The following is a 72,089-nucleotide window of genomic DNA, read 5'->3' as shown; positions in this document are numbered from 1 at the left end:
ATATTTGATTAAAGGCCCTCCCTACTCCAGTATGACCTAATCTTAACTAATTGCATATACAATGACCTATTTCTAAATAAGTTCACATTCTGGGATACTGGGATTGAGACTTCAACATATTTTTTGAGGAGATGCAATTCAGTTGATAATACCTAGTAAAATCAGTAGGGCCTCAATTGACCTAACCCTCTGCCTCTCCTCCAATGGATAAGGTCTCCTAATCCAATGGTCCCCAACATTTTTATCACAAGGGGCAAGTTTCATAGAAGACCTTTTTTCCAAGGACCAGGGTTGGTGAGCCAGTTTCAGGATGATTTGAGTGGATTACATTTATTGTGCAATTTATTTCTATTATTATTACATTGTAATATGTAACAAGATAATTATGCAACTTACCATAATGTAGAATTAGTGAGAGCCCTGAGCTTATTTTTCTGAAACTAGATGGTTTTATCTGGAGGTGATGGGAGACAGTGGCAGATCATCAGGCAATAGATTCTCATAAGGAACAGGCAACCTAGATCCCTCATGTGCACAGTTCACAATAGGATCCAGGCTCCTGTAAGAGTCTAATACCACCACTGATCTGACAAGAGGTCAAGCTCAGGCAGTGATGCTCCCCTGCAACTCGCCTCTTGATATGCAGCCTGGTTCCTAACAGCTACTTGTCCCTGGCCTGGGGTTTGGGGACCCCTGCCCTAGCCAATCAACGTTCTTTATTACAGAGGTAAGGCATAATGCCTGCTTATCCTTGAATAACGGTTAGTTTAAATCAATCTATCACATCCTTCCATAAAAACCAGATTTCACTGTGTTCTCTTATTACTACAAAGCCTGCCTCTAATGTCCCTGTTCATTCATTCAGTTGCCAAGTGAATCCCCGTGAAGCAAAGCATACAGGGTCCTCCTCCCCACAGGCTGTGGATTTGTATCACTGATAAACTGCAGTCAATCTATCTGTCCAGTCTCTGTTGCCTGTGTCCCCCCATCCCTATAACTTTACGATTGGATTCCCTCCCTTACCAATGCAAAAAGGAGATTAGTAAAACACGAGGATTCTCCATATCATGTTTAGGAGGGGAGAGAAGGCTTCCTTGAAATGTTACTCATCTTAGGGGAAAATATTCAGTTTTTCATTACTAAAACTAATGCTAGTTATGAGCTTTTAATAGATATGCTTCATCAAGTTATGAATAAACCTTCTGCTGAGAATTGTTATCATGAATGAATATTGAATTTTCTCTGACACTTTTTCAACAATTATTGAGATAATTAAATGGGTTTCTTTCTATAGTCTCTTATTATGGTTCAATGATTAATTTTTAATTATTGAACCACCCTTTCATTGGTTAAATAAATGCTAGCCTCATAAAATGAGTTGGGCAGTGTTTCCTCCTGTTCCATTCTTTAGATTATTTGTGTAGAATGTATATAATTTTTTTTCTTTAAATGTTTGGTAGTGAAAACATTTGGAATCAGAGTGTTCTATGTTGGAAGGTTTCAAATACAAATTCAATTTCCACAATATGTAAAGAACTTTTTCTTCCTTGATTTAGTGTTGGCAGTTTGTGAATTTCAAAGTAGTGGCCTCTTTCTTCCAAGTGATGGGGATAGAATTGTTTGTAGTATTTCCTTATTACCCTTTAATACTTGTGTGATCTGTAGTAATGTCTCGTTTCTGATATTGGTAATTTGTTTATTCCTCTCTCTCACACACACACTTTGATTAGACTGAATAATACTTTACAAATTTTATTGATTTTTTTCCCCAAAGAACCAGCTTTTGATTTCGTCTGTTTTCTTAATTGTTTTTCTATTCTTGGTACCACTGATTTCTGTTATTATTTGTATTATTTGCTTCACTTTGTTAGCTTTTGTCGTAATTTTCCCTTCTTTTGTTTTTCAAGGTGGACCCCAACATGACTGAATTATCTGTTTTTCTTTAAAATAAATATTTATTGCTATAAATTTCATTGTAAGCACTGTTTTAGCTACATCTCACTAAAACATCAAATTTTGATATGTCTTATTTTCGTTGGGTTCAAAATATTTTAAATTTTTTTCAGAGTTCTCCTTTGATTCTTTTGTTATTTTACTTTAAAAAATTTTTTTCAAATATTTGAAGATTTCTCAGAGCTTTTTGTTATTGATTTCTAGTTACATTCTGTTAAAAGTCTAAAAATATTATTTGCATATCTATTACTTTAAATTTGTTAGTGTTTGTTTTATGGTGAAGTATATTGCCTGTCTTTGTTAATGGTCTGTGTGCTTTTGGGACTGTGTGCTTTTGGGACTGTGTGTTCTACTGTTTGAGGGTTGAAGGGATTATAAATATCAGCTAGATCTAGTTAGCTGGTAGCATGGTTCAGGTCACCTGTACATTCACCGATTTACTACCTACTTGTTTTGTCAATTATTGAAACAGGAGTGTTAATTATTTTAGCTAAATTTTTGTATTTTCTCATTTCTTTTTTGAGTTCTATAATTTATATATATATTTTATATATATATATACATACTTTGAAAGAAAATATTCTTAGGTACTTACACCATTAGGATGCTGTGTCTTAGAAAAGGAGTTATTTTCTCATCATGTAATGTCTCTTTTTAATCCACAGTAATAATCTTTCTTCTGAAGTCTACTTTAGCTGATATTTTTATATCTGTTTCTGCTTTTTTTTTGTTAGTTTTACATGATATATCTTTCACCCTCCTTTAACTTTTTATCTCTTTGCCTTTATTTTTAATGTGGGCTGTTTATAGAGAGCATGTACTCAACTCTTGCATTTTTATCCAGCTTTACAATTGCAGCCTTTGAATTAGTGCATTTAGAGAATTTATGTGTAATGTATTTATTGATAGGGTTGCATTGAAATCTACCAGCCTGCTAGATGTTTTATATTTTTTACCATCTATATTTGGTTTCCTTTCTTGCTTCCTTTCAGGTTTTGTTTTGTTTTGTTTTGTTTTGTTGAGACAGTCTCACTCTGTTGCCTAGGCTGGAGTACAGTGGCTCAATCTCGGCTCACTGCAACCTTTACCTCCTGGGTTCAAGCAATTCTCCTGCCTCAGCCTCCTGAGTAGCTGGGATTACTGGCACACACCACCACACCCATCTAATTTTTGTATTTTTAGTAGAGACGGGGTTTCACCATATTGGTCAGGCTGGTCTCGAACTCCTGACCTCGTGATCTGCCCGCCTCTGCCTCCCAAAGTGCTAGGATTACAGGCGTGAGCCACTGCACCCGGCCACTTGAATGTTTTTGATTCCCTTTAATTTCCCTACTGTCCTATTATTTATACCTCTTTAATATTTTTATAATGGTTCCCTAGGGCTTAAAATGTTCATATTTACATTCAACTAATATTATACTATTTCATGTATAATATAAGAAACTTATGAAATGCCCAATTCCTCTCTTTCATCCTTTGTGCTACTATTTTCGATTATCTTATTTTTCATATGCCATAAACATATGTTACTACCATTTTTGCTTTAGTTACTTTTTACAGCAATTAGAATAGAATAAAAATTACGATAGACAAAGCTCTAGCATTACCACCAAGAATCCAGTCTCCTAACGTATACACTCTGTACAATCCATATCCTTTGATTGGTAGAGATCTATGAATCTGAAAACATATCACTAATTATACTATGGTATATGGCAGAAAAAGATTGCAAATGTAATTAAGATCTCTAATCCTTTGGCTTTGGGTTAATCAAAAGGAAGATTATTCTGGGTGGATCTAACTTAATGAGGCTCGGTCACTGAAAGAGGGTAACATTTCTAAAAAGTCCTCGTACTGGCCTGGGAGAAACATGTTTGTTGTGAACTACCTGTGGAGGGACCACGTGATGGGGATCTGAGACTGACTCTTGAGAGCTGAGAGGAGTCCTCTGCCTCTAAGAATTAAAGAGGAGAGAAACACGAAGGGTGACTCACCAGTTAAGACAGGTTTATTTTAGAGAAAACAAATCTGAAAGGAGCTTCTGCTTGAGTTGGGTCCTAGGCATACTCTTTTACGGACTAAGAGTTTTTTATTTATTTTTTAGAAGGAGTGTCATTCTATCGCCCAGGCTGGAGTGTAGTGGCGCGATCTCGGCTCACTGCAAGCTCCGCCTCCCAGGCTCAAGCCATTCTCCTACCTCAGCCTGCGGAGTGTCTGGAACTACAGGCGCCCGCCACCATGCCCGTCTAATTTTTTTGTTATTTTTAGTAGAGACAGGGTTTCACCGTGTTAGCCAGGATGGTCTTGATCTGATGACCTGGTGATCCACCCACCTCAGCCTCCCAAAGTGCTGGGATTATGGGCGTGAGCCACTGCACCTGGCCAGACTAAGAGTTTTTAAGGATTTAGGGTGGGAGAGTTTATTAGAGGCTCGGACTGCTTCTGTGTTTGCTTGTTGTGCTTATTTGGGAGGGAGAATTGTATGTCTATCTCCATACATCTTTCTGCAGCTGCAGGCATATTACCTGAGTTTGCTTTTAGCTTCCCTATTTTAGTGCACCTGAAGGGAAAGGAACGTGCTTATTAAGGCTCTCTGTTTTACTGGGGCCCTTTGTATGAGGGTGAAGTCTGGCAGTTACCCAAAAGACTTTCCCCCACCTCCCTCTCTGCCGGAGCTGTCTTATCTGTGTTTTACTGCTTTTTCTGACTGCTTGTACTTGGAACAGAAGCGATTTCCTTGAAATGCATGAGGCTAGAAAGGGAGCTGGAACTTAAAGTGGTGGTGTTTGTCCAAGATGACGATGCTCCTCCTCTGTCATTCCAGACCCTATAGTTATAAAAGGATTTCAGTTAAAGCCTCGGTAAAATAACCAGTTTTTCCAACTGTGTTCTGTTACAAAAGAAAACAGATTCTTATTGCACTGATGCAAACAACTATATTGTTGTAATTTACGAATGCTTACAACTAGTTTTTACATTCTAGAGGAACTAGTCAGAGAGAAACACTTTAAAATCTGTTTACAGGAGTACACTTTACTTAGTTGTTAAACGCTGTAACTAGCTTAAGACACGTTTTATTGACTCTGAAAAATAAGATAAAGATTAGCAAGGTTTTAAGCAAAAGTAAAATTTGTTTTTGTTTTGTGTTAGTTTAGTCCATTTTATTAACCTTTGTTTTGCTTGATATTTATAAACATTTTAGCTTCTCATGAGTTCTGTACGTTTTATTATTGTTGTTGTTGTTACTGTTGTTGTGAGTAACCTGCATTTGAGAGCACTTGTTATGGTTCCACAGCTTGAATATTAACTAAGTTTTGAAGAGAATTAAAACAAAATAACAATTGTCTGTAAGTAACAAAATGTCCAGTTTGGATACAGTTAGAAATACAATTGACAAAGATATTTGGTCATTTTTGTGGTTTACACTGCCAAGAGGCAGCCAGACAACAGGAACTGAAGTGCTCCAAATTCAGGAAACTGAATTCTGGCAATAATTGAAATAATTGGTGCGTCTACAAGATCTTGAGCCTCAGATGAGACCTCAGTGCTGGCCTGTAAAATCCTGTGCAAAGCTGCCATTCCCAGACTTCTGAGCCATATGACTGCGAGATAATACAGGGATGACATTGTAAGCTAAATCTATAGCACTTTTAGCACTTTGGTAAATACCAGTCCAAACTAATACAAAAATAATGTTTTTTTAAACCATCATTTGTTTCAACTACCATTGCTCTTCATTTATTTATATAGATGTAATACCTATTGTATCTGTCTGGTATTATAATCCTTTTACTTGAAGAACTTTATTTATTTTTCTTCAGGGAGATGGGTCTCGAAAGTTTTTTTAATTTTAATTTTGTGTGAGTGTTGTGGCTGTGTGCATGTGTTCTGTTTCTGATCCATCCTTAGCTTTTGATCATCTCTTTGAGCTAAACTTTAAGAAGACATTGTATCATACCGGCCTCAATGCTTTATAGCTTCACAGGACATTGGGTGTGAAGGGTAGAGGGAGGGGATGGAGTTTCTGTTACGCTAAGCCTCAGTCTTAGGTGCGCACTAAGGCACTAGTGTCAGACATGCGGTTTCAATGCCCCCACCTTCCCCATTTAATTTAGTTCTGACCCTGTCCCAAGAGTGGATGTTTTGTTTTGTTTTATTGCTCTCCTCTCCTAGCTGGTGATGAATTTGTACTAGTGCTTTGCGAATGATGGTGTCTGTAGCCCTTTCTACCTCATATAAAGGGAAGGAGTGTCCCGGTGGAAATCTAAATCCCTGCTTCGGTGGCTGTTGGTGCCTCTCCCCGGGTCTGTATCATCAGGGAGGTTTTATCAGGACTCTCCCTCTTTCAACAGTGCATACTTGCCTGACTTCCAATAGTTATCAGTCACCCTCACTGAACTCTTCTTACTATTTGGCTGCATGTTGCCCAGGTAACCCAGCTCTCCGTCGTCTTGCTTGTCCATGCAGGCACCTAACTTTCCTTAGATTTGGGGCTCATTGGTTGCCCTGCAACTTCAGCTCACTGAAAGATCAAGAGGAGTTGTAAATTGGTTGAACTTTTTTTTTTTTTTTTTTTTTTTTTTTTTTTTGAGATGGAGTCTTGCTCTGTTGCAAGGCTGGAGTGCAGTGGCCTGATCTCGGCTCACTGCAAGCTCCACCTCCTGGGTTCAAGCGATTCTCCTGCCTCAGCCTCCCAAGTCATTGGGACTATAGGTGCGTGCCACCATGCCCAGCTAATTTTTGTATTTTTAGTAGAAACGGGGTTTCACCATGTTGGTCAGGATGGTCTCGATCTCTTGACCTCATGAGCTGCTTGCCTCAGCCTCCCAAAGTGCTGGGATAACAGGAGTGAGCCACTGCATCTGACCTGTTCAACTTTTTTTATTGTGAATTTGGAAGCAATGATCTTTCCAGTTTTCCAAGTCATTCCTTTATGTTTTAAAGTTATTAAAATGGTCCAGGGCATCAAAATACAAGAGTCGCATTAAAGAGAAAAGTCAGGGGTAAGGTAGCACACATTCACAGTCTTACTGTTAAATGATTCTTTTTTTTTCAAATGTTATTCTATTGGGAGATCCAGAGATTAGAAAAATCCTCTGTCACACCTTGATACCTTGACCATTCTGTAATATTGTTCGGAGTTCTGTCTGGGCATATAATCAGCACATTCACTGTCGAGTGTCACTGTGAACATTGAAGGTGACACACCTCCACCAAAAGGAATCTATATTGGTCACATTTTATCTTGATAAGATGGAACTGTGTTTCAAAGTAGGGCAATTTCCTCAAACTGCCTGTACAATACAGAGTTTGGGTGATCCAGTTGCTTGTGACATTAGATCCTCTATCTTCCATTCGATATTCATCTCATGTGGCACCTCTTCACAAAAACAGTCAAACAGCACAGCTGGAGTTAATAAACTGAAGGAGGATGCCCATTACCAGTTATAGACGTTTCTGTTGTTTGGGGTTTTCAGTATTTCATTATCTCTGCATCAGCACCAAGTAGTCTCACAGCTGAAAAGCCATCAAAATAACGCAGCTTGAAATGATAAATGAAAGGAAAGTAACGACTGCGGCACTGATCATTTGATTCTCTGGACTTTTTGTTTTTTGCAAGAACATATTTGTTTATTTGTATACTTCCTTTGTTGGCAGTAACATTCTACCACTGAAACAGTCCATCTCACCATGATGTTGAGAGTATGTCTGACCATCTTTTGTCATTAAAAAAGTATGATATTCTCATTGAATAAGACATTCCACAATTTCAATTCTTGAAATAAATATCTTGAGACAGAGTGAAAAAAAGAAAAAAACACAGGTGCTATACACTATATGTGTGAGTGTGTGAATGTGTGTATGTATGTGTGTTGCATGCTTTTTTGTTTTTGGAACAACTTAATATTTGAAAGCCATAGCAAGTTTGTCTTCTGTATTCCTTTGATTTGGCAACAAAATTTCTAAGCAATACATCACACCCAAGTCTATACCTAAATGGGTACTACTGTTAAGTAGCAGTATATACCAAACTCATTAATTCTCTAATTCCCCTACTTAGCCAATTCATTTCATTGTCTGTTATAGTTACTCTTTTGCCCAAACTGTCCAAACTCATGCCTCTCTCTTACTTTATGATACCACCTGGGAAAAATCATATGGCAGCAAAATCCATTTATCCACTTCCTAGCTGAGCATTCTCATGCAGCTGAACAGGGCTAAAGTAGAATGCATAACCATGATGACTAGTTTTACTAAATTCACAACTATGAGCTCAAGTGGGCCCCCATGCTGCCGAACAATTTGAATCTGTTTCTCGGATTCTTCTTTTTTTTTGGCCCTTTCCTTGATAACTGTGTCAGATATGTCACTGTTCTCAAAATTCCAAACCTCTTCTATTTTCATTTTCAGTTTGCTTTCTACTTCTACTACCTCTACATCAACTAATATCATTAGTATCTACAGGAATGTACAGTGTATTCCTCTTCCTCATGTAGCCGAGCAATTTCTGAGCTTCTGTCGTGCCAGCCCCTCCTCTTGTACACCAAGCAATCCCCTTACTGTCCTAATTCTATCTACTCTCTTTTATGTCATCAATGATGCCCACTCTTCTGGATCATTCCGTTAGTATGCACACTTGCTGTCTTATTTCATCTTGTTTAGAAAAGCAAAATCAGAATTATCTGGACCCATTTCACCTCCATCTTCCAGTGAAAACTTTTCAAAAGAGTTATCTATTTTTATTGATTCTATTTCCTTTCCTATCACTCTCTCTTAAATTCACTCCAGAAAGTATTTGACCTCTCACTGTAATTAAACCACTCTTTTGAAGATTATCAAATAACTCTGTAAAGTCAACTGATCAATATGCCAACCTCATATCACATGATCTATATTTAGCATTTGACATAATCAATCATTTCCTTCTCCTAGAAACTTTGAAACATGTTCTTTGCATATATTCCGGGATGACACATTTGCTTAGTTTCCTCTTAACTGACGGATCACACCTTTGAATGTTTCTTCTCTTTTTCACAGACCCTTAATGTTGAAGTACCCAAGAAATCATTCCCTTATCCTCACCTTTTCTGTACTACATTCAATCCCATATAGTTATCATCCATCCTCATAGTGATAAATACGGACTGTAGGTTCTGTAGTTCATATCTCCAGCCCAGATCTCCCTTCCAAACTCTCAACTAATTATGCAATAGCCTCCTAGATATTTCTACTTAGTATAACATCATGACAGAGATTGAAAACTTCACATATTCAACACTGAACTCTCCATATTGTCCTCAAATCTTATTTCATCTACAGTTTTCTGCAGTTCAATGAAGATTGACCTATTTTTCTCCAGCTACTTAGACCATAAACCTTCAAGTCAAGTCATGCATGACTTCTCTTTTTCTCACAATTTTTGTCAACTCATCAGGGCATGTCATTAGCTCTCAATTCAAAATATATTCAGAAGTCAAAACTTCTCATCACCTGGGCTGCAATTAGCCTGGTTTGATTCACCTTTATATAGCATTGAATCACTATGACTGCTTCCAAACAAGCCTTCTTGCTTCTGTCTTGTAGGATTGGGGTGGAGGGCGAGTTTTTGTTTAACTTGGTTAATTTTATTAGAGAGAGAGAACATCTGCAAATATGCTTTCCTCTTTAAGATCAAATCTCTTATACTGTGGTGCCCTGTGAGCTATAAAATTACTGCCAATAAAGGGACAGCTGGGGCCGGGTGTGGTGGCTCATGTCTGTAATCCCAGCACTTTGGGAGGCTGAGGTGGGCAGATTACGAGGTCAGGAGTTCCAGACCAGCCTGGCCAACATGGTGAAACCTCATCTTTACTAAAAATACAAAAATTAGCTGGGCGTGGTGGCGGGCGCCTGTAATCACAGCTACTCAGAAGGCTGAGGCAGGAGAATCACTGGAACCCAGGAGGCAGAGGTTGCAGTGAGCTGAGATGGCACCATTGCACTCCAACCTGGGCAACAGGACAAGACTCTGTTGGAAGAAAACAAAACAAAACAAAACAAAACAAAACAAAACCGTTGACAGATATCTGTCCTAAGCCCCAACCAGAACCTCATAATCAAAGGTATTTTATTTTCACCCACAATTAATAATAATTTACTAAGTATGTACTATGAGTTAATAATGACTCTGGGTGGTGGGACTCCGGCTGCAAACATTTCAGTTGCTGTCATAAAAAATTCTCAGTCTAGTGCACATTAGAAACTGCTCACCAGGTAAATGCAATGGGCAGTAATAATAAGTGCTTTGATGCTGTAAGCGCAAACTACAGTGGAAATCCCGGGATGCTGCTTAGTTCAGTACTGGAGCCACAGAGGCATTTCGTAATCAGCATTTTTTTTTTTTTTTCAACTTTTGAAAATAGAAGCATTGTGGTAAATGCTGTTTTAGCCATTAGCTTACATAGTCTATAATTCTAAAGTTCGTTTTAAAAGCTTTATCAAATGAGATTCTAATGTCGTCAGTTTCCATGTCCATGAATAAAGACAATGCACTCATTTTTGTAATAACATAATTGAAAGTATTCTGCTAAAAACCAAATGAGGGAAGTTCTGTCTATGAATAGGAGGGTAAAGTAAATTCTCTTTATGGAAGTAGAACCATTTAGTACTACATGATGAAAGAGTTCTGGAGCAGGAACCAAGCGATCTGACTCATCATGTTCCTTAGCCAGATTGTTTTAGTGGCTCTGTCTATGTGTTGCCATAATTCTAAGAGAGGCATTAGGTTCAAAGCACTGAAGTGAATGGTCATGTACTATGCTAGGATCCCTGGGAGATACAAAGAAGGTTAGGCACAGTCCTCGACTAAAGATTTCAGAATACACTGCAGATATGGATGCACTCAAGGTTAGCTATTTGCAAAGCAGGCACTCTGAGTACAAAATACAGATGAAGGACTGCAGGACACTGAGAAATAAGTGCTCTCATGACTTGGGAAGGCTTCTCTTATACTTTCTTTCTTCACCTCCCTGGTAGCTAGGATCTTTCAGACAGCTGAGTGTGGATTTAATCAGAATAGAACAGTGTAACAAAACAGAAGATGCAGAATTTACTGACTTTGGAAACTCAGTGGTAGTAAAGAAGTGGTGGTGTGACCCTCAGTTTTTGTGCCCAACTGAGGCTGTGCTGAGTCCTCACTGGAACCTCCAGCAGTGTGGCGAGTGTGTTCTTGATGAGTAGCCTCTAAGCCTGACTCTCACACCCTCCTGTAGATTATGTGAGCTTCTCAATATTCTTTTCTCAGTTGCTGTTCTCCTTAAGAGAACTAGTGAACATTTTATTTCTTGCAGCTAATATCTAATTCACAATAATAGAGGCAGAATATTCCAGGCATTACTTCCCGGCCTTTGCAATTACAGTTTGTGTTTGAATCCTTTCTTTTTCATTTATTTATTTCATATGTATGGGTAACTTACCTTTACTTCTTCAAGCCTCATTCTCTAATTTAATATTTGAAATAGTAATAAAATTGTACATTCATAAGATTCAAGTGCTGAATGAGTTAATACACATGAAGAACTTAGTGCAGTATGTATCACTTAGTAATGGCTCAATAAAAATAGTTACTATTGTATGTAAATTGTAATCCAAAGTAATGTGGTTTTGACTACAACACCCATCCTTTTTCACTACTACATGATATTTTAACCTTCCCAATCTGTTGTTTGAAATTTGGAACATGTTTGCAAGTTTTCCTTAGTAAAAATGGGTTATTTTGTTCCATACTTCTGCAACTAGGGATCACTGCCTTAAAAATCAAAGCTATCAATACATATTGTCATGTTTCAGACTTTGCTTGCTACTTTTTCTTTAATTCTGAGATGATTATTAAAATTTTCTTACTTATGGAAAAATATACAAATTTAAATTAAACTCAAATTGACAAAAAGAAGAAAAACATGTAACTGCTATGTCTAAAATCGCCTTTTAACCAACTCAGTGTAACAATATCTTGTGGAGAAGGTGAGGTGTTCCTGGCCCCAGGCAAAGGCGCTGAGATGAGTTTCTTGTTATAGATACTGATTATCACCACAAAATAGTGTAACAAGGACATTAAAAGATTCATGGAGCTTCAAAGAGATGCTTCTCATTTTGACATTCATTAAGGTTTGATTCATGAACGTTCAAAGCAAAACCAGAGCAGACACTCTGCAGTGACTCTTTACATTAAAATAAAATTTGAAATCCAAAATCTCTATTTTTAATCAAATAAATTTTATATAGATGGGCATAGACATCTTATGAAAAATAAAACACATCATATTTATTGATTAACTTCCTTTGCATTCATTCTATTGATTAAAAAAAAAAAATTCTTGTTTTTCAACTATTTAAAATGTATCAAGTCAGTACACAATTTATTGCAGGAGTGATTCTTTCCTTTGCCCTTTGTCTTTCCCTGCTGTGTTTCCTTCCCCAGATTCCCATCTCAGCAGGCTTTTATCTACCCAGACAGAGAGAGGGCAGAGAAGAAGGAAGAAGTTACGTATTCAGCTAGAGAAGACATAGGGAGAGATTTGAGTAAAGGAAAATCTGAAAGAAGGCAAAGTTGTTGAAAGCTTCGTGGGGTGTTTGAGAGAGATTAGAAGACGTAGTAAAGAAGAGACCTTAGAACAATTTAATGCCACGAGAGAAATAAAGAAAGGAAAGAGGATTTGAGGAGTGTTACTATGTGTAATGAATTGGGATGCTTTGACATTGTTCAAGCAACATATAAATATGAGCATTATTTTATCAAAAATTGGTTATTAAACTCTATTTATGTACAAGTTATATTCAAAAATCAGTTCATTTAAGACTTTCAATTATACTAGGGTTATATATGAGGGGCCTATAGGGGATTTCAGACATAAATATAGAATCTGAATGTACGTTGTATTCTAATAGTTATCAAATATCTTTGATCTACTAATTATGAGTTGTTGAAATATAATTTAAGTGTATTTTTAAATTTTTGGCTATTGTGTAGGTAACCAGAGTATATACTTGTAGGATTACCTATGATGCAATCAATTCTTGGGACTTTCTGTATAAGACTATTATTGACACTGACAGAACATTTAAAGAGTTTGATTTTTTAAAATTACTTTAAGTATGTGAATTGGAAAAGAACTAACTGAAAGTGATAGTTTTTAAACTGCTTTTGGAACCTGACCTGAACAAATCCATAACCTCTAATTCTAAGCTTAACAAAGGAAGCCCAGTTAAGTAATTCCAGTGAATTCCTCGGAATGTTATAAATATGTTTCCTTAGTATAAAGTTTCAGAACCTTCGGCAAGATTCTCCTGGTTTCTTAAAGAGTTTTTTACAGTGCTATCACCAGCTGGGTGTAGTGGTTCATGCCTATAATCCCACATTTTGGGAGGCCAAGGTGGATGGATCACCTGAGGTCAGGAGTTTGAGACCAGCCTGACCAACATGGTGAAACCTCATCTCTACTTTAAAAAAAAAAAAAAAAAAAAAAAGCTTAGCTGGGCATGGTGGCAGGTGCCTGTAATCCCAGCTACTCCAGAGGCTGAGGCAGGATAATCGCTTGAACTGGGGAGGCAGAGGGTGCAGTGAACCGAGATCATGCCACTGCACTCCAGTCTGGGCAACAGAGCAAGACTCTGTCTCAAAAAATAAATAAATAGTTATTGCTCCATTATCCCCATGATAATTATGACTTGGCTAGTAATGACACTCCAATTTTAACAGACTCTAGAAAAACACTCTGAGCAGTATGCAAATTATAAAAATGGCTTAGGAAGTCTGGATTTTCATATCACAAAGGTATGAAACAATCTTACTAAAGGGGTTGGGACAAAAAAGTGAAGCCCTCAGTAAATTTGGAAATGAATTGTGTCCATAAGAATAAAGGCAAAAAGATTTGAATAGAGTAACTGTATTCTAGTTTATCTAGTTGTTTGCCACCACGGGTAAAAGGTTCACATTTCTGAAACTGTTATACACAAATACTGCAACAGAGCAAATAACTGGTTAGAGTGTGCTGGCAGCTAAGTTTCTCACTGTTCTCATGGGATTTACAGATAAACTGGTTGGCTGGGGTTGGGGATGGCTACAGTGATCCCTTTGGTAGTAGATTAGTACTGGAACATTGGTAAGAAGCCGTGTTTTGCTTAATATAGTTACAGATGGTTAAAATTAGAAGTGTTATAGATATTGTATATGCACGACTTGGTATACCCACATAAACAAATGACTCCCCAGTAGCAGTGAGTATGCTTAGCACTCTATCTTGGTTTCCAGTACCATTCTCCAATAAAAGGAACCAAGACTCTTTGAGAAATGGCTCATTCTAGGAATGGAACAGAAAATCACAAAGTAAACTTGAAACATCTTATAGTGCAGAAACAAGAAAGTTCTAAGAAAGTAAACACACACACACACATAAACCACACACACACACACACACGCACACACATGACACTTATGGGGAGTATGCCAAAGGGGCACAGAACCAACTGAAAGAACTTCCAATTGCCAAAGCTAGAACAACTAAAAAGAGAAAACAAATAAGAAAGTTTCAGATTATAACCCAAACTAGAAAATAAATACCTATGAGTCCATACTGACAAAATAAGCAACTGAATAAACAAATAAATGATGGTGAGTAGACAAACCTCCTGTGCAGAAGAATCCCAAATAATGTATGTGAATACTGTTTTCTAAAGGAAGGAGATCTTAAATATGGGCTGTACATAGAGAATTCCTCCCAAAGAGTAAGGTATGGGGAGGAGAAAGAGCAAGGGTATTTACAGTGGGAAATCTGAGAAGCTAGATGCAGCCAGACAAACCATGAATTATCATGATAGTATGGACCCTGGTGGTGATCGAATGAAAATGACACTTTACTTTTGTGATCTTCTTTCCTCAAACCTACAACCCTAGTTTCATCATGAGAAAAAGCACCAAATTCTAATAGAGGACTGTCCTGCCCTATGTCTCAACTTCAATCCCTCAAAATTGGTCAAGGACATGGGAAAAAAAAAAAAAAAAAAGAAAGAAAGTGTCACAGCCAAGAAGGCCCTAAGGAGACATGACAACTAAATGTCACGTGGGATCGTGGATGGAATCCTGAAAAAGTAAAAGGGACATTAGGTAAAAACTGATAAGAAAATTTTAACAAACCATGGATTTAATTCATAATTATGTATTAATATTGGTTCATTAATTGTTCCAAATGTACCATATTAATGTAAGATGTTAATATTAATAATTGGAGAAACTTGGGTGGGGGGAAGGCACATGAGAAATTTCCTTACTATCTGCTTAATTTTTCGGTACAGCTAAAACTGCTGTAAAATAAAGTTTATTACTTTTAAAGCTAGAGGATGGTAAGAAAGATATTTATTTATTTACTTATTTAGAGACGGAGTTGCTCTGTTGCCAGGCTGGAGTGCAGTGGAGCGATCTCAGCTCACTGCAAGCTCCACCTCACGGGTTCAAGTGGTTCCCCTACCTCAGCCTCCCGATTAGCTGGGAATACAGGCGCCCCCCACCACGCCCGGCTAATTTATTTTTTGTATTTTAGTGGAGACGGGGTTTCACCATGATGGCCAGGATGGTCTTGATCTCCTGACCTTATGATCTGCCTGCCTCAGCCTCCCAAAATGCTGGGATTACAAGCGTGAACCACCACGCCCGGCCGATTTTTATATTTTATAACATAATCTAGTTAGCATTTTTACTGTTTTTTTAAATTCCTTTGGAGAATAATTTGGAGGTGAGTAAATTTGAGATTTTGTATTTGAATATTTTGGATACAAGTATTCCTCATGAAGATGTACTTGTATAGTCAATTTTGGTGGCTTTCAAATTTGTAAGATTGCACATTTTAAATATCATTATATTAAAACATACATATATGTATACACACGGTGTACTTTCAAGCAAAACAGCATGATAAAATTATTATTTAAATATGCTTGATTTATACCTAATTTTGCCTTTTAGTGTTGTTCTTCAAGAGCTTGTTTTGAATATGCCCTATTTTTTTTTTTTTTTAAAAGGAAAAGGCTTCTGACTTGCTCTATGTTAGTACAGAATATAATCAATAAGTACAACTAGTAAACTGTTAAAATAAGGGCAAAGCCTGGGCTGCATTTCTTTTAATTGCATCCCACCCCCATCATTAAGACTTCATATTGCAAAACGTATCATTCTAACATCAACTAAAATCAAAATATTGAATTGTTTTTTGTGTGTTTTTTGAGATGGAGTCTCGCTCTGTTGCCCAGGCTAGAGTGCAGTCGCACGATCTCTGCTCACTGCAAGCTCCGCCTCCCAGGTTCACGCCATTCTCCTGCCTCAGCCTCCCGAGTAGCTGGGACTACAGGCACCCGCCACCACCCCCGGCTAATTTTTTGTATTTTTAGTAGAGACGGGGTTTCACCATGTTAGCCAGTATGGTCGCGATCTCCTGACCTCGTGATCTGCCCGCCTCGGCCTCACAAAGTGCTGGGATTAGAGGCCTGAGCCACTGCGCCCGGCCTCCAAAATATTGAATTGCTGAAGAAAACATTGGACTGCAAAGCATCCCAAGGCCATGCTGTAACTGAGTCTCTCAGAAACAATTACGGCACCCTGGTGAAGGTTCAGAAAACATAGACATTCTCTCCAAAAGCCCAGTGAGGAAATTATACTGAGAAAGTTACAAGAAAGAGCAACAGAGAGATGTTAATCAACAACCAAGGTCACGTGTTTTATACTTTCCTCAAGACGTCACTGTAAAACTTAAACTAAAAGATGAGCTAAAATTTCTCTCTTCTCAGCCTTTCTCAGTTACAATTCAAATGATAATTTTAAGTACAATAAAATCAAAAGGTCTTGGTAGTATGTTTTCAAAATTTTTGGATTAAATATAAAAATGAAAGATGTGTTCAACATTTATTGAACAGCCTCTTATATTTGAGATCATTTATTTATTTATCAACCTTAATCTCACAACAAATGCCAGTAAGAAGAATTATGTTCCCATTTAATGAGAATCAAAAAATGTAAGTATTTAGCTAAAATGGAATATTGTTGAATCCCCATCTTCTTGTGTCATTTATGTCCTCCAGGAGGCAAGTGCAAAATAGCATTCGTAGTATAAGAGGTTTATGTGTCAGAGATAAATTGAGAACAAGCAGACCCCACCTCACATTGGTGAAAAAAATGGAGGAAGGAAGACTGCTAGCCATGTAGAGCCTAAAGCTAGAATGAAAATCTAGCAAAGCCTCATTCAACCCAGTGTAAAACTCCAGAGCAAAGAAAGCCCATTAGAGGAGACACCTGTTGAACAAAAACAGAGGAATCCTAGTACGTTCACCCTACCCATTCATAACCTGAAACATTCAGCCCTAGGCTGGAGCTGAGACAGATTCTGATGATCCCAGCTGGAGACTGTCAGCAAACCGTGTGTCTTGCAAAGATATGTGGGACACATGCTCATGGCTGTTGCAGTCTATCTATCCCTTGTACTGCAAGAATCCCCTTCATCTATGCTTGCTGGGGCAGTACTTCCAGGATCCCAGGGAGTCTCTCTGCTTGAGGGAGTTCAGACAAAGGAAGATTGATGAGATGATCTTCAGACCCTATTACCAGTTGGTTCAGGACTGCAACTGGTACTCACCATCTTTCTTCTTCATGGTCAAATCTACCATTTACACTCAGCCATCAAGTCTGCTGATCTCAGTAGCATAACTGTTAGTGTGATCCAAACCTTCATTGCTTTTGGTGCCTTAGCTCACATTTACCACATACTTCCCAGACTAGGATTGCTGCCCTTGTCTCTTTACCATCACAATTGAGCAAAGACTACCAAGAGGTTCCCAAGAGTTCTGTACCTTTTGACCCCTTTTCCAGGGAGATAGTACTCTCTCTTCCTGCTAATCCTCTTTGATCTGTGTGTCTCTGGACACAAAGAGCCCAAAGTGCCTTGGGGATAGTTGGAGTTTGCAATGGGACACTGGTTGCATGGAAATTTGCAAGAGTCCTCCCATGCAAAGCCCAAAGTCGTGGGGACAGGAAGCACAAAGAATACCAGTATGCCATTAGAGTGATGGCGAGTGGGGCTACTCCTGGGTCCAGCTCTTGGCTTCTAGACCTACGTCTTCCACTTGGGAACACAGCACTACGAAGAGGTCTCTGATTAAATGTGTATACTGCATTTTGGAGGATGGCCCCTCCTATTCACAGCATGTTGCCTCCAACATTGCCTCAGTGGATTTAGCAGACCATTTAAACACTGCATTAACCTGTCAACTTTTACATGGAACACTATGTGATATGACCAGTGGGTCCCAATGTATGGAGCAACCCCTAAACCTCCTCATACCTGGCAAGATACTATACATCAAAATCTGTGACCAGTAACATACATATATATATATATATTTTTTTCTCAGTCATCCCAAGACAAAGACTATGCAGTGCCGCAATGGATCCTGTTCAACAGTCAAAAAACGTCTTCAAAACCCCATATACTACAGTTTTCAGGCTCCTGAGTGAAGAAAAGGGGAGGCCTTCTGTGGCCAGGAGGTAATATTAAATAACGTTAGGAACCAGAGTTTGACTGGAAGACGATTGATTGCCTTGGTGATGTCAGTTGATAGAAAAAAAACAATATTGTGGGTTCACAATTTACTGAATGTCAGTTGTTGACATCATTTAAAAAAAAAAAAAACAAACTGTCTGCCTTAAAATGGTGATGGATTTTCCGTTTTCTGAAAAAAAAAAAAAAAAAAAAAAAAAGTAACTATCTCATCTCATGAAGCAGTTGCTGTTCCAAATTTTTGTCTGGCCCTTATCATAGAATTGATTCACTTTTGCCTGGAAAAGAAAAGATTCTTCTGTTATTCTTAGTTCAGCAAACTCTCATACTGACTAGACTGCAAAACATCCTAACTACTTTAAATATGATACTATAAATAACTTTTAAATAGCAAAACTGTGTGTTGTCGAGTCCATTTCAGGCATTAACGCAAATTGGCCAGCCCATTTAAACCCCAGTTAATAGCTTCTGTACAACGAAAAAAAAAAAAAAATCAGGACATGACCTTTTTTTAAATCTAAATGGTTTTTATAGACCAAAAAAACAATTTGCACAAAGAATTAAAATAATGAAATTACATTTTCTATACTGATTTGATATTCAAAGAACAAGACTGTTAAACTTTAGAAGCTATATATATGTAGTTTTATTATAAAAGCTAGAAATCAATTTGAAATGAGAGTTTTTAAAATCCCCTCATTGCACTACAAACCGCTGAGTCACATAGACAACAGAGAGATGTTAATCAAATTGGAGATGAGTTGTAGTGTAAAACTCTACTGTGTTTAGTGGGGCTCATGCACAGAATGTAGCTACAGTATTGTCTAGACATTCCACAAGAATTCACACACAGGATTTGTTAACTTTTTTCTTCATTGTATTTAAAGTGTCACCTGCATAATTTTCTGCGCTTTTAAAACATGTAAAAAATCACGTATTACTTATTTCAAAGTTTATTTTAATGGCTTCAAGTTAGTCATTATTGTGACTTTCAAAAGTAAATACAAACATTTGTGGTTTATGATCAGGTCAATTTTGGCATCAGTAATTTTAAGTAATTCTCCACTATATATAAACAAACTATATTAAAACTCTAACATGTACATGTGTGTCAATGTGTGTGTATATGCAGCTAACTACACTCACCTGTTTGTTAGCATTTATTAGGTCAAGAAAAATTTCCACTTCAATTATATTTTTTAAAAAAGGTTTTAATTATTTTACTTAAATTTTTTATTTGTATAAATGTAAGGGGTGCAAGTGCAGTTTTGTTACACGGATATATTGCATAGTGGTGAAGCCTAAGCTTTAAGTGTAACCAACAGCCAGGTAATCTACATTGCATTCATCAAGTAATTTCTCATCCCTCACCTCCCTCCCACCCTTCTGAATCTCCATTGTCTATTATCCAACACTCTATGTCCATATAGACACATTGTTTAACTCCCACTTTTAAGTGGGAATATGTAGCATTTGACTTTCTGTTTCAGCCCTGTTTCAATTAAGGTAACAGCCTCCGTTCATGTTGGAGGACATGGTTTTGTTCTTTTTTAGGGCTAAATTTCATTGTGTCTGTGTGTGTGTGTGTGTGTGTGTGTGTGTGTATTTCAGTTTTTTTGGCTGAATTTCATTGTGTGTATATATACACACATATACAGCCATATATATAGATATATACACACATTGTCTCTCTATATTTAATTGTATATGTGATGTGTGTGTGTGTGTGTGTGTGTGTGTGTATAGATATCATTGCATGTGTATATTAGCTTTATCCAACCATCCATTGATGAATGCTTAGGCTTAGGTTGATTCCATGTCTTTGCTCTTGTGAATAGTGCTATGATAAACATGTGAGTGCAGGTATCTTTTCTGACATAAAGATGTATTTTTCTTTGGGTAGATATCCAGTAGTGGGATCGCTGGATAGAATGGTAGTTCTAGTTTTAGTTTTTTGAGAAGGCTTCACATTGTTTTTCCAAAAGGTTGTACTAGTTTACATTCCCACCAACAGTGTCTAAGTGTTCCTTCTTTTCCACATCCTCACTAACATCTATTATTTTTTTGACTTTTTAGTAATAGTCATTCTGACATGTGTAAGATCATATCTCATTGTGGTTTTAATTTGCATTTCTCTAGATATTATTGATTTTTATCATTTTTTGATATACTTGTTGACCATGTGTATGTCTTACTTTTAAAATTGTCTATTCATGTCCTTTACCAAAAATACATTTTAAATAAAATTGTCTCAACAATGTTATGGACAAACACAAATACAAAAATTATTGGTAAAACTATACAATTACGGATGAACTTAAAAACTTCAAAGCATCACACATCATATCACAATAATCAGATACATCATGAGGAGGACAGTAACAATGGTCCTACAATTGAGAAGGCACTCTCAAAGAGATTAAGTAACTTGAACAAGTTAGTAACTTTTTTTTAATGAAACAAAATCTAGAGCTAGTTTTCTAAATTCAAAATCAAAATATATTATCCTGGAAAAATAAAAGGACTAAATGTATGAATAATCTGTCTTTACTGCCCATACCATTGAGTCACATTTTTAGATGCTTTTTTTTTTTTCAAAGACTTATGGTAAATTTACTGAAGGTCATTAATTCTGGATTTAGAAGAGACTGTTAAATCTTACAGGCTTGGAAATCTTGTCATATATATTTATGACTAAAGGAATTGAATGAGCTTGTTTAAGAGAGGCCAAGGGTAGACATGCCAACTGTGGATATTTAATAGACTGTCAGAGCAAAGAGGTATTACACTACTCCTCAAGAAAGCAAAACTTAAACAAATGGGTAGCAATTACCTAGAAGAAGAGAAGGCAGCCATGTCTCAAAGTGAGGAACTGTTTCACCATTAGAATAATCTGACAGTGGAGTTGTCTTCCCTAAAAGGTGTTCTGCAGTAGGAGATTTTTCAAGTTAAAACTGCATGACCCTCTGGCATGACTTCATAAGAAAACAAAAAGATTCCTGCAGTAAGTAGAAGATTGGATTTTGGGACTCCTATGGGGTCACCCAACCAAATTATTAGAATTACAGAACGCTAGAAATGAAAGAAACCTTGGATAATACACCTTACTCCTCTCATTTAAAGATGAGAAACTAGAACCGTAGAAGTTAATTTATCTGCTTAATATCATGAAGCAGAAACTTTATTAGCAAAATCATAAATAAATCATTGAACTGAAAGAGAGGCTACAGAATTTTCAAGTCAATTTAACCATCAAGCAGTGATTACCAAGTTACTCTGATAGTCTTCAGGAAAGCAACACTTTTATTGCAATGTGGTTTGCCAATGCTATGTGGTTTTTACTGAGAAATTGATGTGACTTAGAAGCAATTGTCTCAATTTATACTGTCCCTTTGGCAAAGATTTATTTTATTTGCTATGGTTCATTTAGTTGAATCTGTAACATTCACCAAACCTAACAGTAAAGAGGAGGTCTGCCAGTATGACTTAGAATCTCATAAACACAAGAAACAGAACTGCAACCATGCAGAGGCCAACTCATCAGTTCTTAACGATTCCTTGGTAGAAAAGACCCACGGGATAAAGCTCCGAAGAGGACATAAATATATTCAGTCATCCAACCTATTATTAATTAATTCACTCATTAAATATTTATTGAGCCCCTACTATGTGCCACACAGGCAGTTTTTATTCATATTTTTGCACATTTGTGGTAATTTAGTGCAGAATAGGTCATCTCTTAATTTCTAATCAGTATTTATTTCAAATGCAAGATAAAAAATAACTCAGATACTCTATTCTGAACTGCATGCTATTAAATTTTATTTGGGAAAACCCAAATAAAACAGAGATCTAAATCACAATCTAAATATTTGCACACTAGTCAGATAAACAGCTGCCACCAATGTCTCAGCATATTCTAGGTTTGGGGGATTTAGTAAGTGTATATAGAAAGGCATAGAGGAGTAAGATGCATGTTATTTCAAATGAGGACAACATAATAAATCAACATTTGCTATGCATAAACTCCGTGCCAAGTCTTACTTCGGAAAATCTCATATACAATATTTCTTTTTTTTTTTTTCCTTTGAGGTGGAACCTCACTCTGTTGCCCAAGTTGGAGTGCAGTGGCACAATCTCGGCTACTGCAACATTTGCCTCCTGGGTTCAAGCGATTCTCCTGCCTCAGCCTCCTGAGTAGCTGGGATTACAGGCACACACCACCACACCCAACTAATTTTCGTATTTTTTAGTAGACACAGGGTTTTACCATGTTGGCCAGGCTTGTCTCAAACTCCTGACCTCAGGTGATCTGCCTGCTTTGGCCTCTCAAAGTGCTGGGATTACAGGCATGACCCACCGCGCCTGGCCTTCCACATACAATGTTTCATTTAATTCTCACCACTACAATAAGAAGGAGTATTGGTAGACTGATTTTAGAGATAAGAAAGCTGGTCTTTAGGAAGATTCTAACATTGGCAAATGCTCACATTCAACCATATCTTCTAACTACAAGCTCATATTTTTTCTTACTAAATAAAACAATTGCTAGAAGAATAAAACAACAAATAACAATACTAAGGAGAAAATGTATTTGAGTAACCAGAACTGGATACACCTTGCCTAATTTCATTAAAATCTTAAAAACAGACCCCAAAAACGTATGGGATAAATTTTATCCTTTATATATATGAAACTGAAGCTTACGTGGGGTTAGCAATTACTTGCAATAATCAGCTGCTATTCTGAACTTCATGCTTTTCTCAAAGATTCTGACTTTTCTGGTTCTGGTTGGCAAAGACTGAAGTTTCCCTAGATCTCTGTCTTTTAAAAAACTTTCTTCCTCAGCTATAAAGCCATGTATTTTTACTGAGCACTGGCCACCTGGAGCAGTGCCACATTTTCCCAACTCCACTGGAACTAGGTATGCCCCTTTATATGTGTGTTTTACCAGAGATACATACATGGAATTGCTGGAGTTCCTTTTCTGGACAAGCTCAATAAAGTTGGTATGTTTCTCCTTTGTCTCTTCCTCCATCTTGGTGCCTGGAAGGCAGACATGACAATCGGCGCTCTGTCAACAATCTTAAGCCACAAGAGTAGGAGCCACACTCCAGGGTCAGTGATGCAGAGAGAGTAAAATGGCCCAAAACCTGGACAAATCTGTAGGACCGCCAGAGCAACCCTGGACTGCCTATGCCCACCATCTTTTTACAAAAGAGAACAAAAATGTATATTCACTATTTTTTTTTTTTTTTTTTTTTTGTCAAATGCAGTTGAACTTAACCAAATCAGGCACGTGCCAACTGCAAAATACAAGAATAGCCCTGAGTGTGCATTCGTTTCAATTCAATAAATATTTATTGAAGAACTATTGGGTGAGCAGCACCGTGGGTGATAATATAGGAAATGAAAAAAAGTACTAGCTTATAGAAAGAACCAATTCTTGGAAGGCAAAAATAACCATTAATTAATGAAAATATGGCAGTCCTGAAGAAATGGTAATAATAATGAAGACCTTACCAGCAAAATCACTGGAAAGAATGAAAGCAGCTATTTTAAAGGTCTTATTTTAAACAAATTGTGTAAGTATTGACAAACGGAGATTAAAACATGGTCAATAAATTATAAAGGTGCTCTTAGGAGAACCATCAATGAGGTTAGTTCCTTTGATTAGGTAGAAAATTGGAGAGAGGGAATTAATTCCTATAGGTAGTACATGAAAAAAGTATTCAGACAATCCATATTATTAATTTGGGACCAGTTCATATTGGCTTCCTCTTAGTGAGATTTAGGAGCAATAAATAGCCAGAACATTCCCTGATTTTTATTTGTCTCTGGGAATTGTGAACATTAGTGGGTACCATTGTGGAAAACAATAAAGTCAATATGAGGTCCTCATTAAAAAAATTCGCTACTTCTTACCACGTTGCTGGCTCCATGCTATTGATATGTGTGCTCTCTCTGTGTCCAAATACATATTAGAAATGAAAAAAATAAGAAAGTACTTTGAGAAATTAATTCTTTTAAATATTTTACAATTGTGTGGAGGTATAGCACAGAAGATACATTTAGGCTTTTACATTCATTCATTCAAGTTATGTTAATGAACTTTAGATAAGCTGCCTTGTGACAGAGTTTGTTATCGTTATCAGAGATCCATGTGTTTCTTAGCTTCTCAGCACGTACTTTGGTTGAAATCTTGAGACTGAGCTTCAAGAAATAAAGTGTAGGTGATTACGATGTAAGTCAATTTCATGAACACCACACCCTAAAATATCTCACAGAAACATCCAGCTGTCTTTCTTGTGGCTGTGGTGACCAGAGGAACATCATGGCTCCAAGATAGACAGCCAGTTGTTTCTGGGAGAGCCAGCAGTTTCACAGCATTGACTATGATGTGAATGAAAAGTAAACTTGTGTTGTTAATTCATTAAGATTTCAAATTTTATTTATGCAGTACCAAAGAGTTTGCTGTTGAGTGCTGGAATTGATACTTGCAATAGGGTACTGCTGGTACACATACACCATGGAATACGACGCAGCCATTAAAAAAGAATGATACCGTGTCCTTTGCAGCATCACAGATGCAGCTAGAGGCCATAGTACTACATTAATTAATGTAGGAACAGAAAACCAAATACTGCATGTTCTCACTTATAATTAGGGGCTAAACACTGAGTACACATGGACACAAAGAAGGGAACAAGAGACACTGGGATCTATTTAAGCGTGGAAGGTAAGGACTGAAAAGCTACCTACCAGGCACTATGCTCATCACCGAGGTGATGAAATAATCTGTACATCAAACCCTGAGACATGTAATTTACCCATGTAACAAACCTCCATATGCATCCCCTGAACATAAAAATAAAGTTAGAAAGAAGAAAAAAAAAGAAAAACGAAGCTAAAATATGTAGCATTGACTTACTGGTCGGCCCTGGGCAGTGAGGTAACTGTTAATTGGCTGCTGGAAAATTGCCACATATGTTAAACTATGGATAAAAATTTGGAAAACCCTTTGCCTTTTTGAAATAAGGAAATGAGCTATGGGCTTGCTGAAGGAAAGGTTGAAAATCAGAATAGTGCAATGTCTTTTGGCTGCATTTGGCAAGGTCTATTGAGAAAAACACGTAAGATCAGGAAAGATTGGAGTGCAAGTGGAAATTTATACATGGAGAGAGAAATTCTTGAAAATGGAGATTCAGAGCCTAAGAGGAAAAAGAACTCTCATACACTACCCGAAAGGAGTAAATTTGGTACTAACACCTTGGGAAACTGGTAATTTCTGACACTGAATATATGTATGTTTCACTACTCAGAATTTCTACTTCAAGGTGTATATGAAACAGAAATATGTGTACATGTTCACCAAAGTACATGTACTAGAATGTTCACAGAAGCCCTCTTCAAAATAGCCAAAAACTAGAAATTATCCAAGTCTTCAACAACATTAGAAAGGATAAATATATTGCAGAATAGTCACAAACTGGAATATTATACAGCAATGAACTATGATATGTAACAATACAGCCAAATTGCACCAACATAATGTTGAACCAAGAAAGCCAGACGCAAGAGCACATATACAGTTGGATTCTATTTGAATAATGCTAAATTGAAGCAATGCTAATTTATATAAGTCAGAGCAATGGTTACCCTTGAAGGTGGGGGTTAGACAATGCCCAGAAGAGGGCATGAAGAGGGCTTTCGGGAAATCCAGTAATATTCTAATTATTAACTTAGGTGCTGGTTATGCAAGTGATCAATTTTCGAAAATGTATCAGGCTGTATGCTTATGACCTGTGATGTTTTCTCCATGTTTATAATAATTCAATTAAAGCAAAATAAAAAAACAGGAAGACAGATAGTTGATATACAGGTAGATAATTGAGAGGTGTTCAGGTTTGAAAAATCTTACTGTTTTTGGAAAATATGTTAAAACACACTTGAGTAAAAAGTCTCTGTACAATTTCCAGTTGAATAGAGTGCATGAGAGCAAACACATAGGTGTGGCCTTCACATTTAAACTCCAGAATGTTACAAAAGCAACCATTAAGCTCGGAGACAAATTTGGTGTCAATAAAGAAAAAAAGACTCAAGAAGTCTGTCTCAGAAAGAATTTTATTTATTGATACCAGCACATGAACTCTCACTGAAGACAAGTAGATCACAAGCCTACTAAGTTATTGAAGAAAACATTGCAAAAAAGAAATCATAAATCCCATAGAACTGAACATGTCGAAAGCCCAGATCTTGGTTTTTAAATATCATTCTCTAAAAGAGCAAGTGTTCTTTAGAAAAGAAATTAATCATTCATACTGGGGAAGGAAGAGGACAGTGTGACCACGAGGTGTAACCTGTCGTAAACTTTTCCCTCTCCTCCAGATTTGGCCACAATTGTTAGCAGCGAAAGAATTCATAAATTAAAGTCAAGTACCTCTGAGATAAATGAAAACAAAGTTTCTCCAAGAGAACAGGAATAGGACTGACTTTTTGCAAATGGGAGGTTTTAATGTGGTTAGGATGTCCTCCCCACCAGTATATCAGTGTCTATTAGTTTCCTGTATTGCAAGCGACAAGAGAGATATCAATGTTCTTCTTTTAGTGCATGAATCAATGGATTAAGAGGAGGAACATATTTTTACAAGATGGTTAAGCTGATGAAAAGGATTTTGAATCATCCAGACAGTCTTGTTGTTAGGCTAGACACAGTGACCAAAAAGAAAGAAGAAAACAAAATAGTTTATGTAACAGAAACTGCTAGTTCAAATATTTGTGTGTTCCTTGATATTTCCCAGGCTCTTTTCCACTTAGAACCGTGTAACTACATTTAAGCCAAAAATATGAGAGGAGAAGTGATACAGCCTATGCACCCATAAAACACCCCACAAAATCCCCTATGACCCTATTCCCCTGTTGTGGTTACAAAGAGGTCACTGCCCTGGGTAGCCTAACTACAAGATGGGAGCAGCCCATATCTTTGAGTGAGTGCTTGGATGAAACCCATGCAGAGAGGCTCACAACTAGTATTGGGATGCAATATAAATTTAAAAAATAACATTTGTAATATTAAGTCACAGAGAATGTGAAGTTTGTTGTGGCAACTAATGTCAATTACTATATTGATATTCACCTGGAGGTGACACGAAGATTAGTGAAACAGACCTTGTCCCCAAAGATATTTTGTCTATTAGAAAAGACAAGATATGTACTATGTAGCTTAAGGATAGCTTAAAGTTCTTTGGCATTCCTGTCATTAAGAGGTAAATCTGATTCCCCTCACTCTGAATCTAGGGCAGCCTTCTTGATTGGCCTCAACAATAGAACGTGGAAGAAGTGACTTTTGATGCCTGGTCATGAGACAGTTTCTGTTTCTACTTGGACTGTTTGGAATCCTCATCTTTGAATCCCTGAGTGGCATTGTGAGAACTTTGGCTTACCCGAGGATGCCATGTTATGAGGAAGCCCAAATAGCTACATGAAGTATCTATGTGGAGAGAGACAGAAAAACGTGTTTGCTTGATCCCTGGACTTTTTAGCAGAGTCATGAAACATTATAGAAGACAGATGAGTCATCAGTGCTAAAGCCCTGACTAAATTCCTGCTTCATAAAATTATGAGACATAAAATTATGGCTGTTTTAAGATATTAAGCTTGGGGTATATTTTAGACAATAACAGATAACTGGAAAGAGGCATTAAGATAGGAGTATAAATATAAATGTAGCATCCATGTATGTATGTGTGTGTGTGCATGTATGTGTTACCCACACATGAGATAGAAAGCAATGGACTCTGGTAGAAAATTAGAAAGGTTTGTAAAGATATAAATGCAGTGCTGGGGAATACAAAAATGAAGAAATCCCATTCAGTGGTAGAATAATTAGGCGAAGAACTATTCCTAAGCTGTAAGTAGCCTGTAAGCAAACACTGAGTCCAGCTAATGTATCATTGTGTCTGTCATACCTGCCACCATGCCTGTCACATGATGGTTGCCTATGAATGTTCATGAAATTAACAGAATAAGTAAACGAATGCTGGTGCATTTTTAAAAGAATCTTGAAGGAAATGCTACATTCGCTCACATGGCAAGTGATGGGAATGGATGACAGTGAAAAATTCTAGGCCAGTGAAACAGCATGATGATCACACAACACACACAGACATGTGCACGAAGACCACAGGGGAGAGAAAGGGGCAACCTGATACATTTTAGAATACAAAAATAGTGAGAGAGAGAGAGAGGATGGGGTGAGGGTGAGAGAGAGAGAGAGAGAGAGAGAGAGAGAGAGAGAAAGAATGGTCAGCTGTGGTTTGAAAGCAGACCCCCCCCCCGCAAAAATTTGGACTTCATTTTGCAGGCATTGAAAACACACACTTATTCTTTTCTGATAAAATGTAGTGTCATGATAAGAACTCTTTGTTAGGAAGATGGATATAGCAGAGGAATCTCAGACAGACTGGCCAATCATTTGCAAACATCAGAAGTCTAGAAATAAGTTTTAAGCAGCAATGTGAGAAATTTCAATTAAAAGCCAGAAGAGTGATTAGCAATTAGAATCAATCACTGAGGGGATATTCACAATCCTCTTCATTTAGTAACGCTGAAATACACATGATCTGGTAACATTCCATGTCCTTTGCAAATACACAATTCTAGAATATTGTGATAATTCCTAAGGACATACTCAACGTGGCTACATTTTGACTCTGATTATGCAGACACTTAAAATATCACGTGTGGAAGTGTGTGGGCATTCCTTCAGCGTGCCACATGTTAGTAAAACTGGCAGTATAGTATCTGAGTATCGCTTTCTCCTTCCAGAGAAATGTGGGCTTTTTTGTAGCAACATGATAAATTGAGAGCTTTATTTATGAGCCTGAGTATACTGTAGGTTGCAAGAGGAGCAAACCGACTATCTATACTGTCATCTCTGCTATCTGTATGCTATATTAAGCCATATATGTAATGAGGAGTGGAGCAATAATTAAATCACTGGAGTGTCACTTTTCTCTCTCTGCAGCATTGCTTCTGTGGGCAGACTAGGAAGAAAAGTCTGTTCTGAGGCTGCAGGCAGCTTAATTTTTTTTTTCTTTCCAAGATAATAATTTGAAGCATCCAGGACTCTCATATAAGTCTCTTCATATTTTTCTAATAAATGAAATATATTATCAAGTAATTATAAAATCTAAAACTAGTGAATATTCAGCCTGAGCTAATATCTTTCTCTAATTATTTTTAAAAAACAGTATCAGAGACAGGCAGACTAATTTTCATTAACAGAATTACTGTAACTTAAGTATATCAATATGAGTGTGAGCTTTTTAAAAACCAGATTCTGGGAGTCATACACAAAGTCTCTAATGACAATTCCAGAAGATCCTTTAAAAACGGGGAAAATATGTAGAAGGGAAACAAACACCACCCTGATCGTTTATATTAAAATGAATGTAACTATTATCAGACCAGTTCATTTTTACATAGTGAATACCTCGAGAAAAATATGTAGTTAATCACTCTCGATTTTCAAACTAAGACACACTCAGGGAAACAAATAATCATATTTTAAGGGAAAATAATACATGCTAGAGAGGAACACAAAATAATAGATCATTAGTAGAGAGTAGTTACAAAGGATCATGTTTTGTTTCTTTTTTCTAAATCAATTACTTGGTTACTGTTCTTTTTACAGTCTTGTTTTGGAATCTGTGTTTTAAAAAGCCTACACTTGACAGTCTGTAGCACACAAATGACTTGGAGTACATAAACTCCCGTGTGAATAATCTATTTTTATAGTCAGGGCTGTTTTCTACCCAGATACATAACATTCACATGGCCCAGCCACAAATACCTGCACATATATAATACATGAAAAATAAGAAATCAAATTATCTTATCCTTTCAGTTTGTCCTTTTTTAAAAAAAAAACAACTCCAGAAGCTTGACCTGTTATTTCATTTGTCTCTTCTTCCAGTCCTCTTTTGCTTCTCTGTTTTGCTGTGTTTTTCCTTTTTAGTAGAAGAAAGGACAACAGAGCCTAGCTATCCTAGAGGCACTTTTTACTGTTGTTGTTTTGAAAAATTATTTTTCCTGCAGTGACGGCAGCACTTATTAATCTTTTCTTCCTCTTGGTCTCGGTGATTGTCTTTCTCACCTGCTCTTGCCATTGGAAATACGTAGGTGCTAAAAATTATGTCTCTCTTCCAGGTGTCTGTGCTCCCCTGGGAATTAGCAAAAGTGCTGGGGTTGATGCTCATCTCCCTTGCGCAAAGGGGAAAAAGATACGTCAGTGGAGCCAGCTTTGCTCTGAAGAGCCAGTCTATGTTGAAACATCTTTCAAATTCTAGGTCAGCAGTGAAGAGCAGAGAAAGCCTTCTTTATAAAGAAGTCTCATGTTCTGCCTAATTATTATGAATTTCAAAGAAGGAGCTGCTGTCAAACCACTTGGTTAAAGTAGTTAGGTTTAATGAGTTTCATTCCCATGCTTCTGTCTGGGTTTCTGACGTTTTCCAAGCCTGTACCAATTCTCCAGGCAGTTATCTTTGTTAAATAGTGCTCATTTGGTAAAAGCTGGACACAGGAGAAACTGCTCTCCCACCTCTGGGGGCTTCCTTACCCTCTTATTCTGATTGTAAAACAAGCATCCCAGGGTCAGGTTAATGGAGTCATGGTGGACTGATATTTCCTTGCTAAGTTTTGGAAGAGACAGCGATCCGTGCTTTACTGAGGCCAATACTAGAGCAAATGTAGTGAGTAGTATTTGTGAAAAAGGACTGTAGGAGAGAAAGAAAGGAACTCAGAATTTGTGAGAGGAACAAATGCTTTGAGCCTCCGTTTTGGCACTTACTAACTAAAATTTTGTTCCATAACTAAAGGTTTTTTCAAATTTAGTTTCCTTATCTTGAGAAAACCAACAATTCTTACATCTGGTGACTTTTGGGCAGATTAAATGTTATTTATGGAAAGGATACGCTGGCACATATTAAACATTCAGAATTAATTAGTGGTTATTATCTTCCCCATAATCATGATATCCTTTCTAGGGTCACACAGAATATTAGAACTTTAAAGAATTATGATTGCTATGTCACAGGTTGATATTTAATTACTGATCAAATGGAGAACCTGGAAAGATAAATGACCAGACCAAGATCACACAGCAAGTTCGTAGAAGTTAGACAAAAACTCTTGGATCTCCTGTCTTATTCCCTGGCAATCTTTGTGGGAAACTGAAACAAAACAGTAATGTCTTCCTCACAATGTTAAGCTTAAGTCAATCAGTGAGGCAATATTCACTATTAGACTTATTTACTGACCATTTTGTCTGGACAAGAAGACAATGCCACTAATCATTTTGTTACAACCTTAAAGTACATTCATTATTATGAAGGTTAAGAATGGTCCAAAATCACAGCACAATTCAATCAAGTGGCCAATTCCATCAAGTTTGATTCTGTATTTTGTACTCTAACTTGAACGCAGCATGTAAGTCAGCATGGTATTAAATGGGAATTGACTTTCAAGTGTTTACCTTAAATATGATCAGTTAAACACAAGCAAACACCTGGCAAGTTGTCAATTAGTAACCAACTAATTTCTAAATAGCCCATTGGCTAAATGACCTCATTAATTTTCTTCTTTCCTTGCCAGAGTTGCATCTGTATAAGATATTTAATAATGTCTTCTAAGAATAACAAAATAACTATATCTGACATACCTGTGGAATGGCATTGCTGGTTGATGACCCATTATATGTAATCAGAGTATATTTTCTCTATGACAATATCCTTGCAATCTCCGTTAAGTTGATGAAACAAATATTTAAGAATAAATGTCAAATCCTAGTGTATTGTAAGTTGCTCTTTTCCAATGGCCGAATAAATACATTAATAGATAGAAAGCCAAACACACAAGTTCTGGTTTTCTATTTCATACTTGAATGTATACTGAAAGCAAGAAAATTCTTATAAACTTTAAAACTTACTTCCTATTATCAATGTAAAACAATTAATGTGGTGCTCTCCTCTGTATAACTCCACAGCTTATATGCTTTTTGTTATACTGCATTGTCTCTCATGTTACTGTGGCAAGTTGGGACAAAAAATAGACCCTGAGGTTGGCTGGGCAAGTGAAAATATGGCCCTCGGACTTCATGTTCCCACCAGCACGCAATTCATAAACAGTATGGTAATAAAGGTAACTGAAATACAGACAAGATTTCCAGAGTTAGCCAGTTCATTCACATTTCTCAGAATGAAACTAACTGAATATCCCTTTCTGGACCTCTAAATATATTTTCTGACAATCTCTGGATAAGGTAAAGTCTATAGTATAATTCAAAAATGTCACAGAAATGAAAAAAAAAAAGAACAAAAATCCTTAATTCAAGCTCTATTTGTCTTAGCTGGGGGCAGAGGATCTCCTAATTTATCAATATCAATCTCTCCCAGTGCTCAACTGCATCCCCCCACAAAAGCATATTCACTAACTAGAAATATGTTTCAGAACATTGTTGGTTTAAAAGAGAACACTGTGGCCAGGCATGGTGGCTCACATCTGTAATTCCAGCACTTTGGGAGGCTGAGGAGGGAGGATCACGAAGTTGGACGTTCAAGACCAGTCTGGTCGACATAGTGAAACCCGATCTCTACTAAAAATACAAAAATTAGCTGGGCATGGTGGTGAGCGCCTATAGTCTTGGCTACTTGGAAGACTAAGGCAGGAGAATCACTTGGACCCAGGAGGTGGAGGCTGCAGTGAGCTGAGATCACACCACTGCACTCCAGCCTGGGTGACACAGCAAGACTCTGACAAAAAAAAAAGAGAGAACATTGTATGTGCATGAAGAATGGCAACTTTCACATTCATAGAACTGTTCTTCTTTAACCTTCATCATTTCACTAGAGGTAAAGTACTATATGATCTAGTAAATATCACCAAACATTTTTTCTCTAACAGATGACTCTATTTTCTGTTGGTTGTGGAATTACTAGCATGGTAGTGAACACCATGAATGTGGAGTGAGCTAAGCTTGTTTTCAGATTCTTGCTCCATCACTCCCTGGCTGGGTGAATTTATTCACCCTTAACTCATTGGGTTTCTCCATCTGTGCAATACTGATTACAATGTCCCTTCACAGGTTTGTTCATTTTAATCACTTCATTCAACAACTTATTTTTAAATATGAGCCAGGGAAATGCGAGCCAGACAACCTGGCCGTCTCTATTCACACAGAACTAGTGAAGTAGTTTAGTCAAGGATTAAATTAATATATATGCAGCACATGTTGCAAAACCTCTCCCATAGCAGGCTCTGATTAGCAGTTGCCCTACTCAGTCAGTTTATGTACCAGACATGTTGTTTGGCTCCACCTTTGTTATCTTTTCATCCTCAAATTAGGCTCACATAGGTGTTTTTATCCCTGTTACATAGAATGGAAAACTTAAGTTCAAAGAAATTACCTCCCTAAAGTTACACAAAAATAAATTTTGGAGGTAGGTTTCAAACATAGATCTGTTTGACACCATACAAGTAAATAATGAGATTCCTCTGACCTAAAAAGAAGGTACTAGCTGTGTGTGAAAACTTAACTCCATGTTTAGTTAAAGCAAGCAGGTTTTCTTCCCTCCAATAAATATGATCTACTTGAACTTCCTTAGCCTCTGCATACTTAAATAGACCTCTTTCACCTGTGGTGGTTATTCTGTTATTTTGTATATCATACACACACACACACACACACACAGATATGATAGACAACATATATGTAGATAACATGTATACACACACAATACTGTGTAGAGAAAATATATGTGTATATATATGGATAAAATATATGTACACACATATATGCATAAAATATTGACAATAAACATTAGCTATTGATTTTATTTATGCCTACAAATACCTCATTATAATATACAGGCTATTTGTATATTATTCATGAGGATACTAGTGTGCTTCATTGAAATGCATGATTTAAATGCATTAAAATTAATACATTATGGAAAATTTAAAAATATTTTTGTACAATTTATTTTATTTTATTTTTGAGACAGGGTCTCACTCTGTCACCTAGGCTGGAGGATAATGGCAGGACCTCGGCTCACTGCAACCTCAAACTCCTGGGTTCAAGTCATTCTCCCACCTCAACTTCCCAAGTAGCTGGGACCACAGGCACATACCACCACACCCAGCTAATTTTTGTATTTTTAGTAGAGACATGGTTTTGCCACAATGTCCAGGCTGGTCTTGAACTCTTGGGCTCAAGTGATCCACCCACCTCACCCTCCCAAAGTGCTGGAATTACAGGTGTTTGCCATGGTGCCCAGCCTTTTTGTGCTATTAAAATATAACTATCTTATAAAATAATATAATAGACAGCAAAGTAAAATGAATCCACTAAACATAGGCAATCTTAAACATGAACAAGACTTTAAAGAGACTGATTAACTAGATGTAGAATCTTTCAGAGTCATGGCAATGGCCAGCTGTATTTACCTAATTGGTCAAATAAGCATTATATTGTAAAAAATATCAATTAAATCACATATACATTTATTTAATATTTTCAATTATCTAAACTAACGTAACACACTAGTGACTTAGTGAATGTTATTATTTAGACAAGTTTAAGGATGACTTTGGTCATATTTAAGTTAAAAAGGAAGGATTTAAATAGACACTTTCTGATCTGCACTCAAATTTCCTGTCTTTGTGCATCTGATTACATATTTGGCTTTACTTTCAGTTATGTGAGAAATGCCCCCGTTTTTCTCAAAGCTGACATCACCTCTTATGCTCTGGGTCTCATTCAAGTTATTTGAAACATCCAAATTCTGCAATTACATCTACATTTTCATCATTCTCTCTCCCTACAAGATCTTCTAAAAATGATATACATGTTTTTATTTCCAATCTTAAGAAAATAAAATCATCTTTAACTTAAGGTTGCCAGATTTACCAAGTAAAAGTAGAGGAATACACATGGGACATACTTATCCAAAAAAATAAAAAAATAAAAAGTGTGTGTTGACTATTTGAAATTCTAATTTAACTTGGCAATTCTGTACTTTATCTGATATCCTAAGTCACATTCACAGTGAAACTTCTTGAAAATATGTCTTTTATTGTTATGTCTACTCACTCACCTAACATTTTCTCTGCACGCCTCTCAAAACAAAATTTATTCTCAAACCTTCCAATTAAACAGCTTCGCTTAAGACCACCAATGATACAAATGTGGTCAAATCTAGTTGTCTGTCACCTTTCTGTTCAAATTCAATTGACCTCATTTTCCTTCTTGAAATGTTTTCTGGTTTAACTTTTACGACACCATACTTTCTAGTTTTTTTAATTTGCCTTAATACAATACTATTGACTCTGGTTTTCCAATTTCTTTGCAGGCACCTCTTCTGAGGTTCAGCCTATATTTCTGGAGAATACTCACATAGGATCTTGTTCTGAGACTCCTTATATTTTAAAGAACAAAGTCCCATGAAATGATTTTTTTCAAACTTGTGGCACCACATGTCACCTAGATGCCAGTGAGTCCAAAAGCTGAATTTCAAGCCCTAACTTAGCTTGGAACTTCAGACTCCAACATTCATCTGTTTATTCTACATGTCCATGTGGGTGTTTATTAGGCAATTCAAAAGTAACAATACCAAAAAGAACTCTGTTCAACCCCTACCCAAAATATTTCTTCCCTAGTCATTTTTCTCTCAGTAAGAGGCACAAAAGCCCACCAAGTCATTCAAGTAAAATACAAAAAATCTTGGATTCCCTCTTTTCCTTACCTCAGATCAAATTGATCAGAAAAAAATTCCTAAGGACTTATGATTGAAATTGGTTCACTTCACGTCTGAAGCCCTAATCTAAGCCATATCATACCTCACAGGAATTCCATTTTAATGGTTCTCCCAAATATAGTGTAAAGATTACAAGCAGAAACTCAAATTAAATGTAGTATAATTCAAGTAGTTTTTGTCTTTGAAAATGCCAAAAATCAGAAAATGTGGTTACATACATTTTTTTATAAGTTCAGTATGGAATTTTATTTTCAAGATTAAGATATTTGTGTGATTATTTGGAAAAGTATTTACTCATTTACATTTATTAATCACCTTTTAAATTGTGAGTAAATACCAAAGTATAAAATGGCATTATTCCTGGATTCATGGTATTTTCAAATTAATTTAACCAAATTAACTTTTGCTTAAATAAAATAAATAAATATAAGCAATAATCCAACAAATGCAAATGAATATAGAGAAGTAAGAATAATGTTAGTGAAAATGAGAACCCATATAAGCACTCAGAGTTGGGAATACCACTTTGAACGACAGCGAGGGGGTAAGTAGTTGGCCCAAACCATAGTATGGATTTACACAGGGTTCTGAAAGGGAAATTGTTTGTTTTCTGTTTCTATTCCAATTACAAGAAGCACCAATATATGATGGACAAAGGAGACATTTCAGCTAGATAGTGAAATAAGTTTGATTTACTGTGCAATATGGTGAACATAGTAACAATATATTGTATTCTTGAAAATGCTAAAACAGTATATTTTAAGTAGTCTCACCACAAAAAAAGATAATTATATGAAGTAATCTGTATATTAATTAGCTTGCTTTAACCATTTTATAATGTATACATATTTCAAAACCACATGAATACATTTTATTTTCTAAAATATACAATTTTTAAATTTGTCAGTTAAAAAATAAATAAATAAATAAGAAATAAAGCTGGGCATGATGGTATGTGTCTGTAATCCCATCTACTTGTTAGGCTGAGGTGGGAGGATTGCTTGAGCCCAAGAGTTTGAATCTAGCCTGGGTAACATAGTGAAACCCTGTTTCCAAAAACAAGACGAAAGAAAGAGAATAAAAAGGAGACCAATATAATACAGAAGTATGGCCTACAACTTTGGAGTTCATGGGTAAAAACATAGTAAATTCAGAGGAACTAAATTTACAATTGTTATAAGTTAGCACTTATTGAATGCTTACAATGTGCTGGCAAAATGCTACGTGTTTATTTGGATTGCCTAGCTGAATCCTGGCAATGTTTTAAGGTAGGAACTAATATGCCAGTTTTACAGATGAGAAAAGTGAAATTCAGAAGAGCTAAGCAACTTTCTAACACTTCACAGAAACTGATTTACAATAGTTTAAGTATAGGTATATTACAGCAAACTAAAAACAACATGCAAAAAACTGCTCCAGTCAGCTCAAGTGTGGCTTTAGTCAATATTTCCAAAATATATTTTCTTGAGCTTTTAATAGATGTCTCATGTAGAAACATCTGTGGTCAAATACATATGTAAAGTAGCCTGCCATTTTTCCTTTCATGGGTACTTACATGGCATATTTCAAGTTTTGAAGGGTTTTATAAAATTATTAAATAAATGAAAATGATTACATTTTTAAGTCAGCAATATTATTCAGGTGATTTACTTTTCTTTTAAATTGTGGCTACAGAGTTAGAAACAAGCTCAAAAGGACAGGGATGATATTCCAGAAGAAGTTCACTGAGTGGAAGCCATAATATCCTTTATGGTAATAATAAAAATAATGCTAATGAGGAAATAATAATGATAACCCCAATACACTGACTATTTATACCTGATGACCTCCAATCTGAGATGGCGTCACACGTCCTGAGGCCTTGCTTATCAATGTGTGCCTAGACCATGGCTTTTTGACATTTAAAAAATTTATTAGCAATGTAGAGGCCCAGGCTTTCCTCAAACACATGCAATCTGATTCTGCATTTTAGCATGACAATCAGGTAAATTGTAGACTCATTAATATTTGAGAAGCACTGGCAAAAGTCCATTATTTCTTAGGTTTGGAATAAGCAACCAGCAGGAGAGTTGGGTGAAAATGCATTTCCTGCTCCCTATTTTCAGGGGATTTTAATGTATTATTCCTGGAGCAGAGCAAAGGCACTATCATTCTCAACAAGTGGCCAGGTGATTCCAAAGTAGGTGATGGCCAGAATACATTTTGACAGTGCACATGGTTTAATGCCCGCTTAGTGTTTGGGTGTGGGAAGGGAAACACGTTTAGTGTGCTGAATTCGCCAGTATTTGTATTAGTCCATTTGTCATGTTGCTAATAAAGACATACCTGAGACTGGGTAACTTACAAAGAAAAAGAGGTTCAATGGACTCACAGTCCACGTGGCTGGGGAGGCCTCACAATCATGGCAGAAGACAAGGAGGAGTAAGTCACATCTCATGTTGTGGTAGGGAAAAGAGAATTTGTGTAGGGGAACTCCTCTTTATAAAGCCATCAGATCTCCTGGGACTTATTCACTATCATGAGAACAGCACAGGAAACACCCATCCCCATGATTCAATTACCTCCCCCTGGGTCCATCCCATGACACATGGGAATTGCGGGAGCGACAATTCAAGATGAGATTCGGGAGAGGACACAGCCAAACCATATCGGTATTCAAATTACTTTGATGCCATTATTCCTGGAAAGGAGTTTCTCAGTTCCATCATCCCAAGTTGCCCATGAGTTCTCTCACGGATTCTCATGGTTATAACTATCCTTATGCCAATGGTTCCCAGATGCCAATGATCCCTGTTTAGATAGTTCTTCCAAGCCTTATATTTCTACATCTCATCACCTACGAAACACCTGCCGTGGTGCTGGCCCCACAAACTCAGCTCTCCACTGTACTTCCTATCCCCTTTGAGGCACTGCCCTTAGTAATGCAAGCATGAACCTGGGAGGCATCACAGCCCTTTCCTCTCGCTGCTGTGCACCCTCCCCCAACAATCACCCAGTCCTACTGATTTGACTTCCTATTTCACAGATTTATTTTTTTCACTGCTTCTATCTTTTCTTCTTCTTTTTTTAAAAATCCCCAATCGTTTATTAACTGGATAACTTCAAAATATTTCTAGTGAGCCTCCTTAACTCCAAACTTGTCCTTGAATTCAACCTCCCTTAAATAGCCAGAGAGCTAGCTAAACATCAAATACAACTGTGCCTTTTCTCATATCAAATCTCTTTAAGGTCATCATTGCCCTCAAGCTATAGTTGAAGCCTCCTAACGGGCACACTCAGCCTTTATGAGCTGGCATTAGCAGACTTGTATTTTTTTTTAACCACTCAAGGCTGCCCACTTTATCATCCAGCAGCACTAAACAGCTTGTGGTTTTTGCATATTTAAGGTTATTTGTCTGTTATCCAGTGCCTCTTCTCATATACTTTTTAAGCTTAAAAATCCACTCTTTTCTTATTTTTCTTTAAGCAGTAACCCTCATTTGTCAACTCCTCAAATCTTTCCTGACATGGTTTTGAAACCTCACCCTTTGAACTTTCAAATTATATATTACTGAAACAGTCACGAAGTCAACGCTGGAGATTGGATCCAGGTTCTGCCACCAACTAGCTGTGTAACCAGTCATAATTTAATTAATCATACCAACTTGGCAAATGTTCAACAACTTACCTTATCATCTATGTCCTTTAGTTTCTTTTCATGGAATGTGAAGTTACAGACATACCTCAGAGGTATTGCGGGTTCCGTTCCACACCACTGCAATAAAGCAAATATCACAGTGAGGTGAATCACATGAATTTCTTGGTTTCCCAATGCAAATAAAAGTTATGTTTCCACTATACTGCAGTCTATTAAGTGTGCAATAAGATTATGTCTGAGAAAATAACAGAAATACTCTAATTAAAAATACCTTAATACTAAAAAATGCTCATGACCATCTGAGCCTTTAGGGAGTCATAATCTTTAAACCGGTACAGGCCTTGCGTCAATGTTGATGGCTGCTGACTAATCAGGGTGGTGTTTGCTAAAGGTTGTGGTGGCTGTGACAATTTCTTAAAATAAGACAACAGTGATGTTTGCCTGGTCAATTGATTGTTTCTTTTACAAAAGCCGCCTCTGTAGCAAGTGGTGCTGTTTCATAGCATTTTAGTTACAGTAGAACTTCTTTTAAAAATAGAGTCAATCTTCTCAAACCCTGCTGCAGTCTTATCAACTAAGCTGATGTCATATCCTAAATTATTTGTTGTGATTTCAACAATGTTCACAGCATCTTCACCAAGAATAAATTCCATCTCAAGAAATCACTTTCTTTGTTCATCCATAAGAAGCAACTCCCCATCAATGAAAGTTTGATCGTGAGATTGTGGTGTTCCAGTCACATCTTCAAGCTCCACTTTTAATTCTAGTTCTCTTGCTATTTCCACCACATGTACAGTTACTTTCTTCACTGAAGTCTCGAAATCCTCAAAGTCATCTACAAGCATTGGAATCAATTTCTTCCAAACTCCTATTAATATAGATATTTTTATCTCCTCCCATGAATCACAAATGTTCTTAATGGCATCTATAATTGTGAATTATTTCCAGAGGGTTTTCAATTTACTTTGGCCAGAATCATCAGAGGGATCACTCTTTATGACACCTATAGCTTTAAAAAAATGTATTCCTTAAATTATAAGACTTGAAAGTCAAAGATTGGGGCCCCTTTCTGGTGACTGTATCACCTTCCAACAAAAGAATTCTGATCTAGATTTATTGAGATATAATTCACATACCATACAGTTCACCTACAATGCAGTGATTTTTAGCATATTCACAGAGTTGCACAACCATCACCACATATATGTGTGTGTGTGTGTGTGTGTGTGTGTGTGTGTGTGTGTATAGTTGTTGTTGTTTTGAGATGGAGTCTCACTCAGTTACCTAGGCTGGAGTGCAGTGGCGTGATCTGGGCTCACTCCTAGCTCTGCATCCCAGGTTCACGCCATTCTCCTGCCTCAGCCTCCCGAGTAGCTGGAACTACAGGTGCCTGCCACTAAGTCCGGCTAATTTTTTTGTATTTTTAGTAGAGACGAGATTTTATCATGTTAGCCAGGATGGTCTCGATCTCCTGACCTCGTGATTCGCCCATCTCAGCCTATATATATATTTTACCAGAGCTGACCCAGCGAGACATAGTGAGAGTTTTCAGTCAAACATCTTTATGAAATAATCAACTATGTTTACCCACAATGTCATTTCATTTATAATGGAGGAATAAGACATTACTTGGCATTATATGTGTAGGAAGCTGAATTTAGAGCCAATGATACATTTTAGGTTTTTGGAGGCTTTCTTAAAGTTTACTTAGTTCTTTTCCTGAAGGGTTTGAAATACATCCAGTCTTTAATACAAAGGGAAATTTTCAGACTTGAATTCTTTTTTTTTTTTTTTTTTTTTTTTTTTTTTTGAGGCGGAGTCTCGCTCTGTCGCCCAGGCTGGAGTGCAGTGGCGCGATCTCGGCTCACTGCAAGCTCCGCCTCCCGGGTTCCCGCCATTCTCCTGCCTCAGCCTCCCTAGTAGCTGGGACTACAGGCGCCCGCCACCGCGCCCGGCTAATTTTTTTGTATTTTTAGTGGAGACGGGGTTTCATTGTGTTAGCCAGGATGGTCTCAATCTCCTGACCTCGTGATCCGCCCGTCTCCGCCTCCCAAAGTGCTGGGATTACAGGCTTGAGCCACCGCGCCCGGCCCAGACTTGAATTCTTGATTACTTTTATTTAAGCCATTTTAAACCCTAAACTTTAATAATTTTAGAATACTTATTCTTAAACCAGTTTTGCATATTTAGAAAGGAAAGTGTAATTATAGCTTCCAATAATTATCCGTTGAGAAGTGTAGGCTCTAGTACACTCAATGCCGTGAGCCTTACAAGACAAATTCAAAGTTTATGTGTACTTAATCACATATCTGTGCTAATAACACCAGTAGTTTGTTTTCGGCTTTTGTTGTTTTGTGAGTACATCTTTAACTTTCAAACTTTATACCTATATGTTGTGTATTCTACAATATACACTATACAACAGATGTGTCATTAGATTACCACCAAATTTATTAAAATAAAGCAGGCTCCACAATTTCCAAAACACTCTCTCACAACTCAACCAGTTTTTCCAGTTATTGTTTCATATTGAGTTTATTTTTTATTTTTTTGAGATGGAGTCTTGCCTTGTCACCCAGGGTAGACTGCAGTGGCGTGATCTTGGCTCACTGCAACCTCTGCCTCCCGGGTTCAAGCGATTCTCCTGCCTCAGCTTCCTGAGTAGCTGGAATTACAGTCCCAAGCCAACATACCCGGCTAATATTTCTATTTTTAGTAGAGACGAGGTTTTACTATGTTGGTCAGGCTGGACTCGAACTCCTGACCTCGTGATCCTCCCATCTCGGCCTCCCAAAGTGCTGGGATTACAGGCATGAGCCACTGCGCCCGGCCTATATTGAGTTTCTTAAATAAAATCAGGATATTAGCAGTATTTTAACAAAGGAAATCTATCAATAATTTTATTCATCTTGTTCATGAAATACAGTAGAAATGTTTTAATGTTTTAGTAATCATAAATACATTAGTCTCCTGGCATAATGTCAAATATTAAACAAGGATTATTAATATATGGATTTCATTATATCACTCTGTCTTTTTGTCATTTTAATGACTCTCATTATGCAAAGGAAAAAGTCACTAATTACTTGCTTCTCATTTTAGAATAATTTTGAGGTGACAGCTTTTGGTTTGTTCTCGAAAATTTTTTACACAAAAACTCTTAAAACTTTTGTTGCCTACAAAAATAAATTATCATTCCGTTATTTCTATTTTCTTTCCTGCAGCATAACATTATAAGACATGGTTTAAAGGAGAAAGATTAGCAACTTTTCCTGCTTGTCATCTATGACTTCCTGCTGCTACTATAGGCATATATATGTAAATTCATTTATTGAAACATGATATAACGCTCTTGCAGAACTCATAAATTAAGTTACTACTTTTAGAATTCCTGATTTTTAATAATGTATATAAAATTATCTTCTGTTTTATTATACTAATGCCTTTTTAGAAGATGAATTTATTTATCATAATATCATTCTAGTAGTCATTATAGTTTGGCTAAATACAAAGAAAAACTTTGACCTAGACTAGAAGTATATTATCTGTGTCTGTGTTTTTTTTTTTTTCTTTTTGAGACAGAGTCTTGCACTGTTGCCCAGGCTGGAGTCCAGTAGTGTGATCTTGGCTCACTGCAGCCTCCACCTCCCAGATTCAAGCGATTCTCCTGCCTCAGCCTCAGGGGTAGCTGGGATTACAGGCAGGCACCACCACACCCAGGTAATTTTTATATTTTTAGTAGAGACAGGTTTCACTATGTTGGCCAGGTTGATGTTGAACTGCTGACCAAGGTGATCTGCCCGTCTCAGCCTCCCAAAGTGCTGGGATTACAGGTGTGAACCACCGCGCCTCACCTGTGTCTATGTTTTTGTATGTGAATGTTTTGAATTAAGATGGATTTAAATCCAAGAATCTTAAATGTAACTATTAAGCCAAGTATTTTTATAGTATTGCAATTTTACTTCACAGTAACACCGATGAATGTCAGTCTAGACACAGCAAACACCTGATGGAGAAACAGAGAGTTTAGCCTAGTACTCAACTACTCATTAAGCTCCTTGCTGAGACTGTCTACAGGATGAATAAAGCCTCTTATCTAATACATATCCCATCACTACAGAGGTCTACTCTGCTTTGTAATTGGTCGCTCAGACACATTTATAATGGACAACCATACAGTGAGTTTAAGAATGATGGCCTGGAAACTAAAATTTCTTACTAGAAACTGATAGAGCAAAATGAAATCCAGAAATTGATATGCTGTCTCTTTAATAATGAAAAAGATTGTGGACATGGGGCTTCAAATAAAACTAAAAATATGGACCTCATTCAGCTACAAATAATTTTCCAGTTTAACCATAAGTTATGGGGTTTGGGTGTATTGAACATAGTTACTTGAATGTATTATTTCAATTTTCATGAAATTTTGCTGATTTTACCAAAGAGTTTACTTTTAATTCATAGGTAAGATAGCCATAAGGAAAAAAAAAAAGTGATGATGGCTTTATTTATTTTAGTAAGACTGCTATTATCTTATAGTGGCATATATCAAACAATTATGCTTATAAATCTCATTTACTTTATATGACTTCTAAGGTTTTCCCAATACTTCTGTGAATTAGGAAAAGGCAAAAGTTATTATATCTATTTTTCAGATAAGAAAAATAAGGCATACTGAGGTCCTATTTATTGTCTTTTCTTTTTTTTTTTCGAGACAGAGTCTTGCTCTGTCACCCAGGCTAGAGTGCAGTGGCAGCATCTTGGCTCACTGCAAGCTCCACCTCCCGGGTTCACGCCATTCTCCTGCCTCAGTCTCAGAGTTAGCTGGGACTATAGGTGCCCGCCACCATGCCTGGCTATATTTTTTGTATTTTTAGTGGAGACGGGGTTTCACCGTGTTGGCCAGGATGGTCTCCATCTCCTGATCTCATGATCCGCCCGCCTCGGCCTCCCAAAGTGCTGGGATTACAGGCTAAGCCACCGTGCCCGGCCTTATTGTCTAATTTTTTTTAACCCTTTTAGTTCTAGATGAAAAGCCAGATGTCTTCACTGAAAGATCGCTATACTTCATACTAAACCACTGGTATAGACATTTTTTGTTATTATTATAAGAGTCAGGTTTCCATCCTCAATGTGCCTTACTCTGCACCCCGGATGGCTGTGAGAGTCACGTGACCACAGCTTACCTACTAAGATGCTTTTGCCTAGAACTTTAAATTGCAAGTGAATGAGGAAAAGGCAAATAAAAAGTTCTGAGATTTCTCTCTTTGGCAGCATCCAGCAGGATCCAGAAGACACACTATTGGCAGCACCAACCCTGTGCCCAGGCCAGGCTGCTGCGGCAGATGATGCTACCCAAACTCTCTGCGGCCTTTCTTAGGACCTGAACATTTTCTTTGCCTCGGTCTCCAGACCTCCAGTAATTTTGTGAGCTGGAATATAAACCTCTAATAAATTATGTGTCAGCTTAGATTCACTGGAGTTGATTTCTGAATGACGCAATGAAATCTTGGCAAGTGCACCTGGAGAGTACAGAGTGTACCACTTCAGGAGATGTGAGAACAGGGAATTGAGGTATGGGATAATTGGATTCCAGTTCTGGAGTTTCCACTGTATATCTATGCGAAATCATAGCAAACCATTTACATTATCTTGGCACTTCTCCCTCTGTAAAAATAAAATCATTTGGTTAATGATCTCTGAAGTACCCCCCATATCTAACATTCTATAATGTTAAGTTTCATTTTTGTCTCGAGACAGTGAGCTCGAGATCTTTGAGCTGGTGATCTTTCCTCACCCAGAGAATAGGATAAACCCTCTCTTGAGAGTAATTATACCTCTAGAGACTAGAATTTTTTATACATAATGTTAAACATTCAATTAAAATCTGTTGTTCATATCACATACACACACACAGAACAAAACATTAAAAATAGAAGCAGGTGACCTAGGTAGTGGGTTTAGAAAACAAAGTCTTTTAAAATAATAGTGATACATTTGTTCAAGAGAATAAAAGAACATGGAAATTTCATTAGATGGAGACTTAAAAATAAATTAAATGGCTTATCTTAAAAGAAAACAAATGTCCGAGTTTAAAACTTCATATATGGGTTTAATTGCAGATTTGAAGAAGCAGAAGAAAAGGTTAGCAACATGACAAATAGATCAGTAGAAAATATATAGTCTAAAGAATGGAGAGAAAAAAGTGGCAGAAAGTGTAAAAGACATTTGAGACAAAGTATAAAAGGCCTAAACCACATTTAAAGAAATGAGTGTTGACAGAGAACAAAGAAGTAATAAGTGATAATTCTCCAAAACTGGCAGGTAAGGATTTAAGAAGTCCTACAATCTAATACAAAGGTATAAATATAAAGAAAACTTTACTTAACCCCGTAGTAAAATGACTAACAACCTGACTAAGATAAAATATTAAAGACACACACATACACGCAAGTATGTTTTATTTTTTTAAAAGAGGATCTCACTCTTTCGTCTTTACCCAAATGAGTTAAAAACTTATTTTCACACAAAAATCTACAGATGGATGTTTATATTTCATAGCAGCTTTATTATAATTGCCAAAACTCAGAAGCAACTAAGGTGACCTTCAGTAAGTGAATGGATAAATAAGCTGTGATATATCCAGACATAGGGATATTATTCATCACTAAAAAAAGAGCTTATAAAACCACAAAAGACATGGAGAAATATTGAATACATATCATTAAATGAAAGAAGCAAATGTGAAAAGGCTACATAGTGTGTAATTGCCACTAAACGACACTTTGGAAAAGACAAAACTCTGAAGAGAGTGGAAAGATCAGTGGGTGACAGATGCTGGTAAGGAGGGAGGAATGAAGACTTAGAGTAAGAGGAATTTTAGGGCTGTAAAACTATTCTGTATGATACTATGGTGGCGAATACATGTCAATATATATATATACACACACATACACACACACGTTATATACATAAGATGTTTTATATATATAACATAACATAGTGTATATATATTATATATAAAACAACAACAAACAGAAAATGATTTGACTTAACAGGAACAATGAAAGCCAGAGGACAATTACATGTCATATTTAAAATGCTGGAAAAAAAAATGCCAACCAAGAAATCTCTGTGTTTCCAGATGAATAAAAACTGATATAATTTACCACCAGTGGATCTGCTCAAACATAAATATTTAAAGATTTTTCAGGCAGAAGTAAAATGACTCTAAGTGAAAACATGAAAACGAAAGAACAACAAAAAGCAAAAATAAAAGATTACTATGTGGGTGAATACAAATGAACATTGATTATGAACACAATAATAACGTCTCTACAAATGAAATGATACATGTAGAATTAAAATAATGATTACAATAAATAAAGAGCAGGAGATAAGCAAATGGACTTACATGTAAGTTCCTAGAATTATCTAGAATGGGGTAAAATATTAATTTATATTAGAACAGATTATGCCAAGGAAACATGTTGCAATCTTTAAGATAACATCTAAAAAAACCTTACATAATCCTAATAAGGCATTTGAGAGGAACAATGAAATAACAATAATATCTCTGTAATGTTATTGTATAATAAATAACACCTCTGTCAATCCAAAACAAGGTGAGAAAGAAGAGAATAAGGAAAGCAATACATGTGAAACAAATAGAAAATAAATAGATGGAAAGTCAATACCTAGTATTTCATAAATACATCGAAAGTGAAGTGATGAGGTACTGTGATTAAGAGAAGAGTGTCAGGCATGATCGAAAAAATTTTATATGTTCCTTACAAGAGTCACATTTATAGGATAATAGAAAGGTTAAGAGTCAACAAATTAACAAAAAATCGGAAAAAATAAGAATGCCAAAGGAATTGGAGTCAGAGTCAGTCAAGTGGCAATGCCTTTACTATATTGTCTTGGGGTTCCTGGGACGTCCCAGTGTGGGCTACTCCTCAATCCTGGGAAGTGGCCTAGGAACTTATCTTAGATTCCTTCTAGATAGGAAGGAGCATCAACTGGGAAGAACACGTCCAGCCTCCCAGGATCTCTGGCTCACTCTTCTTCTTTGGTCTGAGTGGGCAAAAGGAGAGCACATATTGCTCACGCTGCCTTTTTTCCAAGGCCTTGGCAGCATGCACTTCTGCCAAAGACAGTAAGAATTAAGGGTGGGGAGAGCCATGATTAGAAAGCCCACTGATTCAAGTTCAGACTGTAATTAGCTTGATCCCTAATGAAATCTATACATTGATCTCTATCTGTCTGATTCTCATGACTTATTTCAAAACTCCTGGAATGATTTAAGAGTGAGATCAGTTATTAATCCCCAGCTCCCAAGAAGAGGAAGGTGTAAAAGTTCTGGCTGGGCACGGTGACTCATGCCTGTAATCCCAGCACTTTGGGAGGCTGAGGCGGGCAGATCACGAGGTCAAGATATCAAGACCATCCTAGCCAACATGGTGAAACTCCGTCTTTATTAAAAACACAAAAATTAGCTGGGCGTGGTGGCGCACACCTGTAGTCCCAGCAACTTGGGAGACCGAGGCAGGAGAATTGCTTGAACCTGGGAGGCAGAGGTTGCAGTGAGCCAAGATTGCAGCCACTGCACTCCAGCCTGGGTGACAGAAAAAAAAAAAAAAAAAAAAAAAGTTCTTAGTGAATATATCTCTATTTTCCTTTTTTTGTTTGTTTGTTATTTTTTAAAGTTTTTATTTCAATAGCTTTTCGGGTATCAGTGGTTCTGAGTTCTCTACAGTCCATTACATCACTATGTATGCCTTTATGTACTCACAGCTTAGCTCCCACTTATAAATGAGAACATATAGGTTTTGTTTTTCCATTCCTGTGTTACTTCACCTAGAATAATGGCCTCCAGCTCCATCCAATTTGCTGAAAAAGACATTGTTTTTTTCCTTTTAATGGCTGAGTAGCATTCCATGGTGTATACATACCACATTTTCTTTATCCACTAATTAGATATGGGTACTTAGGTTGGTTCCACATCTTTGCAATTGTGAATTGTGCTGCTATAGACATACATGTGCAAATGTCTTTTTTAATATAATGACTTATTTCAGTTCCTCAAACACACATACATGAACACACTAAACATAAATTCTTATTTACACAAATGAAATAAGATTAAGTTACTATCAAGATCACTTAAGAAAACAAAAAAGAAAAGAGAGTGCAGAAGGGCAGACTGAACAGAGTGTGTATCAACTCTGGAAGGGACTATTCCCCTGTGTTCCCTTGACATCCTTTGGAAGATTGTCCTAGCAAGGATTTTAGGTGCTGATTGCATGAATGACACACAGAGTAGGTAGAGACACAGCCTCCACTTGATTAACTGCCTCTGATTTGACTTTGACAATTCATGCTAGTGAAAGATGAAAAAATGTATGATTCTGGTTTCAAAATATAGGACAGTCAGGGTTTTACTGCCTTACCCACCGACTCATCAATTGGTCTCAGATTAAATGAGAACACAAAATAATTTCTAAGAACCTTTGTAAACTTAGGCAAGAATGTAAAGTTTTAGTTTTAAATAAATCACAACTACTGTTATAGAAACCATTTATAGTTTTATTGGTAGTCTTACTTCTGACATTCTTTCTCCTAGTTTCTTCGTATTTTTTTCTATTACTGAGATTATTGATGTTCATTGATCCTTTAGACTATTTCTGCCCTACTTAATTATACTTGGTCTTTCCTTTTAATGTTACAGCTTAAAAAAATCTTATTACTGATCTTTCAGATTTAATGATGTACACAGATCACCTTTATACTTTTACTTTTTGCTACCTTAATGATATGCAATTGTTTGATATTCCTTTTTTGCAGAGATGTGTCACTGTTGTGATTAAGAGCTATTTTGAACTAGCTTTCATCTTTTAGCATTTAAATGATCTAAGTCTTCATGTGTCTTGCTGTATTTTTCTTTATTATTTACTCTTCCTCCCACATGAATGTCATTTGTTGAAGTTTCTGCTGCTTTTTAAAATTCCTGCTCTTTGTTTTAAAAATTTCAAGTCAACCTTAGACTTTTTTTATGACTCCCACACCTTAAGCATTGTTTTACATTTTACCTGAAAAATGTTAAGAATAATTGTACAGCCTGCTTTGAAACTCTTAATATTATAGAAGTACATTTTAGACAATATGAGTTTAAAAGGACCTTAGAAAGAAATGCATTTTCATTTTTAAATAAATTATATCCAATGGAACCATTTATAATTTTATTTGCAGGAACACTTTTAACATTCTTTCTCTTAGTTCCTGCAGCCCTACTGACCTTCTTCCAGTTCTTCAGATGTCCTGTGTTTCCTCTTCCCTCAGGATTTTTCCAAACGTTTTGCCCTTTGCCATTGAAGCTTCCTTCATTGCACACTGCCCAACCTCTCAGCTCTTTGCACATTCAATACTGTAATACCGTAGGTCTCAAGTCAAATATCACATAATGAAGGGAGTCTCTCTTGACTGCCTATTTACCTTCCTTCATAGCTGCTCGTATTTTTCCTTGATAGCATTTGTGACAACTTATTACAAACATAAATGAGGATGATATCATCCCCCTCTCTAATTTTATTATAAATAATACAGGAACAGGGATGTGTGTCAGTTTCACGCCATCCTATAATGCTGCCCTTACCATATTGTAGTTTCTCAATTTCCTTGGTTGAACAAAAAAAAAAATATGAAAAAAAAAACCTTCATCATTGACCCCTCACTGTGCCAGAGATCATGCTAAGCACTTTACATAGTTCAACATATTTTCAAGAAAATATTATGACTTTGATATTATTAACCATATTTTATAAAAGAAAAAACTGTCTCAGGTTAACCAAGTTCCCCAAGTTCACTGAAAAAAATAAGTAGACAAGAACAGTTTATTTGAACTGAGAAATTTCTGGGCCAACGTGCACGTGTCTACTATAAAATGAAAGAATTTTTTAGGTTCTCTTGCTAAGATTCTGGGTACCCAAGAATGCTTTCCAAACTTTGTATAAAAGGGGGTTCTGGCCAGTGTGTATGGACATGATGAAGGGATGGTCCCCGTGGTTATATTATGAGCACCAATTGGAGGTCATAACACCACTTCTGCATGGAGTGAACAGCAGAAACACAGAGAATACCTGGATGTGCAAGGGTTCTGTATTAGTTTTTTAGTGCTATTGCTATGTAACAAATTGCTACACATAAGCTGCTTAAAACACACCCATGTAACAGCTCACAGATCTGTAAGTCAAACATCTGCCTGGAGGACTTGACTGAGTCCTCCGTTTTAGGACCTTACAAGGTCAAATCAAAGTATTCACTGGGTAGGTTTCTTATCTAAAGAATCTGAGATGAGAACAAGTCGACTTCCAAACTCGCTCCATTTGTTGGCGAAATCGAGTTCTTAAAGCTGAAGGTCTATTGTGTCTGTTTTCTTGCTAGTTGTCAGCAGGGGGGTATTCCTAGCTTCTAGAAGTTATTTGCATATTTTCATATTTGATTTCCTCTCCATCTTCAAACCAGGAAGAACACATTCAGTTCTTCTACTTTGAATCTTTCTGACTTTCCCTTTAGCCATCAGTCAAAGAAAACTCTTTTCTTTTACAGGGCTCTCGTGATTAGTTGTACCCTGATACTTTCTGTTTTGGTTAAACTCAAAGTCAACCAGCTAATAACCTTAATTACATCTGCAAAATCCCTTTTGCCATGTAAACTGACATAATCACAAGGATGGTATCTCACAGTGTGCACAGTTCAGCGATTAAGGAAAATAATACTGGAGGACTACAGGTCTCTTATGCAAAAGCTTATATTGGGAAATCGTTGCTTTTGTTTATCGAATCTTTGTGAGATGCTAAGTTATAGTGGTGAGCCACTATGATCACAGCTTTCTTTATATGTACACAAGCTCTCATTGCACTGTGGCCTCTTTGCATGAAGAAAATTGTGGATGCCAATTGTTTGAGCTCTTTCATGCGGACCTTTCCACAAGCAGAAGGTAATACCAATAACAAGGCTTGAGAAATTAACTTGTCTTTTAGTACCACAGTGAGTTCTTATAAGAGTTTCAGGTTCTTTTCAGGGCTAAAAGTTAGTTTAGAGTGGTGAATGATAAAAGTTAGTGTAGAGTGGTGAATGTTGGGAAATGTTACATATTTGTCTTTCTATCTCCTGATATACTTGCATGACCTTAAATAAGGCTTGTAAACTTCTCTAGGTTTAGGTGAACTATTTTGGAAATATTCTCTGTACTTGCTTATTGATGTGTGATTTTGACCATAATTTCCTCAAAGCATGTTTTGGTGTATGCTCTACAAACTGAACATAAACTTTAAGTGAAAATACTATGATCAAATGAAAAAGCAAAAGATAGCCATAGTTACTAATATTCCTACTTTACAGTTGCTTAAAATCTGAGTTGTAAATAGTAAATCATTTGTCTGACATTTCACATCAGATAATTTGTAAGGACAGCTTGATGTCTGAACATTTCACACCTAACCATATTTCTAGGTTGCTGCTTAAAGCAATAGAATCAATTTGATAAAAGATAAAATAAAAATGTTAGCGTAAAACACATTCATTTTTCCAATGGCGATTCAAGATTCAGTAAAGATAAGGAAATAATTGGTTATAATTCATTAGTAAAAACTGAAAATAAAATTAAAACCTAAGATAGTTTTCACTCTTAATATTAAATCTCTCAATGTCAAGCTCTGTAATGGAAAAATCTATCATCTCTCTTAGCTCCAAAAATGAAGCACAAAGTTCACCCTGATAAAAACAGAAGGAATCTATGGGGGGTGAACACTTCTATTTCCTGAAATTTATTTGTAGTGTGTGGAAGGGATATTATATACATCCCTCAAATTAAAGACATTATTTAAAAAGTTGCACCAATTCAACATTGGAAAGAATTCACATATTGGTCAGAGTTTGAGTGGTTCTAAGAGCAGTAAAAAGGAATTTTCCATAGTAACATTTACAATTTTGTTGTCCACATAAAATTTTAGAACGTGAGGGAAACATTAAGATTGTGTGATTAAATGTGCATATTTTAACAATGAAGAAACTGAGAGCAAGGGAGGTTACCTAGGTAATTTTTAGCAAGATTCAGTGGCAGATCTCAGATCAGAAACTATTAAACCTCTGGGACATTTTTTAATCACACCAAACTATTTGCTATCATTTTATAGAAATCACATTTTTTCTTTTCAAATTAACCATATAAAAATGTTTCTCAGAGTCTAGTCTGAAGACTGTAAATAAGAATTACCTCAATCAGCTTGTCAAAAATGCAGAAATTGCATTATCTTAGACTTGAACCTGTGATGTACTGAATCGAAAATTCAGGAAGTGTTATCATAATAAGTATTTTTATAATCTTTTAGGAGATAAAGTTTGAGAAATATTGCTTTTTGAAATCTAGATCATTTACTTGTTTACTCATTGCAGTATGTTCCAGTTTTAGACTCTTGCTTATACCATTACAATAAGTGATTAAAATCTTCATATTCCCTTATGACTTATAGCTTTAATTGGCTGTTCCTACTTCTGGCAACCCAACTCTCTGTCTCTGTCCCAGCTCAGTGAGAGTCATATTCTTTGCCTATTTAAGGAATTATTCTTTTCAGATTTGGTGATTGATTGAATATTTATCTCCCCAAAAATTTATATGTTGAAATTTAATGTGATAGCATTTCAAAGTGCTTTGGGAAGTCCTGGGGGCTTTGCCTTTATGAATGGAATTAGTGCCCTTATAACAGGGCCCCAGAAATCTCCCTTGCTCCTTGTGCCATATGAGGGCACAGGGGGAAAATGGCTGTCTATGAATCAAGAAGCAAGTCATTATCAGAAAACAAATCTGCTAGTGCCTTGATGTGGAACTTCCCAGCCTACAGAACTTTCAAAAATAAATTTATGTTGTTATAAGTCACTCAATCTAATTTATTCTAGTTAGAGCATTCCAAATTGACTGAGACAATAATAATAAGTACTAATTATTTACTTCTGGTTCTGCGAAAGACACCATTGTGGACTTGCAGAATTATGCTTAATACTCACAGCTCACCTGTAAAGAATATAGGGAGCAGATGTCTCTGAGTCTTTAATTTGAGCAAATTTTACCGTAGACTGTTTGCTAGTAATTCACCATGGACCCTTTGCTAATAATATTTAACACACCCAAACATAGCACATAAAATATTGACATTTAACGTTTCCTTACTGGCACTTCCACTTTAAGCTCCAAATTGTAAAGAGCTTAGAAATTGTCCTTGCCATCTGCTATGTGCTGAATCTCTTCAAAATTCATATGTTGAAGACCTAAGCTCCCAGTGCCTCAAAAAGTGATTGTGTTTGGAGCTAAGGTCTTTAAACAGGTAATAAATTAAAATAAAATTTTAGGGTGGGCCCTTATTAATATGACCGACATCCATGTAAGGAGAGGAGAATAAGGCACAGACACACACAGAGGGGAGACTATGGAAAGAAACAACGAGAAGACAAAAAGACAGCCAACTACAGGCCAAAGAGAGAGGCCTCAAAAGACAATTATCCTGCTGGTACCTTGACCTCAGACTTCTATCTTCCAAAACTGTGCAAAGTAAATTTTTGTTGTTCAATCTACTCAACTATACTCTGTTATGGCAGTTCTAACAAACACCATCCCATTGTCACAACAAGAAAAAGCTTCACATACAAAAACAAAACAATGTGTTTTCTTGAACTTAATAGACTGAGATTGTACAGTGAGCTACAATCTGAAATCTGGAGAGACAGAGAAGATCTGCTAAGATCTGCTTACATGGAACAGAAAGTGTTAGAGACATAAACTAGTAGCAACAGTGAAATGGCTATTCTGACAAATTGCTGGAGGCTTAATGTGACCAAGAGTGACAAGAGAGACTCTTTTGGGTCACTTTCTGAGTCTCTTCTGCCCCTGTCCACACGTACACCCTTTCCTGAGCTTTACCTCCAGCAGCACTGGGTCTTTAAGTGTGGGCTGTGCATATTGACTTCTTTCCAAAGAGTAGACTATGGAAAGTGGCAAAAAGAATAACTTCACAGTAGAGAAACCTACAAAACAATCTCAGCCAAATGGTTAACATCAACAATGATGGCATATTGATAGTATGCAGTTTTGACTTGATGAGGTAAGAATGGTACTTTATCTCTGTGACTTTCTCCCCAAACCTCATAACCTAGGTTTGATCATGAGACTAATTCAAGCAATTCCCAGTTGAGGGACATTCTAAAACAACAAAACAAAACAAAAACACCCTGATCAGCAATCCTCAAAACTGTCCAGGTATCCTAGAGCAAAGTCAAGTCTATGTAATTATCACAGCCAAGAGGAGCCTGGAGACACAATGACTAAATGCAATATGATATCCTTGATGCAATTTTGGAACAGAAAATGGAAATTAGGGGAACATTAAGAAACTATGAGTTAAGGTAATAGTTTTCTTTCTCTTCTGTCCTTTCCCTATTCTCACTATTAACAGTTGTATATCTTTTCAGTACTTCCATAAAAGGACTCATACCTCTGCCTTTTTGAAAATATGAACTTATAAGATTGTAGTATACACACTTTTCTGAAACTTTAATTTATTCAACAATTAAAATAATTCTGTGCAATTGTTTTATATTTCACTAGTTATTGAATAGTCACAGGATAAAGAATATGTCTTCATTTTTGTAAAGTTCACTCTTGCAATGGTGTTTGACATTTGTTAAGCAGTCAGTAAATATTTGTTGAATGGGCAAATGGGTAATCTGTATTTCACAAGGCATAACTCATTCACTGATCTTTTAAAGGAGAGTTGTGAGAGATGCTAACTTATTTGGGAGCTGAAAAGATCAATTAGAAATTTTCAAAATAGGAAGAGAACATTCATGTCAATTTGTTACTTTTTGGCATATTTGGAATATTCTTAGAGTTCAATATCTGGAAACATAAAAATGATATAAAACATAAAAGACAAAAACATAAAAAAAAAACTGAACCACAGAGCAAATGAGAACATTGAGCCAGTTGGCTCATGTTTTCGCTTTTGCATTATGTTCTGGGTAACACATTTTAAGCAACACACAGAAAGCTGCATGCAGAGAAGGAAAATATTGGTTTACAAAAGAGTATTTGTGAATAAACCTTTACATTTTTGAAAAATCTAGGTGGAAAATAATTAGAACCTTCCAATTCTGTAAAAAATGAAAATTTAACATGCTCATAACATTTATTCAACTTCCCAGTACACTCATATGTTTTTCTCCAACTTCCCGGTTCTGCCTGTTACATAGAATATTCCCAGATGTGAAATTCAACACCTATTCCATAAACATTAACACCTACACTGCACAGAAACACATAGCAGAATTTAAATAAGACCTCATGTAGCATAAGGAGGTAGGTTTATGTAAGATCTTTGCAAATACCTTGAAATGTGAACTGGAGTCATCAGGATTCTAAATGTGTCTCTTGGCTTTTATGTAGTAGGTTGAGTGGGAAGAAGAGTGATCTTTCATAGGCTCTTATAACAAATTGTTTTAGCTCCTCTTCATTTTGCTGGCTCCCTCTTCCACCCAGTTAAAGCTTCATTATTTGAGTAAAACATGTTTCTCTCTTGTGTTCAGGAGATGTTCAACCATAAACATTTCCCTTTCAACTGGTCCCTGGTCAATACAGCCCTTGAGGTCCTATCCCCTTAGCTAATAACCTATCAAGGTACTATATATTTTTTTTTTCAAATAAAGAGTTTCCTAATTAAGTGGAACTGTGCTAGTTGCTAAAATAATTATAAAATAATAGAGCTGTCACTGCATTATTATAGCAAAACATTCAAAGTGACAGATACTGTTAATTTTAGGGAAAAGTTCAAGGGGGAAATAGGGGCATTGTAAATACAAAAAAAAAAAAAAAGTAAAAATGCCCTCTTAGCATCTTGTTCCATTTGGTAGAAGTAAAATCAAAAAAGGGAAATTTGCAAGATAAACCAATAAAAGGAAGAATGCTCTAGCAATCATTTTGAACTTAAAATGGAATGAGTTGTCTTGACAGATTCTAAACTCTCCAAAATGCTTACCCTTCGAGAAGAAGCTCATGAGCTCTCAGGAGGTTATTACAAATTTCCACTTTGGGGAGAGAAAAGATACGATGAGTAATAATGCCTTTTCCAAGTATCAGAGGATATGATTCAAAGACACTGCGTTTTTTCTGTAAAATTTGGAAGTCTTTCTTCTCATTAATCCAAGGTGTTAAACACTGGTGCTGAATCCAAGAGCGACATAAAAAATAAAAAACTATGGAACGTCAAATATGTAAAAACACTAAAGACAGTTTAACATAGTACTCATTCATCTGAATCTCCTTGCATACTTTGGGAGTTTAGGGAGTACATTCTTTTAACTTACATTAATTTACTCCATTGAGCATCCAGAAATATGATATTAATAGCATTTGTGTATAGACAATAAAAAGAAAAATCAGTTCATATATGAGCTGATATCAGAAGAAATTTAAGAGAATAGGGAGGACAATAATGAAGAAATATTAGCTTGTCTGAGAAGGGAAATAAGAGTAAAGTGAGTCGAATTCAGAAATAGGAACACGGAATGGAAGGGATGAGGGGAAATGAAGAGGGGGTTAGTACTGTGCAGGTTAAGACTTGCATATCTTTCACAGTATTCTTGAATCTGTCCAAAAACTGTTTTCCTTTGGGGTGGAGAGGGAAGCAATTAAAATATCAGTTTTCTGAAGCGTCTTGACACACTTTTAGCTTAATAAACAGCCATAAATAAATTAGCGATTCCTCTAGAATGACTGTTGGGAGCAAGCCCCCCAAAATCTGGCCATAAACTGGTCCCAAAACTGACCATAATCTCTGCAGCACTATAACATGTTCTGAATGGCCTTAACGCCCAAGCTGGAAGGTTGTGGGTTTAAGGGAATGAGGGCAAGGAACACCTGGCCTGCCCAGGGGCTGAAAACCACTTAAAGGCATTCTTAAGCCACAAACAATTAGCATGAGCGAACTGTGTCTTAAGGGCGTGTTCCTGCTGCAGTTAACTAGCCCAACCTATTCATTTAATTCGGCCCATCCCTTTGTTTCCCATAAGAGATTCTTTTAGTTAATATCTATAGAAACAATGCTAATGACTGGTTTGCTGTTAATAAATATGTGGGTAAATCTCTGTTCGGGGCTCTCAGCGCTGAAGGCTGTGAGACCCCTGATTCCACACTTCACACCTCTACATTTCTGTGTGTGTGTCTTTAATTCCTCTAGCGCCCCTGGGTTAGGGTCTCCCCGACCGACCGAGCTGGTCTTGGCAATGACAGTCTTAATTGACATTTCCCAAGTGACATTGCATGGATTATGGCTCTAACAAGACTTTTTCCACTCAAGTCCCAACTCTAAAACCCTAGCTGCAAGATCCTGAATTTATCCTACCAAGTTTTCTTCACAAGTAGAAATTTGCCTCTCCATCTTAATTGGCTTTCTGATGACAGCTCTCTGCCTTTTCTGAGCATTCCTGGGTAGGCATAACACTGCATTTGATTAAGAAAAAAAGGAAATGTCTTTCTGCTTTTCATGTAAAATCGAGAGTTAAATTTCAACTACTTAAACATTTGATGTCAAGAGATGTACATTCTAACATTTTGAGACATTTAATGGCAATAACAGATGTCAATATTTTGTCCCAAATATTGCATTTAATATTTTCATTATCTCATTTTTAATCCATGAATTTTTAAAATATTTTGTATTTCACTAAAGAATGGTACCTCTAAAAATTCAAATATATATAGACAAGCCTAAATACATATTGACATGTATATAAAGCCCAACGTTCATACTTTAACCTTTCAAAACCTGCCAACAACTCATGAATGTGTGTGTTTTATTCAGCGAAGCTCATAGCTTTCTTGTTTTATGCCCAAGGCTTAGCAAGTAGAATTTCAAAGCATCTAGCTTTAATGTTTTTGACTGACATGAAATTTTTGCTTACTTTTAAAGATTTTTTTTTTTTTGCTAACTTTGCCTTTTCTCATATTTTTCTCTGTTCATAATCACAAAGCTATCTAAGTTCTTCATGGATTAAAACATATTGTCATTTATTTAAACCCCAATACCAGGTGAGGTATTTTTCAAAGAACAGAAAGAGAAAGACCTTTCACAATGTATGTAGACTTGTTTAACAATCATTTTTTTCTTCTTTTAATACATTTAAATGTAAAAAGATAATACATGCAAATGACGAGCTGACAGTAAAGAACTACTCATGTATCTATAATTAAGTTTAAGAAGAGCTTATGTTTTCACTGCCTTATGATTATTATTCAAGTCAACAAAAACTTCCTATTTTTAAAAGACTAAGATTGTCTTTCACTTCTATTCTTTATTTTAAGAAAGCTAAAAGGAAAGGAGAATTAATTTTAAAATCTAGTATGTCTGCAGCATGGATTACAGTCATGAAAAGTGACTACGTTAATACACACCAGCTTTGTTGGAAATCGTGTAATTCTGATGAAGAACACTAGACTTAGAATCAGGCGAGCTGTGTTCTAATCCATGTTATAAAATTAATTAGCTGCGTGACCTTGAACAATTAATCTGACTCTCTGTGTCTCAGTGTCTCTGTCAGTAAAGCCACATTGAATCACATGATTTCATGATTCTGTAATAATTAAAGCCAAATTATTTATCTCCAATACAGAGAGAGAGAGAGAGAGAGATCACTTAGTTTTCTTATAGTCAATTAACATCCAGGACCTTAGTTCGGCAGCAGTGGAGATTTGCCTAAGAAAGACACTAATAACTTGAGATGTTGCTTTGGGTAATATAAAAAGGAATGATTTTCTTTCAGATAGCCAATTATCTGTCCTGGATTCTCTGAGAAGGGATTATCTGATTCACCTCTAGGAGGAAGGGAGAAAAATATGTATCTGAACCCTTAGCTCTCCATTACATTCAAGAAGGTTAACAGACAGTCCAGGTACGAATATTAACTATTCTAGTAATTTTATATAAAGGTGCCTGGCTGTACCAGAATTGTCTTAGCTAAATATGTTTTCCTGCCATTCCTCTTCCCATTAAAATGGTATTCTCAAGGAAGCCTTTATCTCCTCTTTAGACATTAGATATTATAAGTAACAGTTGTATATAGGATTTATTATGTTGAAGGGTTTATCTTTAAATAATCTTAGAAGATTTAGGAGAGGTGCCAAGGTGTAATAGCTGACGTCAGTCTCAGGAGTTGGAATACCTGAGTTGTAACCTGGATTTGCTCCTGACTGGCTATGAGGAATGCTGGAGACTGTATGCAAATTATCTTTGCCTCATTTTCCCTATCTGTAAAACGGAAATAATACTAGTAATATGGACATATAGCATCAGGATGTAATATTGAAGACAGTAAGTGATATATACATGTGGTGCATATTATCATTCTCATCACCATTATTAAGCAACCAGCACAATGCCTGGCAAAGTGTGAGTTCCTGATAAGTGGTATTACCAGCACATGTGCAGATCATTTCCATATAATATAGAACACTGGAAACTGGTATGGGAACTAGAGCAGGGATAGTTTAGCAATGGGATTTGACCTAGGGTTCTGTCTTCTACTGTAAGATTTTTTTTGGAGATAAGGATTGCTTCTAATACATTTTTATGTTCAGGAATCCTAATGGCAAGAGCATTTATTTATGATTGTCCTTTACTTTTTTCGTAGTAAAATGGCTATCAGAACATTATCTTGGAGTTACTAAAAACAGCACTGTCCCCAAGGAAAGTAAGACTGAGTTCTGTGGACTGTGGGGCTTTCATTTTCATGGGTGGGTAGATTACTCCTACAGAAGGACATGCACTTCCTAGAGGCACAGAGTAAACTTTTTCAAGAGAATTAGAGAATGACTCTGTTATCTGAGAAGAAGTGTTACAGGAAGGTTGTTTTTATTTTGAAGATCAAAATGGAATTCCAATCCAGACCTAAAGATGTAAATTCACTCTTTGCTCAAGGATAACGTGATTCTGAGCCTGTGAGGTGGCAGATATCTAACCATCAGTATATGCCCTGTATATTTTCTTCTCCTTGAAGATAGGCTGAATCTGTGAAAATAATGAGATCCACTCACATGATTAGGTCATGTTATGTGACACAGTTAACTTTAAGAAAGGAAAATTATCCATAGTGAAACTGACATAACCAGACCACTCATTAAAAGGGACTCCTCATTTCCCTTTTAATGGGGTCATAGATTTGACCTGAGGGAGATTCTCCATTACTGGCCTGGGAGATGGGGTCAGGGAAGATGTGGCAAGGGCTAGAAAGTGGCCTCTAGGATTTGAGAGTCGCCTCCGGACAACATCAACAAAAAATGGGGACCTCAGTATTACAACCACTAAATTCTGTCACCAACTATATGAGCTTTGAAGAGGACTGTGAGTTCCAGAGAAAAATAAAGACTAATTGGCATCTTAATTTCAGCCTTGTGAGACCCTGAGGTCTCAGCTATGCTATGCCCAGACTTCTGCCATACAGATCTGTGAGATGATAGATGAATATTATTTTAATATTCATTTTAATATTATTTTAAGGCATTAAGTTTGTAAATAATTTGCTACACAGCAACAGAAAAGTAGTACATGTACTGAAAAGCTGTCAAGTTCACAGTGCTCAATTCAAGTCTTCCAAAGTTGAAGTTTTTACCTAAAATCTCAAATTGAATCAACAAATAAAGCCGGTCCTAACACTCACATCATCCATTTGGAGAAAACGGGTACCAGAAAAAACAAAGCTTCAGTAACCATAATTTTTCAGGCATTTTTTTCAATAAGTAAAATATACTCACTTTTTACCACCATTGTTTTTGCACCACCAGCTCGAATGTCAACATAGTAAAAACAAAACAAAAAGCAAATAATGTTTTCCTATTATTAGAAAAAATATTTTAGTGCTCAAACTACCTGAAATTATCTCAGGGACCCTAATGGGTTCCTGAACTATGCTTAAGAACTGTTGATTGAAGACAAAGATGTGCTTTGGAAACCAAAGGCAACAGCAGACTGATCAGACTGCAAATACTCTTTTTTATCTTGGAGGTCAAAGTATTTCCCTAGGCTTTTGTACTGATACAAACAACCAGGGCCAAAACCCCCACTGGTGGGGCTGTGAAGTCCAAAGATAATGAAACTTCAGATAGAGACAGAATCACAGCAGGTCATCATTTGCCTCATGGTGCTAGCAGCTAGCAGTGCTATAGGATTTGGTCATGTTGCGGTCCAGCATAGCCAAAAAGAGACATTTTCACTAGGATTTTAAGGAACTCTAGACAGAGGCATACCTACTTCCTAATCAGCAGGCACACCCTGCCAATATGGTAGCTTGCCCCTACATGATTCCACTTTTTCCCTAAAATGTTTTTTATTGTATTTAGTCTTTGTAAACCTTTAACAAGTTTTATGAGCCACAGAATCTATTCCTAAATATTGATTAGCTGATTTTTCCAGACATCATTGTGCCACATGTAAATCCAAAAAATGATACCATAAGTTATGTAACTATTATAGGTAGATATCAAATAGGGGACAGATGATATTTTATAACTTTACCAGCTATTATAATTCACACAGAAATTCACCTGGGTCTACATTCTGGATACATATCCATTTAGAAGAAGTGTAATGACTCTAATTTTAAAAGTATATTTATTATGCAAATTGATAGCATTCCAAGTTGTCCTGACTTGAAGAGTTGCTTAGCAATGAATGTAAAAGACTTAAATTATTTTTTCTTTTTTTCCCTCTTATTTCATTGTGATTGCTACTGTAACATTAGTATTAGGTTTCTATATTTAAAACACTGATACAGATTGACAAAATGCTTACGGAAAAAAAGGCAGCTCTACAATGGATAAAGTAGGGATCATTAAATTCCTGGAAAAAGGAAGATGTAGTAATTGAGGACTATTAGGAACCATAAAAACAAGACATGGAACCACATCACATTTGTGTCTTGAACCAGAATAAACTTGATCACTTAACTAGTGGGTATATCACAAATATTTATTGAAATGTAATTAAAAGTGATACAGAAAGCAGAACAATTCAGACTTGTCTAGCCAACTACCTCTACAAAATGATCTGACTTCCTGTGGACCTCTACTCCCCTCTTGTTCTCTTTGCCATTTTTTCCTAATCATCTCACATCTAAAAAAGACATCATGTTCATTCATTATACTCCAGGAACTAAGTGCTTCACCTGATCTTTGACATCCCAGGAATTCTACTGAACAACCTATCAGGCCCAATTTTACTTTTATTTTACTTGTTATCGTTTGTCTAATTAAGATGAAATATACTTAACGTAACATATTGTCGTATTCCATTTTGTGTTGCTATAACGGAATACCTGAGAAAGGATGATTTATAAAGAAAAGAGGTGGATTTGGCTCACAGTTCTTCAAGCTGCACAAGACACATGGTGCTGGCATCTGCTCAACTTCTAGTGAGGCCTCAGGAAGCTTGTATTCATGGCAGAAGGCAAGGGGAGTTGGTAAGAGAGAGCAGGGAAGGGATGTCCTAGGCTTTTTTGTTTAACAACCAGCTCTCATATGAAGTAATAATTGGGTGAGAACTCCCTCATTACAGTGGGAAGGACAGCCAGTCATTAATGAGGAATCCATCCCCATAATCCAAATACCTCCCACTAGTCTTCACCTCCAACATTGGGAATCAAAATTCACAGGAGATATGGAGGAGATGAATATCCACATAATATCACATATACAAAAAAGTTGGCCGTTTTACATTGGAGACTTTAGTAATATTTAGTATATTTACAATGTCGTAAGTCACCATCTCTATCTAGGTCTAAAATATTTTTACCATTCCATTTTTAACTGTGTTATTGAGATGTAATTGATACACAAAAAACTGCACTTTTAAGGTATACAATTTGACAAATTTGGACATATACATACACCCATGATGCTATTGCTGCAGTCAAGGTAATAAACATATCAATCACCTTGGAAAAGTTTCTTTGTGTCCCCCTTTTGTGTGGAAAGTATGTTTAACATGAAATCTACCTTCTTAACAAATTTTTAGATGCATAATACCATTTTGTTAACCATTGGTACTATGTTACATAGCATATGTCTAGAACTTACTCATTGTCCATTGCTTTTAATGTGTAAAGCTCCAAGCACTGCATCTTTCCTGCTTATTGCCTTTATTTCAAATTATCACATCCTCCTTACACATCTGAAATTATTTCCAAACAAACTTATTGGCTTTGTGTATCATCTCAGATTATGCCAAACTGATGTTTATTAAATTCTTTGAGCTAATGCTAACTAAATTTCGTTTTCAATGTTTAATCCACTATTTAGAGTTAATGTTTGCTTCCTATGAACCCAAAGACACAAATGCTGAAGGGAACACAACCTAGTTGAGTAGCGCAAAGTTTACTTGACTTGAAATTCTAACACCAGCACTCAAATGCAATGTCTGCTACATAAGATATATGAGCTTGAGTAAGATGACCCCACAAAATTGTTTTCTTATTTATATCAGGGAGATAATATTATTTTCTTCACAATGAACCATTTTTTAAGAATCAAACTAAATAACATGTGAAAACGCTTGGCAATTTGAAAGCATCCAATGCCTGTGAGTTGAATCTGAGTCTTTCCTTCTTCATCTTATCCTTTCTAGGTTTTCCTTCTTCTCTTGACTCAAATGCTCTCTTCCTGTGGACCTCTACTCCTCTCTTGAAAATAGTATCCACCATAATGACTTTGATACTGTATTAGTCAGTTATCACACTGCTCTGCTATGAAGAAACCCGAGACTAGGTAACTTATAAAGAAAAGAGGTCTAATTGACTCACAGTTCTGCATGGCTGGGGAGGCCTCAGAAAACTTACAATCATAGCAAAAAGCACCTCTTCACAGGGTGGCAGGAGAGAGAATGAGAGTCGAGCAAAGGGGGAAGCTTCTCATAAAACCATCAGATCTCATGAGAACTCACTCATTAGCATGAGAATAGCATGGGCAAAACCACCCCCATGATTCAATTACCTCCCAAGAGAAGAAGCAGAGACCACTTAGCTGGCTAATGAGTCATGGTAATGCCCTACTTCAGTGTGGTTGTGATGGGGGCAGTGAGAAATACTCATATATATCATATCATACCCAACAATATAATATATATAAGTGGCAGATTATCTTGTTTGTTATGATATACTCTGATTATCATATATAAATATGTCATATGTCATATCATATATTATAATATATTATATATGTCATATGTGATATAGGTGGCAGATTATCTTGTTGGGTATGATATAATGTAAATGACTATATATCATAGCCCCCATCACAACCACTCTGAAGTAGGGCATTACCATGACTCATTAGCCAGCTAAGTGGTCTCTGCTTCTTCTCTTGGTTGTTAACAAACTGTGTTCTGTAAAGCTACCTGAGTGATTCCCCTGGCATAGTAATAACACTATCCCCTTTTGTAGATTCTTTCACACCTTCCTATTCTAGTAAGAATAAATTCCAAAATTCTTATAACAGCTTACATGCTTTTTTTCTACCAGATCAGGCATTCTTCTGAATGAACAAAGCATTCTTTGTTTTCACCACTTCCTTTACACTCTTCCTTGCAATATATTAATGTTTTGCTCCCATACCTCCATCAGGAAGTTATTAAATTCTGCCTTCTCAGTTAATCCTTCAGTGATGATGATATTTAAAATTGGCCCCTCATAACACACACACACACACCTATCCTCCTTTTCTGCTTCATTTTTTCACAATTGCATTTGTTAGCAATAATATACTACATATTTTGTTTATATTCTGTCTCAAGCAAGTAGAATTCATGAATCCTGAGATTCGGTCAGTTTTATTCACTGCAATATCCCCAGTGCCTAGAGTAGTTTCTGGTGTTCAATAAATATTTTCAAATGAAGGAATGAAAGAACGAATTGAATTTTTAAGGAAGATAAAACTCTCACATGCCAAATAAACATCAGATTATTTTACTCGTACTTATTTTTCAAATAACTTATTCTATTCTTTTTTAAGGGTTGTTAATGAGAGAAACATGATGAAGAGGGGTAAACATTTGGGGGCAATTTATGGGAAAAATTAGTCATGAGTAAAGTTCATCCACAAATCCTTGAGAAAGATTTTTTTCTTGGAGTTGGCTTGACACAGAGCTGAGTCTGTTCTTTTGATGCTAGAAATCAATGAGACAATGAGATGCACAAAGATTCTATGAGGGTGACTGATTTTCATCATTCCCTGGTTAAGCCAGGATCCTATTGGCAGTGACTACAGGGGGTGACTTTGGTACCTATAACACAATCAGAGTACATATATCTGAAAGGTTTGCTGGTCGTTAAAAAATATACTGAAGCACTAAAAAATAAAACAGAAGATAGCAAATTTTATTATCTGACTAAATTATTGTTTAGTAATTCTCTTAACTAAATACATACACATGCGTGTGTGCGCACACACACACACACACAAAATTAATCATATTGATCAACCAGAAATAAAATCCTTGCTCTCACCTTCGCTAAATTTTGTGTCTATGAATAAGAGATTTACTTTGTTTTCCACACACAAACTATACTAATCCTTCAAAGATGTGTAAAGATTGCATATTAATTATTCATTTAGTAGTTTTGGACACAGCACTACTACTAATAAATATTTACGCAGAAATATATAGCTTCCATGCAAGATACACAGCAAACACTTTCTTTTACTTATTTACATTTTGTAGGAGGAATATATTTACAAGGAAATTTTGTACTCCAAAAATACTGCTTGCAAACCTCTACTCAGGTTTCTTGAATGAAGAGAAAGGTTTGCTGAGATGCCAGCACAGCCTATTCCTAAACATAGCACATTTTGCAATTATTGTTCTCAAGATCTACAGGACACTTTGAAATATTTAATAATCTGTCTCCAATAAAGTTTTTCTCCTATTTCCCTAGTACAAAGTTATTATTTTTCTTATGCTGTTCTATCTTTCCCCTCTTTGTCTTGTTATTATTTTCACAATCCTTGCCCTTTATTAGACTTTATTCGTGCCCTTTCTAAAACATGAAATGGTATTTCTATATATTCCTCCTAAAACAGTATATTTTGACCTTGCAATATGCGCGTATTGGATGCTTCTGCCCTTTTTATGCTTTTTGCTCTTTGCTCCAACAATTAAAACATAAGATAATAATGGATACATAATAAATATGACTGTATAAATAGATAAAATAAAATACAGTGGCTAAAATGCACACACTAAAATATGCTAGAGATGTAAACATAAATAGATCTGTACCCATTTATTGCAATCAAACTTTATAAAATTGTCCCAGAAAACTTACACTAGAATTAATATAGAATAATATTGATCATACTTAATATGGAGTGCAATATAAAGTTATTATTGCTTTGAAATCTAATGAAGAATTTAATATTCTTGTCAAAAATCTACATTTAAAGGTTTTCACTTGGAAAATTTTGTAAAAACTTGTCTACAATAAAACTCACAAGGGTACAAATTTGAAAACATAAATGAATCAAATATTTTGTAGGATTCACATAAAAATAATACCGATTATTTCAATAAAATGTAAAAGAAACTTTAAAATTTCAAAATAGTTTAATAACTCTACACTAAAAATTGATGAAGAAATTAATCTGGTTTAATGAACTATGCTCTAGAAAATACAATCTCATTAGGAAACATCATTCAAATATTTGCTTTTACTTTATAATGTAAACTAAAGGTTATATCTAAAAGTGAAGATATAAATCCTATAAACATCAAAATGCAAAATGATAGTAAAGAACACTTACAAAATACTAAAGTAAAATTTCAATTTTTCTTGAAACCATCAGAGAGCTGATGTCACTGTAAACAAATAACCTTAAAACTAAGGTAACATGGGTCTCTCCCAAGAGTGATGGAATACAAATACTGGCTCACCTGTGGCATCAGAAGAAAAACAGCACCTCTCTGAGAGCAGGTAAGAGAAACTAAACTTTTTAACAGAGTACTAAACGTTAGGTGTAGGCTAATGAGAGAGAGGAGAGAAACTTCAGGTGTGGCAGATCAAAGGGAAAGCTCACTCTGTTATAGGCTCTTTTTCGTCAATGTCTATTGGGTGCTCATAAGAAAGAATGGGGGTACGGAGAAGATTGGACAGTATCTCATTGGTGGTGCAGGCTGGAGAGAAGAAGAACCACCAGTGTAGAAAGAAATGAAATGCAGCATAGCAACACAGGTCCCTAAGATTGAAACAGGACCGAAACTAAGAACCCACTGTCATACCTAACACCCACTTTAGCAAACATCAAAACATAAGAAAGAGAGGACTACTGCTGAGAGAAGGAAAGAAGGGTGGAGAAAAGATCCATTCATGGTAGAGACGCACATGGACAGCCTAAAGTCTCTGTGAAAAAATTGGGGGTGAGAGTGGAACTGGAAAACCAGTCGCCCATATACCCATAATTTCTCGGTATACGATTCTCTTCAAACCAACTAAACTCCTGTCTAAATTACCTCAATCCCCAAGCCAATAACATATCAGAAAGAGCTGGTCCATTTCCAGGCATAAATACTGTGCAGTTTCTACTTTCTAAATACTGTATCTAGCAATGAATGGAAACATTCAAGATACAAAAACCAAGGAAGAAAAACCCACAATACACTATCAGGAGACAATATCTTCAACAGAATGAGACTAAGAGAGCTGTGTATGTTGGAATTAGTAGATAGAAAATTCAAATTAACTATGATTACTACAATAACATCTCTCATGAAAAAGTTGGATAATATAAACAAATAAGAAACTTCAGCAGAAAGTTAGAAACTCTAAGAGTAAAATGGAAATAACAAATTCAGCTTAAATTTGATAGCTGTATACATGACATATTTTTATATCTTGTTACTCTTTCCCTCTTGTTACTTTAATCTATTGCATTTTTTATATTTAAAATAAATTGTTTATTCTAGGCACGGTTTGTGGACCTGAATTATTTTATCCAGCCTTAGAATCTCAGTTCTTTAATTGATATGCTTATACCAGTTCTATATCATATAATTATTGATATGATTGAGTTGAAATCTACAAAATTGATCATTGTTTTTGTGGCATTCTATCTGTTATTTATTGTTTCTTCTTTTTTGATCTGCTGTTAAATTAAGTACTTTTTATGATTTTGTTTGATGTCTACTACTGACTTATTATTTATTTACTTTCCAAAACATTTTAGTAGTTACATTAGTGTTCACAATATTCAATTTAATTCATCAAGTGGAGTTGCTATGTTGGTATCAAAGAAATACATACCAGAACAAAAAAGAAATATTACCAGAGGTATAAAAGGATGATATGTAATGATAATTGGGAAAGTAAACAAGAAGACATGACAATTGTATGCAACTAAAACAGAAATACAAAAACATGAAGCAAAACTTACATAACGATAAAAAGAAGTAGAAAATGCATACTTATATTTGAAAATTTTAACTCTCTTCTCTAATCGATAGAATAAGTAAACATACAATTAGTAAAGATTTTGAAAATCTAAATAACACTACCAGTAAACAGGACCTAAGTGATTTTAATAGAATATTTCACTCAACAACAGAAGAATACGCGTTCTTTTCGAGTATACATGAAACATTCATCAAGATCTACCACATTTTGAATCAGAAAACAAATATGAACCAACTTCAAGAACTAAATTAATATGAAGTATATTGACTGATAAAAAATTAAAACAGAAATCAACAAGAAAAACATATCTGTAAAAATGCCAAACATTTGCAACCAAAGAACATATTTTTAAATAATCATGGATAAGAGAGAAACCTACAAATAAAAATAAAAACATTTTTAATTAAATAAATGTAAAATATAGGCAAATTTTGTTCAATCCAGCAAAATCAGTGTTTAGAGGAAATTTTATCACAATACCATGCTTTTCTTGGAAAATAAGAAAGTTCTTATATCAATGTTATACATGTATCCCTTAATGAATTCGAAAAAAGAAAACATACTAAGCTCGTACCAAATTGACAGATGAAAACAATGAAGATAATTGAAGAAAACAATGACATTAAGGAAAAATATTAGAGAAAAATCAGTAAAACTAAATTCAGCTCTCCAAAAATATTAAACAAATCCATATACATGTAGCACGATTGAAAAAGTAAAAACCCAATACATAAATTACCAGTATAATATATGATATAGAGGGCATCACATCAGATCCTACAGACGTTAAAGCTATAAAGATGTAATGCTATAAACAAGCTTATTAGGTCTATAAATTTGGTAACATAAATTTAGTCAATAAATTCCTTGAATAACACCAAATAACAAATATCATTTAATAGATGGTCTGAATATCCTTATATACATATACATATATATTTATTTATACAAATATATATTTTTGAATTGGCTTGTGGCTAAAATCTTTCTAAGAAAGAAAGTTTTCAGCTAAGAGAGTTCATTAACCAGTTCTACCAAATATTAAAGAAGGAATTGCATGACTACTACACAATATCTATCCGAAACATTTAAAAAGAGGAAACACCAATTAATTTTAGGGTCAGAACAATTCTGATGCCAAAACCAGAAAAAGAAGGAAACTACAGACCAATATGTTTAATGAATATAGATCCAAAATACTCAACACTATATTAGCAAGAATAATAGTCATATACACAAAAAAATAGTATTCATGACCAAGTAGCTTCTATCCCAGGACTTAGACTGTCATAATATTTTGGAAATCAATCAATGCCAATTACAACATCAACAAACTAATGAAGAAAATACACATGATAATTTCAATAGATGTAGAGAAAAGTATTTGATGAATCTCAATATCCATTTACAATTCTTTAAAAATTTTAGTAAAACAAATTGAAGAAAACATCCTCAAGCTTATGCAACAAAAGAAAGACATCCAGATTGGAAAAAAAGAAATAAAATTATATGTCTATGTAGAAAATCCCATGGAATCTACAAAAAAGACACTAGAAATAATAAATGAGTTAAATAAGATTGCATAATAAATCAAAATGCAAAGTCAAATGTTTTCTATGTACTAGCAACAATTAGAACTTAAAATTTAAAAAATTATGCTATTCAAAATAAAATACTTTACATCATACAAAAGGTATCTCAAAACTGAATTGTGGGATAAAATATAAACACAAATTCTAAAGCTTCTGGAAGAAAACATTAAAATATATACATAATCTCTTTGAAAGATTTCCTAGATAAGAGACACCAAAACCATGGTCCATAAGAGAAAACCTAATAAACTGAGCTTTATTTTAACTTAAACATCAAAAACAATGCTCTTTTAAAGACGCATAAGAAAAGGAAAAACCATGTCATACAGTGGGAGAAAATATTTCCAAAACACATATATGATAGATTTTTATATCGATGATATAAAATGTCTTAAAACTTAATAAGAATACAGAAAAAGTCCAATAACAAAGCAGGCAATATATTTTAATAGACCAAAGATGATACATGTAGTGCAAATGAGCATATGAAAACACTCTCTACATCATGAGACATTAAAGAAAGGCACATTAAACTCACAAAAAGATGCCAATATTCTCTTATTAAAATATCAAAACAACAAAAAACACCTGTTCCAAGTACTGGTGAGGATGCAGAGTGACTAGAATTCTCATACACTGTTGGTGGAAATGCAAAACATTAGACACTTTGTAAAATAGCTTGACCATTTCTTTTAAAGTTTATTATACATTTATCATTTAATCAATATTTTTTTCTACTCACCTGAGAACATGAAAATGTAGATTCCAACAAAGATATGTACACAAATATTTATAGCAGCAATATTCATAATTATTTAAAAAAATTGAAACTGCCTTTCACTGCTGAATAGACACACTGGAAGACCCATGCAAAGGAATGCTAAATAGCAATAGGAAATGAGATACTGATACATCCCCCCACATAGACAGATCTCTAATGCATGAAGCTACATGAAAGTCAGGTGCAATACACACACATATA

Source organism: Macaca fascicularis, chromosome 5, assembly GCF_037993035.2.
Source record: "Macaca fascicularis isolate 582-1 chromosome 5, T2T-MFA8v1.1".
In the NCBI taxonomy this organism is placed as follows: Eukaryota; Metazoa; Chordata; class Mammalia; order Primates; family Cercopithecidae; genus Macaca; species Macaca fascicularis.
The sequence above is the reverse complement of the archived record's forward strand: the minus strand, read 5'-3'. Positions refer to the sequence as shown.